At 57.2% G+C, this 64,577-nt stretch overlaps 1 protein-coding gene across 2 annotated transcripts; it reads right to left on the bottom strand.

The window, feature by feature from the left end:
* Positions 1 to 7,039: 7,039 nt before the first annotated feature.
* On the bottom strand, positions 7,040 to 20,545 carry LRPAP1 (LDL receptor related protein associated protein 1). 2 transcript variants are annotated; one of them, XM_034672183.1, is made up of 8 exons: positions 20,271 to 20,545; positions 16,487 to 16,631; positions 13,892 to 14,016; positions 12,748 to 12,868; positions 12,256 to 12,414; positions 11,140 to 11,222; positions 10,272 to 10,373; positions 7,040 to 8,979 (listed from the first exon to the last, which is right to left on the bottom strand). In XM_034672183.1, exons 1-8 carry the CDS (start codon positions 20,490 to 20,492, stop codon positions 8,917 to 8,919), a joined length of 1,020 nt encoding a protein of 339 aa, XP_034528074.1. In that variant the 5' UTR covers positions 20,493 to 20,545; the 3' UTR covers positions 7,040 to 8,916. The 2 variants fall into 2 exon arrangements, with proteins under 2 accessions (XP_034528074.1, XP_002916598.2); XM_002916552.4 differs by having other exon boundaries at positions 10,272 to 10,448; positions 20,271 to 20,544.
* Between the last annotated feature and the right edge of the window lie 44,032 nt (positions 20,546 to 64,577).

Genomic DNA, 64,577 nt, shown 5'->3' with positions numbered 1-64,577 from the left:
CCACCCACCATCCACCCATCCATCCATCCATCCATCCATCCATCCATCCACCATCCATCTACTATCCATCCACCATCCATCCATCCATCACCCATCCACCATCCATGATTGATCCATCATCCATCCACCCATCACCCATTCACCATCTGTCAACCATCCATTCATCCATCCATTTATCTATCCATCATCCGTCCACCACCCATCTATCATCCATCCACCACCCATCATTGATCCACCATCCATCATTTCATCATCCATCCATCCATCATCTATCCATCCATCACCCATCCACCATCCATCATCTATCCACTATCCATCCATCCATCCATCTATCCATCCACCATCCATCCGTATCCCTCTCCCCTGATCCACTAAGGACCCTGTCTCCACCCCTGATCCACCAAGGATCCACTATTCCAAGGGTACTGTAAGTGGCTGACACTCCTCATGTTCTCCTCCTCAGCTAAGATCCCTCAGGTTGATGGGTTTCAGAGCACCAGCACCCTTTCCCTTGCCTCATCTTCTGAGCTGACACCTGACTGTTGGGGAAGCTTTCGAGTCAAGGCAGAAGGAAGTAGGCCCAGCCCTGAGCCTCTGGGATGCAAAGGCCTCAGGGCTGAGCCTACAAACAAGTCAGGTTCTCAGCCTAAAAGACCCCACTAGCACACCCTGGACAGGATTCTGTGGTAGTCAGGCATTCCTTTAAATTACAAGGGGGCAGCAAAGCATGGCTGCACACCCCAGTCCAGGGTTCCAGTAGTGAGGGCTGCCCTCTGGGTGGGAGGGGGCTCAGAAGTCCACACACACCAGCTCTGGGATAGGCAACTTGGAGTTCTGGGCCTTACCAATGACCTTGAATGGCTGGCATCTGGGGTCTCTTGTTTCCAAAAGGAAATAAGGCTGCTGTGTTTTTGTAAAGCTGAAACAGGGTCATGGATGTAGTGAGACCTTCATGAAGAACAGCTCCCCGAGGGGCACAGTCAGGCCTGGCCCAGGCCACCACAAGCAGTATGGTGCCTTGGCAGGGTGGAGGGCTGTGCGGGGGGGGGGTGCCTCCAGCCCAGGAGGACTCAGGGGGTGCTGGGCTTGGCCAGCTGCAGCAGCCGCATAAGCAGAGCTGGGCGGGACAGCCACCTGTCCTGCCTCCAGAGCTGTGGAGGGCGGCACGGTGCTCAGGGCCCTGAGCCCCACACGGGGGCCAGCTGGGCAGAGCAGTTGCAGCCGCCACAAGGCGACGGCCACGTGGCATCGTGTGGCCGTGGAGGGAGGGTTTGGGGACCCTGGGTAACCGAACCCAAGTTCCTCCTGCCTGATGTGCAGCAGAGACGTGTGTTTGCGGCGACAGAAGGGTTTATTCGAGAGGCAGCCAGAGAAGAAGACGGGGGTGGGAGGAAGGGAGTGCGGAGGGGCAAGGGGTGGGGGTGGGGGGCAAGCTTCTCTTCCGCCTCCTCAAAGGGGGAGAGTCGGGGAAATGTGAAGGACAAGGTCTGGGTGACAGGTTGCAGCTGTGATCAGTCCCGCGAGCGCTTTGGTTTACCAGTTTCAGCCGGACCTCGACTTGAGCCCGGGAAGGGCTCCCCGCCTTTGCCGAGAGGTAAGAGGCGTCCCGGCCAGGACCCTGCAGCCTGCCCCGGGCGTGCCCGTCCCCGCCTCTGCCTCGCGCCCTCTGCCCCCCGGGGCAGTGCTGCACACGCAGCTGGAGGCCAGGGGGCCCTCGATACGGGGTTGGATTGGGTGTCTTAATTCCGGAATATCAGTGTCAGATGCTTCACAGCTACGGCACCCGGGTGCCCCGTCCGGCGCCATTCTGAGTTCCGAGTCCGTCCTCTCTTCCAGCGACGCTTGGAACCCGGTCTCTGCCTCCATCGCCTTGAAATCTTGCAGTTACTACTTTCACCTCTTACTGGGGCTTTTTTTCTGTGAAGTTGTTCCTCACTTACAGGGCTTTTCTTGGACATGCTGACGTCTCCTCTCTGGCCTCTGCTGGGTCCTGCTCCGGCCGCTGGACCCCCAGCTTGCTCTCTGAGTCCGTGCATGATTTTCCGTCTCATTTGTGGCTCCTTGTGTGATTTCCTGCACTCTGATGTCTTCGTCTGCGGGGGCTTTATTTCTGCCACCAGGCGTTCGTTCCTGGGCTGTTTCCGCTTCTCACGGCACCCCGGTGTCGCTCTCACTCTTACCTAGTTTCTTAGTTACAACTGACAAACGGAAAGCCACCTGTCACCACCGTCCACGAGCGTCACAGACATTCCTTCTAGGCAACGCCCACCCTGCCGGGGGCCATGATCTGACCGCCATCCCCAGCAACTACTTCTGTGTTCTCTTGGTTCGCTTCTTTGGCTCACAACGTCTTTGAGATTCTCCAACGGTGTGGAGGGCTCTGCTCCCATTCCATTCCACAAACATGCCAGAATTTTTTGTCTATTCTGTGGGGTGAACATTTAGTTTGTTTCTGGTTTTGAATGAGATAATGATGAACATGAATTAGACAGTTTCTTGTGTTGGGGCTTTTGTGAGCACACACCCTCCACTGCCTTGGAAGTGCATGTGATCAGCGGAGGAACTGCAGGTCACAGGTGAGCAACTGTTTAAAAAGAAACTGCCGGGGCGCCTGGGTGGCACAGCGGTTAAGCGTCTGCCTTCGGCTCAGGGCGTGATCCCAGCGTTGTGGGATCGAGCCCCACATCAGGCTCCTCCGCTGGGAGCCTGCTTCTCCCTCTCCCACTCCCCCTGCTTGTGTTCCCTCTCTCGATGGCTGTCTCTATCTCTGTCGAATAAATAAATAAAATCTTTAAAAAATAAAAATAAAAAAAAATAAAAAGAAACTGCCAACGTTTCGCACAGTGGTTTCACCATTTGGCACATTCCACCAGCTACAGGAGCGTACTGTGCGTGCCATCCTTGCCAGGGGCCTCATTTTAGTCATCCTCATGGGTCTGTAGTGCTGGCTCATTGTAGTAACTGGCATTTTTCTGACGACTAACGATGTTGAGCACCTTTCCATGCGCTCGTTGGCCGTGTGGACGTCTTCCTCAGTGAAAGGCCTGTTTAATGCCTGTGTCCACTTAAAACCCTGGGTTGTAGACTTTTGGATCCGAGCCCTGTCTCAGACGCATGTACTGTGATTGCTCCTCCTTCTCCGGTTGGCTGGTTTGCTTTCTTAATGATACATCTTGATAAGATGCCTCTGATTTTGAGGAGACGCAATCTTTGTTCCTTTATCTTTAATGGCTGGATCCTTTTATGGCCTGTTTTATATGTCTCTGTCTACCCTCTGGTCAGAAAGATGCTCTCCTGTTTTCTAGGAGCTTTACAATTTTAGTTTTCACACGTAGGCCTATGAATCACTGTATTTTTTGCATGTGGTGTGTGGTCGACTTTTCTCCCAAACCTAGCAAGTTGCTACAACTCCATTTACTGAAGAGAATTCTCTCCTCAAAATAGAAGTTTCTAGTTCTTTCCTCCAGAATTTAGAGGTTGTTTGGTTCTTCGAATCTGCTAGGTGATTCTGTTGCTTCCTGTTTCTGGAAATCGTTTTGCGTTTGTCCTGTAGTCTATAAACCATGAGCAGGACTGCTCTATTATGTGTGACAGTCATCATCGGTCACTCCGGTCTCTCATGTCTTCACGAGGCTGCTTGAGCTGTGACCCATGTTCTCACTCACCAGGCCTTGCCGTCTTCTGTGCTTGGTTATTGTCAAGTCAAGGTTTGTGAACAATCCGCTTGGGTTTGTTTGAGGATGACAGTTTCTTCCAGAGAGGGGTCTTTAACCTCTGCCAGTCTGGAAGCACCAGGACCACTGCTTGTGGCCTGAGGCCCAGGACCTAGTCACAGGGGCTGTCCTCTCGTCTCCGCCCTCCCTGAACAGGACCCAGACCCCGCCCCTTTCCTGGGGCAGGGGAAGGGGCCCAGGTTCACATAGAGGCTCTGCCTTTAGACACCGACCTTACCCCAGCTCATGGCCCCGAACCCAGGAGCCTGAATGGCCCGGTTCTTGTTTACAAGACGTGTACTCACGCTGCACAGCCTTCCTGGGCTCCTGTGGTCCATCCTGCCTTGGTCATACCTTCGCAGGCTTTCAGATTTCCACTGCTCCTCAAGAGAGGGGTTTAATCCCCAGTGCAGGGGCTCCTTCCAGCGAGTTAGAGCCCCTAACCCAAGCCTGTCGTCCCTGGAGTTGGAAACCCCTTTGTTCCTTCCTATCAAGTCATCTGTGTTTGTACATTTTTCCCCAGAATCTCGCCCTGACCACGTCCCTCAAGTCTGGTATGTAGTGTCTCCACTACTATTCAATTAAAAGTACTTTCTAACTTCTAATATCATTTCTTCGGTCCATGTGTACTTTTAAAGTTCCTGAATATACTTTTTTTAAAAAAAGATTTTATTTATTTGAGATAGAGTGAGAGAGAGAGAGAGCATGAGTCAGGGGAAGAGGCTGAGGGAGAGGGAGAAGACGACTCCCTGCTGAGTGAGGATGCTGGGATCAGGACCCAGACACTTAAATGACTGAGCCACCCCTGAAGTTCCTGAATATACTTACTTTAATTGTCTTTTCGTGATGGAGTCCCTCCTTGGTTGCAATGTGGTTAAAGAATATGACCCAATCATCCCACCCTGCTGCTGAGTTACTGGAACCTGCTTCGTGTCCCGGGCCAGCCAGCTTTTACGATGCTCTGTATGCATTAGGAACATGTTTTCTCTAAAGGGCGTGAATAGATCATGCTTGTTGTCCGCGAGTCCATCCGTGTTCATCAGTGACCCGAGCTGCTCTGGGGAGCAGCTGGCACAGGGGCAGCAAATTAAACAGAAATGAGGCAAGAAAGGAAAGAGAATAAAAGCCAGTGGAAGAGAGCTAGCAAACAGCACAGGGAAATCAGTGAAGCTGAAGCTGGTTCTGGGGGAAAATGTCGAGAACCCGAGAGAACTTTAGCTAGACTGACTGGGGGGAAGGGCAACAGCAGTTACCAATACCAAGAACAGAAAGGGGGCGTCACCACAGATCCGAAAGACACTGAGAAGGGAACAACTTTACACCAACTGTTTGAACAACTCAGATGAAATTCCTCGACAGACATATAAAGACACAAGTAGTATTAGGAAATCCAAACAGCCGTGCAGCTGGCGTTTAAAACCTGAGTTTTTTTTTTTTTTTTAAAGATTTTATTTATTTATTTGACAGAGAGAGAGACAGCCAGCGAGAGAGGGAACACAAGCAGGGGGAGTGGGAGAGGAAGAAGCAGGCTCCTAGTGGAGGAGCCTGATGTGGGGCTCGATCCCAGAACGCCGGGATCACGCCCTGAGCTGAAGGCAGACGCTTAACCGCTGTGCCACCCAGATGCCCCTAAAACTGAGTTCTTAATGCAGAACTCTGGCATGAGGAACACTTGAGGCCTACGGGGCTCCACCCATGAAGGCTCCTGCACGTTAAGAAAGAATGCCAAGCTCACACCCACAGCAGCGCCTAACAAGGGGGACTCCCAGCTCCTATCAGTCCAACGTGATACCAAATGTGACCGACTGCATGTGACGAGAACAAGAACCACAGGCCAGTGTTCCTCAGGGGGATTCAAGCATCAGCAGATCTAATCTGGCTAAGCAGAGGAAGGACTGTCATCACGACCAGTGGGTCCACCCAGGAGGGCATGTTATTTTAGCGTTCGAAAACCAGCAAGATTCACCATAGTAACTCCAGAAGCAAACCTTCAGGATCGTCTCAATAGGTGCATGGAAAGCACATGACAACTTCCAATACTCATTCATGAAAAACTCCTAGCAAGCTAGGCCAGAATCCCTGCGATGTATAAAAGCATCCATAAAACTCCATAGCTTATGTGACACTTAACTGCAAGACTGAATGTGTTCCACGCGGATTGGGAGAGAGAGATGTCCCCCTCTGCCCCAGCTGCTCGACACTGGGCTGGACACACCGGCAGTGCGCACGGAGAAGGCACGGCGCCCGAGGGAGAAGTGAGACTGCCATCTGACAGGGGACATGAGCAAGTGTGCAGGTGTGCTGGGACCTGGGGCACAGGACACAAGGTCATCATATGGAAACAACTGCATGATGAAATGAAAACATACTAGTGACAATAGCATAAAACAACTAACACCTAGGAATAAATCTCGTGAAAATATGCAGGGACTGTGTACAGAGAGATGTACGACGGGCTAAATAAACAGGTACAGATGAGAAAGGTCAGGAGCCTGGACACTAAGATGCTGATTCTCCCCAAAGTGAGTTACACATTCAAGGTGATCGCTGTCAAAATTCTGGTCATTTTTATACAAAGTGACAAACCGATTCTAAGATGTATATGGAAATGCAAAATGCCTGTAATGAATCTTAGAGGAAAATGCGTACCACCCGATTCCAAGCTTTCTTATATAAAGCTGCTGTCCACAAGACAGCGCGAGCTGTAAGGATAGTCTAGAAACAGCCACACCTGTACGCTCACTTGATTTTTGACAAAGGCACTGAACCAAGTAACAGAGGAAAACGTCTGCATGAAAAATGGTGCCAGGACATAAGGAAACCAGTGGGCATTGTTGGTCAGCAACCAGGATTCACCGTAGGCGACATCAGGGCCCCAGGACGCCCTTGAATGGAGCCCGTTTCCAGGGCACGCCTCTGCTGGACGAAGCACACAGATGCTGGGTGGAGAACGCCAGACGTGCACACATCCTCACGGTCCCATCCCTTGTGTGTGAAATGCAGACAGGCGGAAGCGAGCTGCGGTGAGACAAGCTAGTGGCTGCCTGGCCAGTAGGTGGCTCCTTCTGGGGACGGCCATTCGGGCATTCACGGTCATCAGCACACACGGCGCACTCCCCCCTCATTGCCAGCCGGAACACTGATGACTAGACGGAAGACCAAGGGCCCTCATGCCATCCTGAGGGTCAGCGGCAGGGTGCAGCCCGTCTGCAAAACCAGTCGGGACCATCCCTGTTGCTCCCGGGAGCTGTGTGTGCACAGGACCCTTCACCGCAGCACTCCCAGCCGTGTTCTTATCTAAGACGTCGTACGTTCACATGACGGAATGCTACCGGCAATGCAGAGCCGCAGGTCTCCGCCACGGGGCGGAATCCCAACACCCCGACTAGAAGCCGGACGCCCTCCCCGCCCCAATGATGCAACTGTGTGCTGCCACTTCACGTCTGTCACAAAGGAAATGCAGCCTGAGTCAGGAACAGGCAGCGTCAACACTCAGCTGGGGGGCGGCCCAGCAGCACTCTTCTCCGTCCTGGAGGCTGGAGTGATCACGGGCGGGCGCGGACTTGCAGCCGAGCGCTCCCACCTGCGGAGGCCGGCGAGCTCTCTGCGGCCTTCTCTTAGGACGCTGATCCCATTTGCGGGCCCCATCCTGATCTGATAACCCAGAGGTCCCAATGCTGACACCCTCACCATGGGAACTGGGTTCCAGTGTATGAATTTGGGGGGACACAAGCCGAGCGGTCAGCTGTAGAGAGAGGAGCGTGGGGGTATCCTGGGACCCGGGCAATCTCTACTTGTCAACCTGGGGGTGGGCTGCAGGCACTCACTCAGGACTCACTGAGCCGTGGGCGTTTCATGCCCTATCATGACTGTTTTACTTTACAGAGATCACTTAGAATCTGAAAGCAATGTGGCCACTGGCCCCTGGCTTGGGGGGCCGCCCCTGTACCTGCTGCCTCCAGTGGCGGAGGCAATGACAAGTCATGAAGACACATCTGGCTCTCTGGCACGTCTTAAGGCCAAGAGCTCCCTCTAGTGGTCAGTTCCTGCGATGGTAAACTGAATCAAGTGCCCTATTCTGTTTGCCTCCCTGTCCTGGGCCTGACCTCCTTCCAGGCCTTGCACCTCACACAGGGGCACTCAGAGAACAGCAGTGCATGGCCCAGAGCTTGGACCCCCACAGGCAGCTCTGCAGAAGCCCGGTGACGAACCCATCTGGCCCCTGGCCACCAGAGTGGTTGTCACCCTGCCCTGTCAGGCCTGGCCACAGCCGCGCTATGGCATGCCGCGAGGGACACACCAGCGCGCCGGGTCAGTGGCGGGCATGACGTGGAGGCCCAGGGCGAGGCTCCTGAGCTGGGCAGCATGGCAGGACGGCCTGCCCCGTGCCCAGTGGCCCAGGGAGGAGGGGGCCACCTCCCTGCTTGGTTTCACCACATCCCGGCACAGAAGTCCTAGCACGCCCCCCCTGGACTTGATTCTTCTTAGCAAAATGGCTCATGCGGTATCTGTGCCTGGTGGATCCCAGCATGCCGGCTGAGGCCTGGATGTGGCTGAGGCTGGGTGCAGCGCTGCGGTCAAGCCTCTTCCAGGTTCAAACCTGGGAACGGTGTCAGACCCCCACACGACGACCTGCGGCGGAGGCAGAGATGGGTCCCCGTGGGACTGTCACACCTCAGTGAGACAATCAGCCACTTTTTCAGGACACGGAGACCGCCGGGCCTGTGGGGCTCTCCCCAAGCCCGAGCTCAGAAGCAGTCAGGGAGATGGCAGCTGGGCCAGAGGTCACCCCTCTCCCCGGTTAACTCCACACTGCTCCCAGGTGTCAAACCAGGGGGACTGTGGCCCCCATCACGCAGCAGAGAAGACGGGGAGTGGGGTGCAGGGGTGGAAGAAAAGCAAGGCGCAGAGAGACCGCTGAGGGACAGGTCAGATCACTGACCATTTAAATGGTGTGACGTGTTTTTAAAGACACAATACTTCCAGCGGCAGCTCCCCGCGTGTCTGAGGCCCGGTGCACCAGGCACGCGGGGAATCGGACCAGTCCTCCCGCACGAAGGGTGCCCGGCCGATCCCCATCACGCCTCCCCCAAGGTCCTGTTCGTGTCCAACGCCGCCCCAGAGCAGCCGGGCCGTCCTCAGGCAGCGCCCCCCCCCACCCGCCCTGGTGGCCGCTTCCTCCCGCGGGCGGCTCCCGCGGCCCTCAGAGCTCCTGGTGGCGAGCTCTCGAGATGCGGCCTGACAGGTCCTGTAAGTGCTTCTTCACCTGAAAATGAGGGCACAGTGTCAACCCGGCTGCCATCTGCCCGAGATCACGACATACACGGTCCTCAGAGGGAAACTTCAGAGCTCCTCGCTTTTCTTAATGCACAAGTCCGCCATGGGGACACAGTCCTGAACGAATCACAAAAGCAGCCCCCCGCTCACTGGAATGCCACCGCCCACCAAAAACCAACAGGGAGCAGACCACGCCGAGAGAGAAGAGGGACGTTTCTGTGGGCTAACCCGGCCCCTCGCAGAGGCACGAACAGAGATGCCACCTGGCTGCGCCCCTGGGGAACTGCCTCGGGCCCCAGCCCCATGGAGCCCAGAGTCCGTGCCACGCACACTGCGGCCACGGCAGTGAGGCAGAGACCACCCCATGTCTGCCCCGTCCCTGTTCCAGCCAGCTTCCCCTCTGCAAGTTCCCGCCCTGCAGCGTCATTCTGGAGCTGACTCCCACGCGGGGTGCACACTTTCTAACCGACTGGCTGTCAGACGGCCACAGACCCACACGCCCTCCTCCGTGGCACTTCCGCCCCATGTCACTTTAAAGTTTCATGTGTCTGAATGGACAGCACAGCCCTGTGGCTCCAGAGTCAGACGCACAAAAGAGGGTCCCTCCTCCCTTGCTCCCTCTACAGACAACCCATCTCATCTGTTTCCAGATTGTCCTGTGCGTCCTAGCAACACCCGAGGCCTCCGCCCCTCCTACCACCAGCTCCTCAGAGCGTCCACGCTGCCCTGCTGCTTCTCTTCCCTGTGTGGTGCGACCCCGAGGCCCTTCTGCAACGAAGAGCCCACGCTTCTATGCCTGGATGGGCACCTGATTTGTGGGTTTCCGCGAACGACCTAACCAGCCCCAGAGTGGCCCCATTCCAGAGTGACCCCACTCTGCTTGGGCCACCACCTACCGCTGCCCTGGGACGGTCCCCATTCCCACGAGAGGAAACGTGGCCTCCATACGCACCCCATGGGATTCTCAGGGGACTGTCCTCCTGTGTGCACGCAGACGCGCCAAAGCCACTGCCTCACACACACACCCCGTGCAGGGTCACCGGGCCGAGGGCACAAGCTGGTGGCACAGGTGTCCCGCAGCTCTAAACAGACCCGGGGGGATGGCCCGGGCCCCGGGGGAGGTGTGTGGCTGCAGCGGGTGCCCCACCAGGCACCACCAGGCCCAGACGACCACCTGCTGTCCGCAGAGGAGGGACCAGTGCCCACGCGGGGCTGGGGGAGCAGGGCAGGGGACAACCCCAGGGCAGCCGCCGCCGCCGCCTCGCAGGGCCGAGCGCGCACCTTGTAGCCCAGCTCCTTGGTCTTCTCCTCCAGCATGGCGTACTTCTCCTTGTTCCGGCTCACGTGCTCTCGGTCCCCGAAGCTCTCCACGTGTTTCAGTTTCTGGTGAGAGATTTCCAGCTGCTTCTGGTAATGATTATGCTTTTCAATTTTGGCTTCAAAGTGCTTAAGCTCCTCCTAGGATAATGTTTAAACAGTTGAATGTCCCTTAACAGACTCTTCGTGTCGCTCCGGGGTTCCCGGGCAAACCCCCCCAACCCCTCAGGACAGGGTGGCTGCCACACAGCGGGGCTGGGTGACAGGGCTCAGCACGGGACGCAGGGCGCTTCCTCCTCTGCGGGAGCGCACCCCGAGCCCCTCAACGTGTGATCTGTCCGGACAGCTCCAGGGCGCCGTCTCTACTGCCCCCGATCGCGAAGCAGCGTACGTGGACGGAGCGCGCCTTCCCGCCAGAGATGCCGCCACAACCGGACGGGCTGGTGACGGCACGACCCCCACGAGGTGACACTCCGGCAACTCAAAGGCCCCTCCCTCCAGGCCCACTGCCAGAGCCACACGCAGAGTCTGCTCTTCTTGACCCGCGTACTTCCGCACCAGCCCTCCCTTCTCACACCCAGCACATCCAAAGCCGAGCCAGACCCTCCATTCACCGGAGGCCAGCGCTGTCCACAGGGAGGCAAGCACGGCGGTCCCACATGGCCGCCGACCAGCACGGCAGAGGGACGCGGGGGGCAAGGACAAGGCCCGTCCGTGTACACGATGGCCTGCCACTCACACTGCGGTTCAGTCCTTTCCACGTTCGTAGAAAGTTCAACAAAACAGGTGCTGCCAAATGGTGTGAGCCAGTGTCACCCAGCACCTTCCTTACCCGGATGGACTCCAGCTCCTTCTCAGTGAAGTTGGCGGACTTGGCCAGGTCCCACAGATCGATCACTCGGGGTTCCTCGAACTCTGGCAGAAAAGCAAAAGCAGTCCCGTTGACTGTGTGGCGGTGTCCCGTGATGCCCAGGGGCCCCGACGACACGGCAAGTGTGAGCGTCTGCACACGCGTGCACACACACACACACACACACACACACACACACACGGGTATGTGCTGTGCGCTCGCATGCATGTGTGAGGTGTCCAGCGCCGTCTGGAAGCAAACTGAGTGTAGCTCTCATGCATGCTCGGTCTGTGGCTAAGGCACCACTGGAACCTGGCCTCGGGGACACGCTCACTCAGCACTGGCCCGCACCTCTGATAAAGGGTCCCTCTTGGCAGAGCCGGCTCGGTGGGGGAGGGGTGGTGGGAATCAGGAGATGGCAGGGCTCCTTGGGGCCCAGGACTATGTCAATCTACCCGCAGTTCCAGGCTGAAGCTTAGACCTCTGCCTGTCCTTCCAGCTCCAAAGCAAAACCAACCACATGGAAAGGACCCCTTGACCTCAGCCTGCACTCAGGAGCGGATTTGGTGACAGGTGCCCACCTGGGCCACTCACATCTCCTCCGTCCCTGGACCGGAAGCAAGCTGGTCACAGCTGCCCACCCGCGGGCATGCCGCCAGCTGCTCCACCCCCTCCCTCAGCTGATCCCGTCCTGCCCAGGGCCCTCAAGGGGCTCGTGGAGAGTGTTCTGGAAGGACTCGGCAGACCACAGGAGAAACTGAGGAGTTGGCTCGGTGCATCTCCCGGAAGGGGGTGGTTCGGTGGGGGAGGGGTGCAGCGGCGGCCCCAGCACCGTGTCTCCTGACCCGCCGCATCCCCAGGCAGAGAGCAGCACCTGCCGCATCGCTGCTGTGCACGCTCACGCTGGACAACACGCGAACGGGCAGGAAGCCGGAGAAAGAGGGCAAGCGGCAGAGCTCCCGAACACGGGCTCTAGCGCGGGGCCCGGGGTGGGAGTGGCGCAGACAGCAGCCCGTCACGGGGACGGTGTGGGACACACAGCTGTGACGCCCGAACGCGGGGCCCAGGGCAGAGGCGTGGGGTGCTCGCCGCGCTCACCGGCCTCAGTGCCGTAGCCCTGGTGGCTGACCCTGCGCAGGCGGTCGTAACCCTGGTGGATGCCGCGCAGCCGGTCCTTGAGCTCTGCGTGCTTGCTGTGCAGCACGTCCTCCTTGACGCGGCTCACGTCCAAGGGGCTGATGACGTTCTCCTGGATTTCTGTAAGAAACAGGGTGGCCGTGAGCCGCCATCGGAGACCCCCCTGCTGGAGCGGAAACACCCCGGGCCGACCCCAGTGACCCTGCACCCCAGCTCCCCAATTCCCGGTTTGCTGACTTCCTGAGGGCGAGACCACAGGCTGGGGGGCATCCGCGTCCGTGTGGGGAGGGCAGCAGTGGCGACCCGTGACCCACGTCACCGCATCTGACCAGCACACTCGCGTTGTCAGAGGTGCCTCGATGAGCCCCCCGCAGAGGAGTCCCACTCAGAAACCGGGTGGACACAGAGGGAGGACCCCCCCAGGGCCGCCTACAGGGGGGCAGGGCGGGGCACCTTCGGTCCTGCTCAGCGTCTCCAGCAGGACGTTGTACTCGCGCACTTTCTCCTTGTGGTGCTGGAACTCCCGCCGCAGCTTGTCCAGCTCCTCGCTGGAGAACTTCCCCGAGGTCTTCGCCTGGGAGGAGCGAATATCTTGCCAGCCTGCCCACGCCCCGGGGTGACCCCATCCAGGCTGCTCGCCGGGACTCCAAGGGGGCCGCCGCTGAGCGTCCCCTCAGAGCAGACAGGACCCTTGCTCCCACGGGAAGCGCTCGGTGCTTTCCCGCCTTGATGGCCCCTTAACTGGGGGGCGTAGCAGGACCTGTCGCCAGGCTCCACGGAGAGGTGACAGCCATCCAAGTGTGGGAGTGGCAGGGTCCCCAAGGAGGCGGGGTGGGGCAGTGTCCCCTTCTGGGAGGGACCTCAGGCCAGTCACTACACGGTCACCCACTTGCCCTGCGGGGCCATGTGGTGAATCACGAATAACACAGATCCGGGGCTCCTGGTGGCCACAGGACCCCCTCCATGGCAGAGCCGCCCTCCCTCCTGCTCCAGCCCCACCCCTTGAACCAAGGATGATGGGCTGGTGCGAGAATTCTGATTCTCCGCCCCACTCAGTGTGGTCCAGACAGAACCTGGACAGGAGCTGGGGGATTAAGGAACGCGGAGTGAGTGACTGACTGCGGCCAGCTCAAGCCTCTGCCTGGCCCCACAGCCTGCCCACACCCACCTGAGGTCTGCACCCCACAGGAGACCAGATGCTACGAGCCCAGCCTCCACGCTCCCACCCCACACTGTGAGCACACTTTTTTGAACCAGACAGCACACAGGCTCCGACCCAAAACTAAGCGGACACCGTCCAACACGCAGCCCACGGGCCACCGTGAGCCTGTTTACAGATCGTCCAGGCCGTTCTGGTCATTCGAAGCTCTGACAGCTAGCTCCACGCCACACAGAACTCCTTCTCCGAGAGGGCAGGGAAGGCAGGGAGGCCTCACGACCACAGAAAAACAGCCTCGTGGTTCCAAAAAGAGAACCCTGCCCCCCGAGGCCCCCTGGAAACAGGCTCCTATGCAGAGCAGAAGCAGCCCCTAGCAGCCTCCCTCAGCTCTCAACGCTAGGGCGCATTGTGGGGCTCACAGGAAGCGCCACAGGGTACCTTGTGCCACAGCTTCTCCAGCCTGGGGTCCTCCAGGCTGTCCTCCTCGGCGGGGTCACTGAGGGAGTTGCTGCTCACGGCCCGGGTGTCCTTCCTCCCGTCCAGGCCGTACTTGGCCAGGATCACTAGGGGAGACGCAGGGGGTGTTACTCCAGTCCTGGCCACTGCTCGCCCGGCACCGAGAAGAGCCGGGACCCCCAGGCTCCGCACTCCAGACCAAGGAACAGTCCCAGTGGCCCCCGAGCATGGGGAGGGGCAGCAAGAGGGGCGGAGGGATAACTAGGTCACTGGGCTCCACCTGGCCCAGCCTTCCAAGTTGGCTGCTGCACCGGACGCCCTCACAGGGCAAGTCACACACGTCTCAGGGTGCGTTCAGCGGCCTGGAAGGCGGAAGGTTCTGGATTCCAGCTGCCTGGGTTCCGCGTGAGCTGGGGCCAGAAACGAGCACTCCAGCTGAAAGAGGCCCCACAGAGCGGCACGCCCAGCGTCTTCTGCTCTTGCTCAGGATGCTGGGCCCCGCACCCCCCCGGCGGGCACTCGGGGACACCGCAGTGGACAGGGTGGGGGCGGCTGCCCTGCACAGCAGAGCAGACAGAGCAGGACCCACCCCGAGACAAAGGCTTCTCTGTCAAAACTGGCCCAGACAAGGCAGACCCAACGTGGTTTGTCCCCTACGGTGCTGGTGTGGGGCCGGGGCACTGCCCTGCTGCGAGCCTAGGACAGACCTGGTCACACCTGGGCCTCCCTTTCACACCACACTTTGTGGACCCCTTGGCGTGGCTCAGCCTTGTCAATGGTCCTGGGTGGGGGTGGGGGGTGTCCTGGATGTGGGGACGCACAGGCCACACCCGGGAGACGGCCAGCCGTCCGGCGAGGGTCGGGTGCTCAAGAGGCTCTGCTTCGGCGCCCCAGCCCCCCAGTCCCCGGAGTCTTCCGCCATGCCACCCTGGCACCCAGGAAGCCCACACCACCCAGGCAGAGAACAGATGGCTCCACTCGGACCATGGACTCAGACACTGGGCTGGAAGCCATGCCCAGGAGGACACGGGCTGGCTGGGGGGGTCCAGGGAAAATGTGCCCCAGGCAGGGAGATGAGAGCTGGCTGACCTCTCTACACCCTCCCCGCCTCAGTCTTGGCCCCAGGCCGTCCGCTGGGGGCCGGTTCCTTCCAGAACGGAGGACATACAAAGGATTCTGAGTCCCTCCAGACCCCTTTTTCCTTGGGGGTTGGGAACGCCAGGTCAGAGTCCTGTCCCGGCCCCTCGCAGCGGCCCCCCACGTTCCGGCTGGGGGCAGTTACCCGGCACCTCCTCCCGCCTGACCCTTCTGCTACCTTGTCCTGGTTTTCACGCGTCCCGTCCTAGCAGAATGAGGGCATATAAGACAGCAGCAGACCGCCGTCCTCACCCCAGAAGCAGATACACAACGTGACCTGAACAACTCGTAGGTGTCTCGTGAGGTCTGATGGCACGGAACGCAGGGTAGCTGGGGAGACGTCCCTAGCTGAGTCAGAAAACCCTGGATTGGCACCCTGCTGTACTCAGGCTGGGACTACGGACGAGTTGCCCTCTCTGAGCCTCCGTCACCTGTCTGACCAGGGAGGAGTACCTCAGAGAGGCTCCAGCGGACGTACAGCATTTGGTCTCAGGAAGGGGCTCCTGTTACGACAGATGCCGCGCACTCCGCGTGATGCCATGTCCGAGGAAGCCGACGTCGGGCCCCGTGAGCGTGTGCGACGGTGGGTGGGCTACGGGGCGGACTCTGCGGGGCAGCCACATCTGCAGTCCCTGGGCCGCAGCTACTCCAGCCCCGACGCTGGGCTGCGCGGGGAGCTACAGCAGGCTCCGACTGGCGAGGGCGTGCCCACGTGCCGGGGCGGGTGGCAGGCCAGGGCGCCAGCAGGCGGGACGGGGACGTGACTTCTACTCTCTGCTCTTCGCTACACGATGACAGCAAGACCAGCCAGCCCGGGAGCGGGCCCGAGACACAGCTGGGGTGGGGTGCACGGGGGCGCCTGGGCAGCGAGCTCGGAGTCCTGCCCTGCACCTGAACGCTGCCACGGGGGGAGGCGGAAAGGGGGCCTGAGACACCTGTCAGTCCTGAGGACGCGTGTCTTTTGCATACTGGGAGGCAGGGCAGACTAGCTCTGTCTTGAATACCCACAGTAACAAGCAGCTCACTACTTCCCATCTCAACACACTCCACTCTGTTAGAGTAATTTTCATTACAGATGATCTGAAGTCTGCTTCCCCATTAACTTCCAGACCCTGGGAACATCCCTCCTGTCCCTCCAGGTGAGCACAGGCAACCGGGGGGCCCTGGCCTCGCTCCCCCGCAGGCCACGTAGCTGCAGGGCCCTCAGCCGCTGGGCACTACTGCTCCAGACACCCCTGCCCCGACTCTCCCTACGGTCTGCCAAGAGCCTCACGAACGGCCAGCAGCTGTGGCCATGGGGGTCGCTCCTCGGAGGTGAGCCACCACACAGGCTGCAGCAGGGTGCCCCGCTCCCCTCCTGCCACACACCGCGTCAGCAGCCAGGGCCGCAGGCCCGAGAGACGACGTCCCCCCGCCGCACTGAATAGGAGAGAAAGGTACCGCTGAGGCTGCGTGTGAGTTTGGCCTGCTTCTCTCCATCTTCGTCGAGGCCCTCGGCCTTCAGCTTCTTCCAGGCGAACTCATCCCTTTCCTGCATCTTCAGGTCGGCGTGGAGCTCGGACAGTTTCACGGGAGAAAGCTGAAGCTACGGGACGAGAGCAGAGGAAGCTGACGACCAGCCCCAAGATGAACCAACAGCATCGCCCCGAAGACGGCGACCCCAAGAGAGGGGTGCCCAGGAGACACCACAGACGAGCAGGGGGTGCGGGGTCCTGGCCAGTCAAAATCCCACACATGTTCCTGGGCGAGACCCTCAGGGGACTGCCACGCTGCAGGTGTACAAGGAGCCCGCTCTCCAGCCTCACTGGAGAGGGTCATGGCGGGGCACGATCTAGAAATGCCAAGTCTGTGAGAAGCTGCCCGCCACCAGCAGCCGAGCTCGGGCTGCCAGCTCCTCCCCAGGAACCCCCCTGCCCTGAGCCCCAGGGATGTTAATGGGGCCCCGGGTATGGGGTGTGAGGATGGAGGAACACGAATGCCGAGCATGGGAGGAAACCATTCCCTTTTCCTTGTATCACGTAGGTGCGACACAGAACCAAGCACGACCATCAGAGGACGGTGGACTAAATTATGGCAAACCTCCACACTAAGAAAAGATCCATCAGTGAGCCTGCCTGACAGAGGCCCCCACCCGCAAGAGACTCGCCAATGACGCAATGACAAGAGGATCTCAGTGCAGCATCTCTGCGCCCGGACCCAGCCCAGGATGAGGTGGGGAGGGGCCTGGGCTTCAGGCCAGAATGAGACCCGTGCCGGTGTTAGGTGGCCCAAGGCTCTGGACATGAGCCTGAGCTCCTGCCTTTCCCACTGACTAGTGTCAGCTCAGCCCAGACCAATGGGACACATGTGCTTCAGGCTGGTACCCCGGACCAGAACATTCCACCAGTCTTCACGTGGCTGTACCTGCTGGAGCTCCCTGCGCGCCCTTCGCTACAGCACAAGCTACAAGATGGAGCCGGGGAGACTGCGGCCAACGTGCTTTCCAGGCTAAAAGGGTCATCGTGGTAACCCTGTCCAGCTTTTGCTAGGCCTCCCAAGAGATGCCCAGAAAATCTGGGCCCCATCCTTCACCAGCTTGAAAACAAACTAAAGTTCCACAGGAGTAAAAAGAGGGCATCAAATGAATGGCAACGCCCAGGGTGGGAAACTCTTCTAATTTGCTAACAGGTTTCTCTGACCCTGATCCATGGGTTTGCCCCCTCCTTTGCTGGCTCTCTGGCTCTCCTGGGGCAGGTGTTTGTCTCCACAATATCCCAGCTCCTACTATCTCTCCCGAGCCCCAAACCCTTCCTTCCAAAGCCTGTTGCGTGCCCCCACTTAGATGCCCTAGGTTCCTCAAATGGCACCCAGGCTGACACAGTCCCACCTGCCCTCCTGCACTCTGTCATAGGCCCCGCTGTCGGCTGGATGCCCCCTGTGGGCGCTCTCAGGAGAACACCAGGATTCTGGGGAGGCTGGGGCTGCAGCCTCAGATGACTTGTGGGCTCCCTGGGGAGGAGGAACTGGACAGTGGTTTGGGGCAAGCTGATTTCCCAGGAAGGGCAGAGAGGGGACTGGGTGGTGAGGAGCTGGGAAGGGCAGGCCTGCAGTGCATCAGGACGCCAAGGACACAGTACTTAAGCCCCACAGGCATCCACAGGGTCTCTCCTCTGTAAGCTTGGGTCCTGTCTGCAACAGGAGCCACAGCCAAGGACAGGGAGGGCCTGGCTCCCAGCTCTGCCCTCTGTGGTTAGTGTGACACTGCACCGGCTCCTGTGTCCCTCTTGGGGACTGTAGGGGGGAGGGAACCTGAGTGTTCTCTGACTGCCAGCTAGTTCCACTGTGGGGGAGAGATCTGAGGACCTCAGGCAAAGGACCCCCCTCACCTCTTACTTTCTTATCTGTCCACCTCCCCAGGGCCCTGGGGGAGATCAACATGCCAGCATCCAGCCAGGAGCCCATGCGCTGCAGACTCTGGAACCCACCTGCGTGTTACTGTCTCAGCCCCTGTGAGTCACTCCTGCTCACGTCTGAAGCCTCTGGGGGTCTGAATTACATACAACATCTGACAAAAATCAGTCCTTCCTCTGAAATGCAGATGCCCGTGAGTTCAGCATGGGAGATGCCCCCTGTAGCGGAAACGCCTGGTCACAGCAGCCATCATGTCCCACCAAAAGGGGGAAAAGACACAGCTCTCCTGCAAACACTTGGCACTCACTCTCTGGATGCCTTCAATTTCTTTAACTTCAAGTTAAATGTTAATGCCTCACATGAAAAGAACTGGTTCGTAGAAATCAAATACAGAACAGAATCTGTTCAATATTAAACGGTCAGGTAAATCATCAATAATGAAGAGACAAGCAAACACACAGGAAGAAAGCCACTCATCAGAAACAAGGGCTGGCACAGACCTGTGGATGGTTTCACAGGTGGATATTTTGTTTCAAACTCCCCAAGATGAATGTATGAAATATGTACAGTTTTTATATGCCAATCATATCTCAGTAAAGTGGTAAAACAATCACTGGGAACCAGGCTCCACTCAAGCCTCTGCCTCTGGCCACGGCTCTGCACTCGGGCACTGGGATTGTGTGCAGAGCACAATTCAAGAAGGCCAGACAGTGGGCATTAACGCCGCACCTGCCCCCGGGTGGACACTGGAGAGCCTCTGCGAGACCGGGAGGCTGAGCCATGTACGTGGGAGCAGTCTTACGGGTACACGGTGAAGCGGTGCCAAGGACAGAACAGGACAGGGACCCCGACCTCCCTTCCTAAGTCCTACCTGGAACAGGGGCATGCAGCGTACAGAGAACGAGGGAAACACAATCTCCCCTCCTCTTCTGGCCCTCCCACCTCCAAGGACAACACTTCAACACATTCTAATCACAAGGTCAGGATAAGAACCAGACAGGAGCCTGGAGCTCAAAGAACTGGGTGTGTGAGCGCTTTGCCCTGGAGCTCTGTGAGCCTGCTCAGGATGTGTCCCCCAGCCCTGCCTGCATCCCCCACCGTTAACATCAGCACACAAGGCAACCCTGAGCAGGGCCACAGCGGCCAGAGACGATCCGTGCACATGTGGGTGCCGCCCACAGAGGCACCCACTGAGAAGACTTGCCCCGGCTTCATTCAACCCCCAAAGCTCTACAGACAGCCCTCGGCGACCCCCCCCCCCGCCACTGCTCAGCACTCTTGCGACACTGGAAGATGTCACAAGACCCACAGGACGAGGCAGAAGTAGCCCAGGTTCCCATCCTCCGCCTACAGCTCTCCCAAGCACATCTATCAAACAGGAACCGGATAATCTCCCAGAAAGTCAAGACACCAAGGTGGCATCATGCAGTAGTCCCCGGGTCCCCGGTGGGGTCTAACAAGACCGGAAGTGAGTTTCAGAGTCTTCTCCAAGAACCCCCAACCCTAACCCTGGCATCTGTACACCAAGGCAGGAATCACAGCGCCAGCATGGGCTGTGGCCCCCGAGACAGAGAACACCCAGGCCCCTCTGGTCCCCAGGATTACGAGAGAGAGAAAGCAGCAGGCCCCGCAGACCCCCAGGACTAGAGGAGACCCAGGCCCCATCGCCCGGGAGATAGAAGACGCCCGGCCCGCGGCGGAACCCCCCCCTCCCCGCCCCGGACACAGGAGACAGGGGACGCCCCCGGCGTCTGGGGTCACGGGAGACAGAGGACGCCCCGGAACCCCGCGGCCCCCGCCCCCGGGGTCACAGGGGGCCCTGGCCGCCGCTCACCCGCTGCGCCTTCTCCCACAGCTGGTCGAGCTTCTCCATGCGGAACTCCCCGCCGGGCTCGCGCTTCGGCGGCAGCTCGGGCTCATTCTTCTCCCGGGAGTACTTGCCGCCGTGGCCCGCCGCAGGCCAGGGTCCGAGCAGCACGAGCAGCAGCAGCAGCAGCACCGGGAGCTGCGGCTGCGGGAGCCCGCGCGACCCCACTCCCAGCCTCGGCGACGCCATCTTTCTCCTCCGGCAGCCGAGACCCCGCGCCTCAGGCCGAAGAGGCCCCGCCCCACCCACCGCGCGGCCTCCTGGGAGTTGTAGTCCCTCCCTGCGCGGGTCGCCCAAACGAGGCGGCTGGCGGACTACGAGGCCCGCGAAGCCCTGCGGAGGCACGTGAGCGTTTCCTAGGCAACCACGCTGCGACCTCGTGATGCCAGGAGCCGGTGGGTGGCAGAGTGCGCTGGGGCTGCTGTCTCTGGAATTGCGAAGTTGGGTGAAGACCCCACCTGGACTCCGGACTCCGGGATGGCCCGAGGTCCCCCTCCCTTCTGCTCCGTGGGAAGTGTAAATAGTTCCGGAATCGGGACTGTCTGGCCGAAACCTTAGACTGTTCCTGCGTGAGCGGCAGTGATGGGGAGGCTTTCTTTTCACTATCGTTGCGGGCAGGTGGCCCCTGCTAGGCACTCCTTCCCTTGACAGAGAAAGACAAGCTGAGTCCTGGGCGGTCCCAGGAATCTGGGCTTTCTCACTCCCGCCCCGCGGAAGCTTTTCCCCAGAACTGGGGTGGGTGGGCTGCACCCCACATTGTGTTTGAGCTGCGTCCCCGACAGTTATTCTGCACGCACAGTTTCTGTATTGGAGATACTCCTGCACCTGCCTCATTCCCACCCTCTTAGATTTTAGTGACTCAACAAAATTTAGCCTAGGGGGCGCCCGTGTTGGGCCACGCCCTGGAGGGAGCCGCACATCCCTGCCCTCAGGTCGTTTGAGGTAGATGGGCGGGTAGGGGCGCCAGCTAGGGGCTTTGGGGCAGGAGAAGGGACCGGGTGAACCCACCTGGTAAGAGTGACCTGAAAGGCCTCCCAGGGTGGCGGATTGTGCCTGGAAGGGAGGGCATTGGGATAGGAGGGAAGTGGAGGACAAAGGAAGGGGGTGGAGAATACCTGGGCCTCTTGGGAGGAATCAGTACTTAGTTACTTTAAAATTGTCCCCTGTGTTGTCCACTGAGGGTTTGAAGTACCTGGAATGGAGGAGGGTCCTGCCCTCCTTCCTGTGTGACCCCAGGATCTTGAGAGCCATTGTTTCATGTATTTTGTCTGGTTGTTTGGTCGTTTCAGGCCAAGGTTAACTTCCGTCTCTGTACTCCAGTCTGTCCGGAGCACAGGTTCCAACGGCCTGGCTGTTAGTATTTAATGAGTGGGAAGCAAAGGCAAAAGAAAAATTCAATTTCCTTACTACCTACAGCCCTCTGACAAGTCCTTGAAACAGGCAGAGTGACATTCCTCTAGGAGCTCAGCTGCCTTGATGTTGATACTTTGCTAAGTAAGGGCTAAAGGCAAACTTAGCCCAATCCCCAGGATCCTATATGTCCACTTTAACATATAAAAATTCCTTTGGAAATTTCCCTTATCTCTATCTCCTAAGATATATGTTGGCAATCATGCCCTGAGTGTGTGACCCACTGATACACATCTGAAGGGTCTCATGACTAAGGTTTTATTAGATGGTGATAAGTGACCTCTTCCAATGATAGCTAGCTGCCTCGAGGTCCTGAAAAACCTTGCTTCCAAAATTCCTTAGAGACTTACACTATCCCTAATCCTCTCCCAACTTCAGAGTATATAATGGGTCACTCCTCATGACCCCAGTGCAGCTCTTCTTGCCCCCGGGTCCTGTCCCTGTTCTTTAATAAAACCACCAATTTTCACCCAAAGACGTCTCAAGAATTCTTTCTTGGCCATTGGCTTGGAACTCTAACATCTTTCCTAAATCATTTAAGATACTTGTGCTGTTTATTGCTTATCTATAAATGCATAAAGGCCCCAAGAGGATAGATGTTTATTCTTTTCGCTGTTCAAGACTGATCAACAGGCAGTTGTCCTCTGCACCATGATATGGGGACCCAGGCTGCCCCATCTTCAGCACAGGACTTCCAAGATTGCTTCCCACTGGCACAAGGGCAGAGAGTGTCGAGGATCTCACAGGGGAGGTGGTTGGAGAGCCAGGCCCATCACTTTTGCTCATGTTCTGCCTAGAAGCAATCATACTGATGTGGTTTTGGAATATAGGTGAAGTTTGGTGGGGTGGGGTCTGGAGCTGACCACCGAGAAAGAATTCGTGAGACGTCTTTGGTGCAAAATGGTGATTTTATTAGAGCATGGGGACAGGACCCAGCTGCTGCCCCAGGTTGTGAGGGATGGCTGATTAAATACTTGGGAGGTGGGGGAGGTTAGGAAAAAGGAGATTTCAAAAGGATTTTCACATATTGAAGACTCACAGTATACCGGAGGCCTTGCCATTGTCAAGTTAAGGTGGTTTTCCCCTCTAGTAAAGCAATAACATTAAGATAGTTGGGAGATCCCTGGAAGAATGTCACACATGTCCTACCCAGGAGTGGGGGGTGGGGGGAGGTTGCAGGGCGTCAGCTTATGCTTTGTCCTCAGCCAGCCTTTGGCTCCCTCATCAAACACAGACACAAAAATCTGTAACAAAATATTAGCAAATAGAATTCTGCAATATATAAATAAGTTTGGCTTCATATTTGGAAATGGATTGATGCAATTCTCTTTATTAATAGACTAAAAGAGAATAAACAACACATCATTCACGAGTAAGTGTGGTTGAGGTGCTTGACGAATGAAGGGGATTTTCGCAGTTGAATAGGGGGCATCTACGCAAAATGTACAACTCACGTTGCACTCAGTGGGGGAAAATGTCGAGCCCCTGAAAGAACGCAGGGATGCCCGCCATGGTCGTCAGTACTCAGCACACTACCGCAGGCCCGCGAGCGCAGCCGAAATTAGTTAGGTTCACAACGTCGTATGTTGGGAAAAGTATGAAGCCACTAAAACTCTCACCCTTTGCTGATGGGAGCGTAAAATGCTCAACCACTTGGCAAGACCCTTTGTCAGGGTCTTACACAATTCAAGAAACACCCATTCTGTGACCCTGTCCAACGGATTCAATTCTATGAACCTGTAGCCAGGGCACAGGCGCACTTGAGCACCTGACTCGGGGTCCCAAACAGACCAGGTTTGGCCACTTGTTGCTGACAAAATCCGCAGGCAGAGAGAGGAGAGGCGGTGAAACAAGGAAGGGATTTATTTCAGTGAGGCCGACACCTTGAAGACAGCAGCCTAACATCTCAGAGTATCTCCAGAGGGTAGGAAATATGTCCAGGTTTATTTGAAGAAAACGTGGGACCAGGGCTGGTGGGTCCATGCAGTGGGCAGTGAAGGTCAGGTTGATCATTGTCTTGGGGTCAGTGCTGGGGGGTGTCTTGCTTGCTTAGGGGCAGCTGCAGTTGCTTGAGGGGTAGTTTAAGTTCCCATCACGGATGCTTCCTTCCCCAAACCCCGCCCCGGGTCTTTTGCCTGAGTTAAGAGCTGAGCTGGAAAGAAGAACGTATCAGAAAGTACAGACCGAGGTCAGAATGGAGGTGGTGGACATCCTCTTTCACACTCAGTGATTCCACTCCTAGGGTGCCTAAGATAAAACATGTATCTATAAAAAGACTGCACAAGAATGTTTCGGCAGCTTTATTCATAATAGACAAATATCTTAACAACTCAAGTGCCCATCAACAGGAAAATGGGTAACACATTGTGGTATATGCATACAAAGGAACGCTACTCAGCAAAACAAGGAAATAAACAAAAACCCCAAACTGCTACATGCAGTGTGGACAAGTCTTATCACTATGAGGAGTTCAGTAAACCAAAACCAAAGGAGAACAGTATATATGACTGCGTTTTCTGAAGTTCAAGATCAGGCAAAAATAATCACATACTCGGTATCAGAACCTGAGTTGCCTATAGTGGGGTGGTGGTGGGGAAGTTGGTAATTCACTGGCAGGAAGCATGAGAGAACTTTCTGGAGTGAAGAAAATGTTTGCTATTTTGATTGAAATATTGGTTAGAGGGGTGTATATATTTGTGAAAAGTCATTACATTGTTTAAGATCTGCGATTTCATTATGTGTAAAGTTTATCTTAAGACAAAACACACGCATGTGCACACACACACACACACACACACACACACACGGGGGATTGAATCACCCTCAATGCTAACTGTAGAGTCCCCCAGTCTTCTTTCCCTGCTCAGCGCTTGGAACACTGATAGCTAGGTCCTCAGCCTCCAGACGGGAGATTAGAAGAAATATGTTCCATACACATGCATGCACAGACATAAGTATAGGATTACATACAATATATGATATTATAGAAGGAAAATATGTATAATTCAGAGAACAAATGGAGCTATTGAAAATTACAAACATGATAGCAGGTATGAAAACCCAAGGAGAATATAGGAAAATAATATTGAGGAAATCTCTGATAAAGCAGATTGAAGCAATGAAGAGATGACAGACAGGAAAAGAATAGACAAGAAAAATACTAGATTTCCAGTTCAAGAGACCTATTGTTTGATTAACAGGAGTTTCAGAAAGAAAGGATGAGAAAATGAGGAGTGATAGAACTATCAAAGAAATAAGACAAATTTCCAGATCCAAAGGACAGAAGTTGCCAGGTTGAAAGGACCTGTCAAGGGACGCTCATAATGAATAAAAACAGACCCACGCCGGAACAGATTGGTGTGACCCTTCAGGACCCTGGAGGCAAAAGTAAGATTTTATAAGTGTTTGAGGAGAAAAATCATCAACAGAGTATAAAATACCTACAGACGTTTCAATAGCAACACTTGCAGTGAGACCTCAAAATGCCGAAGGATAACGAACTTCAACCTAGAATTCTATACCCAACCAAACTACCAAGAAAGTATGCAAGTACCCAATGAGACTCTCTTAATAAAGGTACCCAGACCTGCAAATGCTCCACCAAAGTAAGAAAATAAAGCAAGAAGAGGAAGACAAAGATATGAGGCCCAATGCGTGTGCATTTGGGAGGGACGGGAAGGAGACCCCCCAGAGAAGGATGAAGGGGAGATGACCACATGCAGAGGGAAACAAGGTCCCGTTGGAGCAGCGTGACTCAAGAGACAGGTCAAATGCTGTCATTACCATTCCTGCACAGGTTTAAATCTATTGATGGGCTGCCCAGGTGGGCTGGCCCAAATTCTTAGCTGGACTTGTCTCTACCATATGTTCCCCAGTCCCTGCTCTTCTGCCTGTGTCCTGATATCTAGGGCACAGAGGTAATCCATCTCACCACACTGTGTAAGTGTGTCACTCTGCCCTGCTCCTGAGGCTGTGGGTAGCTCTTGGTGGGCTTAGGTGGAGACTGCCCAGAAGGCCCATCCTCCAAGAACTGATTCCTGTTGGTGGTCTGGTACCTGGTACACAACAGAGCCTGCAGGTGCCCTTGTGGTGATGAACCTTGTTTCTCCCTTGCTCCCTGGTGTCTCTAGGTAGAGCTCTTGCCTCACAGGGAGGGAGAAGCCACAGTAAAGCCAAAACCGTCTCCAGCAAATCTTCCTCTTACAGCGGCAAAGCCACCCTTTTCTTACAAGCCGTTGGCACATGCTGTCCATGCTCCAGAGCGAGGCAGTATCTGACATAGGGATCCTACGTAGTTGACGAAACTGTCAGGAAAAGCAAGGGGCTGATTAGGATTGGGATGGTGGTTATCTGGGCCGGGGGAAGGGGGGGTGTGATGGAGGTGCACGTGGAGCTTCCTCTCACGGGCTGTGTTGTGCTCCCTCACCGGGTGGGGTGGGCACAGCTGTGCATCCTCTCGTTGCTCTTCAAGCTGTGCAGACACATTTCCCACATTCCTCTGCGTGCATTACATGTATCAAAATAAGAAATCTCCGTTTTGATGAGTGAGTGCACCCAGTGCAGGGCCTGGCACGTGGCGGGTCCCCTCATCTCCGGGGCTTCTCCTGCCGGGCTGAACATTGTGTTCAGCATCGGCCAACTTCTTCCTCCCCAACTTAGTTCTCCACGCCCGCCACGCCTGGCCCGTGCTGGACACTGAGGACTCCACGTGGAGCAGAGGCCCCTGCGTGCCTGGGATGAGTGCGTGTGTGTACGCAGAGACAAACACGGTGCCGGGGAGCCCGGAGCGAGGCCCTCGGCTTTCAGGAGGATGGACAGCACAGCTTGCCAGCACGGCAGGAAGAGGCCGCGTGCAGGCAGAATGCCTCACCTGCTGAAGCAGGGGCAGCTTGCTTGCAGGATGGCTCTCTGAGCAAAACAAATTTCAGGATTCCAGGAGGGGTCCGGTGGTAGGTCACCCTCAGCTGGCTTCCAGCAGGAGTGAGTGATGTTTCTGGGCAAAACCCATGTCCTTCACTGCTTCCCACCACCATCTGCCGCCATAGACTTCAGGACTAATCTGGGCGTGCTCTTCCCCCTCTGCCAAGTTGAAGTCTCTAGGCCACTTTTGTCCTATAGCTCTGTATAACCCCTTCTCTGACCCCTTCTCCCACCACTCTTTAACCCCCAAAACCCTCCCCTGGTGCCCTCTTGTCTGATGACCAGCCATGAACAACATCCCTTTTTCCTAAATCCTTCGTCTGAACGTGCCCCTGACCTTGCTCTAACTGAAAACGGGTGCTTGCTGGTCCTTCAAAAACAGCATCCCTCTCTCTAATACTTCTCCCCTTCTGGTCGTTGGTGATTTCCATCTCTAGGTGGGTGACCCCTCCACAACCCTGGCCTGCTCTGCTCTGATGATCTGACCTCCAACCTAGGCCAGCCACTCACTCTCATGGCCACACACCAGGCATTGTGACCTGTGACCAGGAATTCTCCCTGCTCCCTAAACAGTCTCAGGCACCCACTCAGTGGTCACCAACTCGTCTCTGTCCGGCTGACTTTGTCCATGCCCTGCCTCAATAGCTGCAAGTGCTGGGACTTACCGTGTGCCGATCTCCCAACCACTGACCCCACCTCATGGTCACTGCTCATCACCCCCTTGTCCTCGCTCTCCCCTGCCAGCCATCGTGGTGGGCCTCTAACGTGGTGGGCAACAACTTCCAATTCCTTACATCTTCTCTTCCTCAGACCAATGCCCCCAGTTGTCCCCCCAGGACGTGGACCACAGGCTGGCCACTATCTGCATCTTTGTCTTGTGCTTGTGTGAGAGTCCTCTTCTCTCCGAACTGCATGCTCTGAGAGCAGGAACTGTGTTTCCTGCATCTCTGTGTCCTGTTGCCCACAGTTGGTGCTCGGTGAAAGTTTGTGGAAGCAATGGATGGATGGATGGATGGATGGATGGATGGATGGAAGTGTGGGTAGATGGCGGATGATGAATGGATGGCTGGAAGTGTGGGTAGATGGTGGATGATGGCTGGATGGCTGGAAGTGTGGGTAGACGGTGGATGATGGATGGATGGATGGATGGAAGTGTGGGTAGATGGTGGATGATGAATGGATGGCTGGAAGTGTGGGTAGATGGTGGATGATGGCTGGATGGCTGGAAGTGTGGGTAGACGGTGGATGATGGATGGATGGATAGATGAAAGGATGAGTGATGAATTCCTCCCTTGTTCCCAGTCCTGTCCTAGAATATGCTGCCTTTTCTCAAAAACGAGGTGCCACAAAGTCTCTGGCGATGATGGGAAAAAGGAATAGATGGTGAGTATCTCATAGCCACTTCAGATCCAGAAGAGGCCTATGAGAGACTCAGGTGGGATCTGTTGTGCTGATAGAAGCTGGGGTTGAGGGTTGGGAGTGAGAAGGCAGCTCTAAGCCTCCTTTCCCAGGCTTCCCTTGCCCCCAGAGTTTCTGTGTATTCAGACATCATGGTCCCAAGAAGATGGGGGCTGGCTCGGAGACCCCTTCCCCAGGCGTGCTGCCACGGAGGGGATGTGGGGACTCCTGCCCTGCGTTTCCCAGGGCCCCTGCTCCAGTGCCCTTCAACGTCCCTGGAGCATCCCATGCTGGCCAAGCCAGGAAGCACCCCACCTGGGTCCCCGGATCGTCGCTCAGCAGCTCACCCCGCATAAGGACAATTAACTTGTCTGCTCAAAACACCCACTCGTAATTCTGACATGAAACTCCCACCATGCTGAAACTTGGCACAGAACAGCAATCCCTGAAAACACGCTTTAAAAAAATTGACGTTTTTATAAGAGTTCATCCTCCTCCGCGCTCCAGCCTCCCCCAAGGAGACACACACATAGGTACTTTTGTGGGACTCTGGCTTTGCCGGGAGCTGTGCAGCTGTGGAAATGGCTGTGAGCGGAGCCCCTGGCCCAGGCCCGCCCGCCGCTAGGTCTCTGGCCGAGCCTGTGCTCAGTGCCCCGGCCCTGCCACTGGGGCACCAGGTGTTTGTCAAGCAGCCCAGGCCCAAGGCCCCGGTTCAGTGGCCGTGGAATCTGGCCAAGGGCCTTTGTCTCACTGATGACTGGAGCCACGTGTGCATGATCCCAGGAAGCTTACACCCTTCCTGGGACTGAGCCACTGTCTCCTGAATGGGGGTAGGGTGGCAGGCCTCCAGCTCCTCCTCCTGGGAGGCAGTGAGGACTGCTGTGGGTGGCGAGGGGGGGGTGTGGCATTCTGCTGGGAAGAGGACTGTGGGGGAGGGGCTGCACCCCTGGTCACAGGTGAGGAAATGAAGGTTGAGAGAGGGGGGTGATTTGTTGGAGATCGAACAGCTATAAAGGTGCAGAGGCAGGATCTGAACCCCCGTCGGCCGATGTTACCCGGGCCTTCCGGAGGCATGAGGGCACGCAACGCGGTGATTCTGCTTGACCTCCTCCTGCCCCGCCTCACCCCGATTTGAAGGTTGTCTTCCATGGTGTTTGCCACAAACCAGAGGTTTGCTCGTTCACTACCCAGATGAACCAGAGTCTCTGCCCCCACGGGCTTCCATTCCAAGGCGGGGAAAACGCAAGTCATTACAAGTGGTTACCAGCTGTTAGTGACGATTACAGGCGTCTCAAGACGGGTGACTCGGTCTCCCAAGGTGTGGATCCCAGGCCCGACACTGGAAGAGTGTGCCTTGCACCCGAGCCTCAGGTCTTGGTCTCCAAGTAGAGACGCCTGGTTGCCCGGACTGCTCTGAGGCCCCGCGAGGGGCGAGGGGCGCGGGGCGCAGGCGATCCTGAGCTCCATCCAGAGCCCCGCCCTCCAGGGCAGGTCCCGCCCTCACTCTGGCCCGGGTCAGCGGCAGAGCACTGCTGGCCCCCGCGACCCCCTCCCCTCCCCAAAGCCCTGCCTATCCGTTGGCGGTAATCAGCAGTCGCTATTCTACTTTTTATTGGGATCATTTCCTGGCTTTCCCTGTGGACTTACATCATTGACGGCACCCCTAAACAACGAGGGGTGCTTTGCACTTTCTATAAGTGGAATCGCACTGTGTGTATTCCTGGTGCCTTTGTCCCCGTCCATCTCACGGGGAGACTCAGCCACGTTCTGAGCAGCTCGGGCTCCTGCACTCTGGTGGCCCTCGGGTATTACTGTGTCGCGGGAATATCCTGCACTTCCTGTGTGTGGTCTGCTGGCCATCTGGCTTGCTCCTGACCTCTGGTGATTGTCGGAGCGCTGCTAAGAACAGGTGTGGGAAAGCGGGCACTTTGGAGGATTTACTCAGGAGCGGAATTGCTGGGTCATGTGGTTTGCACGCCTTCAGCTTCACGAGACGAATCAATGGTCTTTCCCATGGTGGTCAAAGGCATCCATCTGCCCACAGACAAAGTGGGTACAACTGATGAGCCAAGGTGCTGCCAGCCCTTGATGTCCTCAGGCTGCCCCCACCCAGAGGTTCGGCCCCAGCCTCTCACTGCTGCCTCAGCTGCATTTCCTGCCTTGATGCGAGGTGTGCCCTTCCTCATCCTGGTCAGGATTTCCTCTGTGGGAGGTTCCCACCCAGGGTCTCTTGCTTATTTTTCTCCTGGTGCTTTTGCCTTTTCCCATTGATTTATCGAAGCTCTTTACCTATTGTCGACACTAGCGTTTCATCAGCTTAACGTGTCGAGGATTCTTCCCTGGCCCATGGCTCGGTTCTTCTCTTTCAGTGGTGCGTTTTGACATACAAACGGTCTAATGTGCTTGACGTTATCTCTAGTTTCCTTTGCCAGTGTTTTTTGTGTCTTTCTTAAGAAATCCTGCCCTACTTCAAGATCATGAATACATTCTCGTATGTTGTCTGCTAAATGCTCCGCCTCTTATGGCCGAGTGCGTAATCCAGCAGCAACTGGTTTTTGAGGGTGCTGTTCGGTGGCAGTACAGTTTCTCGCTTCCCTTCACACAAGGAGCTGGCTGTCCCAGCGCTGTTTATTAAGATGCCTGTTCTTTCCCCACCGCTGGACTGCGTGCCCGTAGCCTGAACTGGGCATCCACACAGGCGAGGGCCGCTTTCTGGGCTCTTCGTTGTGCCCTGCCTGCTTACTGGTCTTCGCTGCTGCAACCCCACACCGTCTCGGCTGTGACGGTTCATGACGTGTCCTAGCATCTGCGAGAGCATGTCCTCCCACCTTTCACTTTGTGTTTGAGCCGTGCTTGTGTCTTGCAAAGGTCACCTTCAAGGAGATTCCCCTCGGCTCCCTGCTAGTTCTGAAAACTGCCTCCCCCACCGCTCCCAGCAGCCCACCAGCCCCTCACCCTGCCCTCCTCTTCACTTTCCCCGAAGTCTTTATCACCTCGCGCCACGCTGGGTAGAACACGTGCGTCTCCCTGCTGGGAGGAAAGCCGCGCAAGGCGGGTCTTCGCTGATTTTGTTCTCTGATGTATCCCAAGTCCCAGGAGCTGTAAATGTTTGTTGCATGGATTTGTATTTCCATATAGATCCTAGAATCAGTATTTTAAGTTCCACAAAACCTTAGTGGGGATCTGGATGGAAATTTCTTTGGTTCTGTCAATTAATTTGGAGGGACTTCATGGATTTGGGGAGCATCTGGAATGAGCCTTCTACTCCACCAACATGGCCTCTCCATTCATTTAGATCTTCTTCAATGTCTCCGGTAACGTTTTATAATTTTCCTGATAATGGTCTTGTGCATTATTCGAGATTTTTGATATTTTCGGTGCTCTTATAATGTCTGTGAAATTTTACTTTTCGAGCATTGTCGCTAACATATAGAAATAAAGTTGAATCCTGCACATAGATTTTGGATCTAACAACTTTGCTAAACCCACTATTAATTGTAGTCATTTCTCCATAGACTCTTCAGGTCCCCTCGCGCACAGCCATGCCATCTGTGAACAAAGGTGGTTTTGTTCCGCTGTGCCGTCTGCCACCTCCAGGAGGACGCCGTGGAGCCGCCGTGCTGACGGGCATTTCTGTCTCCTTGCCAGTCTGACAGGGGGAGCTTTCAACACTTCCCCACGAACTTGGATTGCTGCTCTAGGTTTTTGGTAGGTAGCCTTTATCAGATGAACAGAGACTGTGTTTTACTGAACGCTTCTTCTTTGTCTCCGGAGATGGTCACAGGGGTTGTGTCTTTCAACACGTGAATGTGTGGACCTTCCTGGGTGCCTGAGAGTCCTTGCGGCCTGGGAAGGGGAGCACTGTTCCTCCTGAGAAGGGAGGAGCTGGAGGAGTGAAGACGCCAAACTCCCCTCCTCCCACGTTCAGTCCTCCTGCAGCCCCTTCCCCCCACCATCCTGTTGTCCTTCATTCTGTATTTGTCTACTTGGGGTCCGGTAGTCACACAGGCAAACTGACGGCTGAGCTTGTCTGTGTCCCCCTGGTGACCCAGAGCCCGTTCTCCGTCCCGCCTCCTTATCCAGGGCACACACCCCAAGCTGACATTTCCCAAATCAGTGTCGCCCCGGTGCCGGGTCCCAGACAGCTGGGGAGAGCCCCATGCCCAAAGCCTGCTGGAAATACTTAACCTAGCCAATCGGAAGTGGTTTCCCTGCGCTGCCCTTCCTTTCCCCTGGAAACCCCAGTCAAGTCCTTGAAGACCTTGCCCCAGCCCAGAGCCTGGTGCTCCCGCTGGGGCCCTCAGCGAGTGCGGCCACTCCAGTCTAGGGAGCTGGGAGTACAACCCCCTGATCTGTCAGCGGCATTGGCCTCTGTGTCATCACCCAGTCATCTCTATAAACGCAGACCGGGCACAGGACGCCCCTTTGGCATCATGACCTGGAGGTGCAGGGCAAGGGCGGATATGAGACGGAAGGCATCCTGCGAGCCCAGCGCGGCAAGTATGCGGGGAATGAGGCAACGAGCTGAGAAAGGTGCAGAGCCGAGCCCTCCCCTACGCTGTTCCCGCTGTTCCCGCAGAACGTGCAGGAGATGCAGAGTGGCAATGCCGTCAAGAATGCACGGAACACGGTCACACGTGTGCACCTGCCGTCATTTCTTCCTTTGAGAGTGGGGCTCTTCTGCAGGAGAGCTGATCGCACCTGATGTTTAGGCACAGAGCGGGCTCCGCGGCGGACACAGCGGGTCCGGGCTGGAGGCTGCGTTCTGCGTCTTAACGGTAAAGGAGAAAAAGCAAGTTTCCACCAGCCACGCTGTAAGAAAGGCGGCTGCGTTCCTGTTCCTATTCCTTCTACGGAACCTAATGCAAAGTTGTCATACAGAGATGACTAAAAATACGTGGCCCAGAAATGCAGGAAAAAGCATCATGGGGTGGAGCGGGTGGCTGATAACATGGTTCCCCCACGTTTCGTATTATGTTTGTGGCGCTTATCAGATTTTTAAAACTTAAAAGTTGTCTTAATTTGTCACTCTGAATCCACGTCCACTTTCATACCTGTTTTTGATTCTGCAAGTTTGTATTCTTCTCTTTAGAGGGAGCCCCCAACTGCTTGGCTTCAGCTCCTGGAACCCCGGAACCAGCCTGCACACCTGTGCAGGCGGCTGCAGCTAGACGGGGCAGGGAGGGGACCCGGGAGACTGGCCGTCCTTGTAGAGCTCAGGAGGACTTCGGGTCAGGCTGGGATGGGGACCGTGCAGCTCCTGGAGACTCATGGGCCCCTGAGAATCCTGCCTGGAGGAGGTGACCACCCTCAGTGCTCAGCCTGCACGGGGCATCCAGAGAGCCCCCAGTCCGGGGGTGCCCCTGCCCTGTCTGCGTGAGGTGGGCTGCTCCTGCTACGGCCAGGTCCTTCCCTCCTTCCCCCTCCTCTCTCTCCCTCCCTCTCCTCCATTCCTCCCTCCCTTCCTTCCTTGCCAAGCCCTTGCTAGGTGTCAGCACCGCTAGACTAGCGGGACTGTGGCGGTGAGGAGTTACGCCCCAGGCTGTAGAAGGAGTCTGCACCGTGACAAGGACAGTCGGGCTTTTGATGGCGGCTGCTCAGCTGGGGCACTTTTGCCTCAGGGGACAGTTGGCAATGCCTGCAGATAGGCTGGTTATCACATTCGGGTGGGGGCCGTGCTACAGACATCTCGGGGTGGAGCAGGAGACCCTGGTCAGTGTCCTGCAGGGGCCAGGACGGCAGCTGCACGGGGCTGGGAAGCCCTGGTGCAGAGGGGAGGTGCCCATGGGGACCTAGAGGCGCCCTGGCCATCCACACGGTCTGCTGGCCCCTGAAGCAGATGGTGCTCCCTGTGGGGGACAGTGCAATGGGGGGGGCAAGGGTTCTTGCTCCCACTTCCCAGGTGGGAGGGCTGTGTCCACCTCCATGGCCAGGCCAGGCCAGCACCTCAGCTCAGGGTTTGCATCCCCATCACTTTGCCAAAGAATGGTTCACAGGTTCTGGGAAATTCTACCTTCCTAAAGCATTCTTACTTTGTGCTCCCTAAGAAGGAAAACTACTTTCCCTCATTTTACAGATGGAGAAAATGGGCCGGGAGGGTTCTCCTCCCACCACCGGCCGCCGCCCAGAGCACTCCCGGCTGCGGGTCCCGCCAAGCTCCTCTGGAGTCTGGGCTCCTCTGAGCTTGGCCCGGGAGAGTCCTACTCATGACCCCTGACAAGCCGGAGCTGCTTGCATCTCTCAGAACATATTACTTAGCTAATTGGAAAGAAAATTACCCTAATGAGGCCTCGGGGCCTCTTTATATCTTCCCGGGGTGCCGTGATTGAGCAGAACACCCAGGCAGCGGGGGAGGCCAGGAGCTGCTGCTGCAGGTGGGGGAGGGAGCAGGGTGTGCAACCCCAGCCCACCCGCACCCCCTGGGGCCCACAGCACACTCAGGCAGGGCTGAGTGTGGCCTCCTTCCCGGCTCTAAACCTCCAGGCCTGGCCGCCTTGGGGGGGGTTGGTGTCCTGGACGCTGTGCGGCCCTTGGGCACAGGGCTGGGTGGGCGTCTGCGAGAGGGAGCGGGTGCGGGTTCAGTTCCCTGCATCCAGGCTGCGCAGCCTGGGCCCTGACTTAACCTTTCTGAGCTCTGTACCTGGGGCGGGGCTCTCCCACCAGCTGTGTCACACCGGGTGAGGGGTCCCCAGGGGCGGGGTGGGTCTGGGCAGGCTGGGCGGACCAGCCAGAGTTGCTCCGGGCCAGGGAGGGACAGAGACGGGAAATCTGCAGCCCCTGGCGGGGGTGGAGGCTCCAGGCAGTCCGGGGACCCCTCCCCACGTGGGTAGGGACCCGCCTACTCCTGGCTGTGCCCTTCCAGTGACCTGGGAGCAGACCCAGCCGGGGAGGGAAGGCCTGAGGGGCCAGAGGGCAGTGGTTTGGGCAGGGCGGGGAGGCCAGTGCCGGCCCAGTGCTGTGGGGACTGTGGCTCCTGGGCTTGCTGACCAGGCTCCCTTGCAGCGGAGGGTTGGGGGGGCTGCTTCTGAGCCCGGTGCAGGGAGCCAGACAAGGTGGGCACGAATGGGTATATGAACTTGTGATACACACATTTCTGTAGAGGTTGGTTTTTCCCTTCCCACCGCTTAGTATGAAAGGTTTCAAACAGGGTCAAAGCCGACGGTGTGCAGGGCCACGCGGCTGGCTTGCGATCAGCCAGGGCGGGAGGGTGGCAAACATTACCAGTTGGGCCTTTCCCCTGATAGCTGGTTGAGTTCCCGGAACCGCCCTGCACCCCTCCTCTCAGCCCGGGCCAGGCCTGGTCCCTGCAGGGCTGCCTCTGGGGCCCACCTGATCACCCGCTTTCCCCGGACTGGAAAGCTCAGCGAAGTCCGAGCAGCCAATGACTTCTCGGAGTGTCTCAGATCAGAGGTTGGAAAGGTGACCTTGCTCCCACGTCTCTCCACGGCGGCAGTCGCCAAGCATTCCTGGGGTGGCGGCTATGGCTGCCGGCCTGGGAACCACTGTGGTCCCAGGAGGAGCGTTGCCTGCTTACTCCTGGTACAAGCATAGCCCTCTGTGTGCCATGAGTGATGCAGGGTGGGGGTGGGGGTGGGCACCATAGCCTCAAAGCCTGAAACCCACCCCTGCTCAGTGAACCCCAGGGCCCCTCACTGTCCCTCTTCCAAGAAAGAAGTGGCCGCACCAGGCCCTCAAGCCCTCAGCTGAGAAAGCCAGTCTGCGGGCAGTGATCTCCCGGTTTGGGGCAGAGGACCCTGAGCCTGTGGGGGAGGGGCCCTTCCATGCTGGGGTCCTTGGGGGGGGTCCCAGTCCCTTCAGCTCCTGTGCCCCCCCCCAAGACTGTGTGTCTGGGACACTACACAGGAGAGGGATTGGGGCAGAGCCCAGGATTAAAGAGGGGAGGGATGTCTCTGGACCAGAAGGGGCTCCTGCCGCTGTGGGTGGACGCCAGCAGCCACCTGTGTCCTGCTCTGCGCACCAAGTCGTCTTCCTGTAGGGCAAGCCCCGGGACAGGCCTCCAGCTCCGGCTCCTGTGCTGGGGGAGATGTCTGTCTGGGTGCGGGGGTGGGGGGGGCGCCCAGCTGGTGTCTCCTGAGCCCCCCTCCACTCACTCGGGCTCTACCTCTGTCCTGTGGAATGTCCTACCGCTGGTCGGCGTGCTGTCCTTTGACCTGCCAATCTTTTGCCAGAATTCCCTCCGTGGTGCTTGGGAGGTGAGAGCTCATGCTCAGTACTTAGTCCCAGGAGCACGGGCCTCCGCCAGACTTCCTGAATGCCGGCCCCCCCCCACTGAGCCGTCTCCGGGCCTCAGCTCCGGCGGCAGCGAGGCTGGCCAGGAAGGCCTGGGCTTGCCCTTTCTCTCCCCGAGGACCGCCCTGGTGTCCTGGGGCTGCCGTGGCCAAGTGTGGAGGCCATCCTTGGCGTCTCCTGGCGTGCGGCCCCAGCCTCCTTCTCTGCATCCGTCCCCACGGGGCGTTTTCCCGAGGCTGCGTCTCTCCCGCCTTCAGGGACACCATTCATATTGGATCAGGGCCGGCCCTAATCGCACATGACCTCATCTTAACCCCACTCTGGCGTGAAGACCCTATTTCCGAGTAGCATCGTGTTCCCGGGTCCTAAGGGCTGGGACTTCAATACTTATTTTGGGGGGATACGATCCCCCCACAAGTACCTTCTGCGACTGCCCTCATTTCTTCTGGCATCGGTGTTACTGCTGAGAAGGCTGATTTCCACCTGGTTTTCTGTCCTTTGTAAGAAACCTGGCCTCTGTCTGGCTGTCCCGAGGGTGTGTCTTTACCATAGAAGTCCAGGAATTTTGTCAACCAGCCCTCTCGCCCAGCTCTACACCCCAGCGGTTATTTCTGATTGAACTAGAACATTCCAGCGCCCCCCCAGAGAAGCTCTGATAGTGACGAATGCCTCCAGCACCACCCCCGGCGCGTCCCCTACCCTGCCCACGGTCACGGGTGGAATGCACACGGTCCCACCCGTGACCACGCATCCTCTGCCTGCTCTCCCACACGTGCCCCCTGGACTTCTCCCTAGAACACTCTGGAGTCCATCTTGCAGGCCGAGAGGGTGGGTGTTAAGGCTCGAGGCGCCACCTCCCACGGCTGTGGCGCCCGAAATACATTTCTCCCCTCGTCTTGTCCGAGCCCTCGTCTCTGAGTCATTGGCTTTTCTTGCAATGGGTTTGTCCGTTGGCTCAGCAACAGTGTCAGCAAGCCCGGCGGCAGCTCTGCGCTCGGTACCGGGGCAGCCCCCTCGCAGCAGGTGGATGGGCCGGCACCAGGGTTCACTGCTCATTGCCCACGAGCTGGTGGCTGGGTTGGATCTCTCCATAACGGTTTTCCTGGGCTCTGTCGTGCTGCTGACCATTCTGGGCCCACCTGCCCAAGAATAGGGCGAGCACTTCCATGCATCCGTGCACATCTTCCTTCCTTTATTTATTTATTTTGATGGAGTGTTCCATGATTCATTGTTTGCGTATAACACCCAGGGCTCCAGGCAACACGTGCCCTCCTTAGTACCCATCACCGGCCTAGCCCATTCCCCCCACCCCGAAGCCCTCAATTTGTTTCCCGGAGTCCACAGTCTCTCATGGTTCATTCCCCCTTCTGTTTAACCCCCCCGTTCATTCTTCCCTTCCTTCTCCTACCAATCTCCCTGCTATTCCTTATGTTCCATAAATGAGTGAAACCACATGATAATTGTCTTTCTCTGCTTGACTTATCTCACTTAGCATCATCTCCTCCAGTGCCGTCCATGCTTCTGTATCTTAAGAAATTTTCTTGCGTAATGGTTTACACGTGTGTTCTGATCGGTCACAATTTGGGTGATCACGTGGCCTTGGTGTTCGAGCTCCCCTTCCTGTTCGAAAATGAGCGTGACCTCCACTTGGCAAAGGAGCACTGTCTTCGTCAGGATGCAGAAAACTGACCAGACAAGTGTTGCCATGAGCCAGTGAAACTCGTAACGGAAGAGCCCAACATGACTTTGAGCTTGGAAGGGAGACCACAGCAGAGCTCCTCTGAGACGTGGGGGGCATGCTCATTTTGTCGCTCATGTTTGAACAGGATGCTTTTCCCCGGACGTGCAGAAAGTTCCTGCAGAGCCCTGCGGCCACGGCTCCTGGGAGGACCAGTTGAGACAGTGCTGGAATTCCTTCGCACGCTGTGCCCCCATCCAGGGGCTGCACTGGCCTCTCCTCAGGGTCCATAGTCCTGGGTGGCGGTTGGTGGCGAGCTGGTCCACAACTAACAGCTGGCCCTGTGTGTCCGTACAAGCCGGTTCCGTGTGACTCTGTGTAAAGTTCTAGAACGGGCTGCTCAACCCACGGTGAGAGAAGTCAGGAAGCTTGCCTCTGGGGCAGCAGGGACCAGCAAGGAGGCGACCTAATGAAGCGTCTGGGGGGCTGGTCATGTTTTGTACCTTCATGGGATTTGCATCTGTCGAAACTCTCTTAGTGACACACTTGGTATTTGCACATGTCCTATTATGGGTTGAATTTTGTCCCCCCCCCCCATTCCTATGTTGAAGTCCTAACCCCCAGCACCTCAGAATATGATCTTATTTGGAAATACAGTCTTTGCAGATGGAATTAGCCAGGCTGAGGTCTTACCGAAGCAGGGTGGGCCCTAATCCAATCTGACTGGTGTCCTTGTAAACAGGGGGCATTTGGACACAGACATACAGGAAGAACGCCTTGAGAGGATGAAAGCCTAGATTCAAGGCCGTGCGTCTAACAGCCGGAGGGCCCAGGATGCCGGCAAACCCCTGGGAGCCAGGAGAGGCTCCGCGCACGCACCTCCCCCAGCCGCCCAAGGAATCAACCCTACCGACACCTTGACCTCGGACCTCCACCTCCGGACTGCTGTTCAAGCACTTTGTACTTTGTAACGTGGCCTGGAAAACTGGCGTGGTCCCTGTTTGTGGGCTCTACTAAATGCTGAACTCCAGGGAGCAATGTGCATGCTGAATTGCCGAGTTACAAGGGAACTGTACTGACATCCGCGGCTCAGGTGGGTATGCGGCCGGAAATAAGGGGGGTTTATGGGTAGAGAGACGGATGGACAAATGGACGGAGGTGGGATACAGCAAGTGTAAAAACTCGTAACAGTTTGGGTGGAGGGCATATGGGCGTTCACCGAATGACTCCTCTTTTCCGCGCGCTGGAAGGTTTTTGTGATAAAACATTGAAAACACTAGATGTTTAACTAGACATTTCACATGTCTTTGTTTTTGTTTTTGCTTTTTGTTTTAAGTAGGCTCCTCGCCCAACGTGGGGCTCCAACTCATGACCGCAGAGCAAGAGTCCCGTGCTCTATCGACCAAGCCCGCCAGGAGCCCTCCGGTGTCTTTGAATAACTAAGTAAAATGACAGCTATCTGAGGACAGAGGTCTTCCTCCCAGTCTGTGCTGTGGCGCCTGTGGGATACATCTCCCGGCTGGAGTGTACGTGAGGCCCGTCCGCGGGGCAGAGCCAGAGGAAGGTGTACTTTCCTGTCCTGTACTCTTCCAAATGTCTTCCGCCTGTCTCACGGCCTCAATGGCTTGAGCTCCAGCAGCCATCTTGCACCACGAGGTGGCTTTGGGAATGGAGGTCATACACTGAGGATGGAGAGAGCAGATGGCACGAGTCTGGGTCTCTGAGGCCCTTGCGGAGCTGCCAAGCCGCCCTGAATGCATCACCTTCAGGCTTTTTTACTTAGGAAAGAAGTAAGTTTTTATCTTGTTTATGCCTCTGTGGTTGTGATTGGTCTAGTATATGCAGCCAAACCAAACCGTAATGGCTGTGTTATCATTAATATTCGTCATAACCTTGACGGTTCCGAGGAGGGACAGACCAAGGCTCAGAAAGGCACGTGCTCAGGTCACGCAGCTGGAAGGGGCGGACAAGCCCACGTCTGTGTGCTTCAGAGCCTCTGCCCGGCGTACGCGGACCTCAGGGCTTGGCACCACAGGATGGCTCTCTCTGGGCTACGCAAAGGCCAGTCCGTCTGACCAGCCACCCCACACCACATGGTGGGAGACAGGGCACCTGCTCAGGGGTCAGACTCTCCTCCCACCAGCTGTCCAGGGGTTTTACGGGAATTACTCCCCTCTCCTCCCGGCATTTGGACAGATTGAGAACTAAGACATGGGAGACAGACAGATGGAGGACAAGACAGCTTTATTACGGATCAGGGTAGCTTCAGCATGGGACATGAGCCCCACCACGGAGGGGCTCAGTGATAACAAGAGCCTTCTTACCAGACCCTTACCTGGGCAACCTGAAGCTGACCTGCCACGCATGGGGGTGGGGGAAGCAGCCCGGGACAGGAGGTCTGCAGGGAGGGCCTGGGGGCTGAGCCAGGGCCACAGGCCAGTCCTCCTTCCAAGAGCCATGGGGTGCCTACGAGCCACCTCCTGGTGCTTCAGAAAGGGTGAGGTGCCCACTTTGTGGACCCGGGTGGGGATGCCGGGAGGGAGAGCAAGCCATTCCCAGAGCGTGGCAAGCGCAACCTCATCCCTGGGCTCCTGAGGCTCAGCCCCATCAGAAAAGAGAGAAGCGAACTGCTGCCTCGGCCTGAACGCAGGGAGGGTGTTGCTTGCGGCCACCTTCATGGAAGGCCGGTGGGTGCGGACTCCGAGCGTGTCCCTCCTCCTCGCCACCTTCCCACAGCTTCAACGTGCCTCGGCAGGCCTGCCTCAGCAGCTGGCTGCAGAGGACACCCTGCTGGTGAGGACCCAGGCTGGGGGCGCGTGGGAGCTGTGGCTCCCCTGTGGATTCCTGTGGCTCAGGAGGCCTGCCGCGCTGTTTCTGAAACGCTGCGCGGAGGGAGGGCTGCTGGAGGCAAGGGGCTCTTCCTCGTGGCAAAATCACTGCTGTGTCGCTTTCTGGCCTCAGTAGGCAACGGAGGCCGGGCACTCTTAGAGGCACGTGCCCTGTGCCCGTCACTCTATTACATCGTCCTTCCCAAGGCAAACACACGCCACCTGCCTGTGCTTCTGTGCACACGAGGGCACCGATGCTTTCTGGGTCTTGGCTCCGAGGGCCCCCTTACCTTCCTAGTCCTAAACCACAGCAGCATCGACATTTTCGCCACCGTGTGAAGTCTCCAGCTTTCTGGGACAGTTCGTTCATTCCTGGGCGTCGAGGGCTTGCTTTGCTCTGGACCTGAGCCAGGCTCCGAGAGGGCAGTTGGGTCCCTGGATGGTGGGACAGATGTAAGGGGACATGTGCGAGGGGCTGAGAGCACGTGCAAAAGAACCCGCGTTGGGGGGCAGTCACAAGACCCCCTTCCAGCTTCCCATGGGCACAGCAGAAATGAACCCGGTCAGCTCTGCCAATGGCCACGTGGAGATGGAATCCCTCGCAAGCCACAGGTCAGAGACAGTACAGTGAAAATCCATTTTCTTGCCCTCGAGATTTAGAAGCCAAAGCCCCCCACTTTTGAGTTTACTGCCTGAATCAGCTCATCCGAGCTCCCTTTTCCCACGGTGGCAGTGGAGGGGCCGGGTCTTGGCAGCTGGCGCTCCGGGGGTGTGTGCATTTCTCCCCTAGAAGGTCCACCCTGCCCCGCCCCTGCCTGGTGCCCTGTCACCCTCCTGGTGGTCTTCCTGACCGTTCCCAGAGGCCCTTGCAGCTGGGGTTGGGCTGTCCAGGTGCGGTTTTGGGGAGAAGGGGAGGCAGCGGACACGCGGTGCCCACAGAGGTTGGCCTTTCCAGCAGCGGCTTCCTCGTCCTGGCGCAGCTCCTTGGGGGGACCACAGCGGGGCTGGTGCACTCACCTTCGCAGGAGCGGGGGGGGGGGCAGACCAGCGGGGCTGAAGAGGCCAGGGGAGGCTGGTCAGGGTGGGGACTGGGGGCCCAGCAGAGATTTCCATCAGATCGCTTACAGAAAAAGCATTTTGCACCTAAAAAATAAACTTGATTTAGGACAATTTTAGATTCACATAAAAATCGGGAAGATAATGCCGAGATTTGCCGCGTACCAGTTTCTCTGTTATTGCCTTACGTTAGGACAGTATATTTGTCACAACTGAGGACCAGTATTGATGCATTGTTATTAACAGAAGTCCGTAGTTTTTATAGACTTCCTTTGTTTATTCCTAACATCCCTTTTGCCCAGGATCCCCAGGACACGCACCTCCAGCCGCTGCTTCGCAAGCCCCTCCAGGCTGTGAAGTTGGATTGTTTTCCTTCTGACAAGACCCTTGGGCTGCAGGTGCAGACTATGTTGGTGGCCCTGGGGACTTGCGTCCGGGGTTTGCGGCTCTAGTACCCAGCGCTCAGGCTGCTCCAGGGACCCCAGCTCGTCCTCCGTTTGCCTCGACGGCGTGCGGCTTGCACGTGATTTTATAGCTCCCAGTTTTCCCTGCTGGTGGAGAGAGGGGCCTGGGGGTGGGGCAGACAGGAAGTGGGGACCCCTGCATTGCCTGGTGACCCCAGCATGCCCACAGTGACCCCCCCCCCATGCTCCCACAGCCGGTCTGTCTGTGCTGCTGCCCTGTCCCCTCCCCAGGACTGATAGAGCCTCAAGGCAGGACCTGGACAGGAAAGGGCGTGGGGACCACTGGCCACAGTCTGGGCAAATCTCCCCTTTGTCTTTGATGGGCCTCCCGTCCACTCTGATGCATCTGGATTTGGATTTACTTTATTTGTCATCAGTCATCCTTCCTTAGGATTCCCGTCTTTGACATATTGAGTCTCTTTGATGATGGCCCCCTCCCTTGCGGGTGCCCCACTCAGACCCCTGAATCCCCTTCACAAGTCCTGCAAGCCCTCCGCCAGCTGCCGTGCCGCCCGGGGCTCTATGGGGGCTCTTCTCCCAGCAAGGGGGGCTGCTGCAGCTGGGAGTCGGTGTCCCCAGGGGCCACCCTGGGCCGTGGCTGGTCAGTGTGACAGCAGCGTCCTCATCCGGACGCAGGACAAACTCCGAGGTCTTGACCCGCTCCGGATCCTGCTTCCCTACTTTGGTCCCCCGGGAGCCGGTGAAAAGAGAATTCTGTGGGTCACTTTTTAACGTGATTTCTGAATCATGTGTATGATTCTCATATTCAGAAAATAAAATTAAATTGGCAAGGATGAAAAATTCTAAAACAGAATCCAGGCAGAGCTGGCGAACCTAAGCCCATGGACGCACAACGGGGCAGGAGACATTTGTCACTTTTCTGGGCATGGCTCTCTGCGGAGCGACCTCGGGCTGCCCCCTCCGGGCTGGCTGCTGCTGGAGGTCGCAGGGTGGAGTGATGAGTGTGAAGCCACCTCGTGTGTATTCGGGTTGATGACAGGCGAAGCTAGAGCGTGTCCTTGGGGACCAGGGCCCTCCGTGGGGGGTGGGAGGTCAGCCCAGAGCGCAGAGCAGGGGAGGAGAAGAACTGGGGGCTTGTGTCTGAACACGAAGCAGCAGGAGCACTCACCGTCCCGAGGAAGTAATCCACCCTGTGGCTCCGAGCCCGGGAAGCAGCTGGAAGTGAAGCTGCCGGAGAGCGTGGAGCTCGCCGCCCAGTCCGGAGCCGAGCCCTGCGAGCTCGGCCGGGGCGCTCAGGGGAGCGCTCGTGCCAGACCCGGGCTGGGAGGAGCCTGCAGCAACCTGGGCAGCGCAGGAGGCCTCAGAGACAGATGGGGACACGTCCCCTGACACAAGGGCCAGGCCACAGGGCTCCCAATGGCCAGATTTGGGAAATATCATGATGAACGTCGGATGAAAATTGTGCGTGAACGCACAGACTCTGCCAGGAGGGGCAATGCCGGTGAGGGAACCGCCCCATCCCCTCTCCTCCGCCTGCCGCTCCCACGGTCCGCTCAGCGCCTTCACGCAGAAATGGGGGCGTGAACACTCATTGTGCCATCTGTTCCCCAGTCTAGAAAGCGAGGGGACAAATGGCGGTGTGTTTACTGTTGCAACGTGGGATTCCTAATCCCCAGCGAACTTGACCTACTGAACTCACCCTGTGTGGAGCTTGAAGCCCTGCGCTCTGCCTGGAGGTGGGGAGCAGTGAAAAGTCCACGCCTCCCGAGGGACCAAGTCTCACATTCCAGGCAAATGGAGACCCCGAGGAAGAGCAGGGCTTTGGCCACATGGAGGCCCTCAACTTGCAGCTTAAATCACAACGATCTCATCCTGCTTGGAGTCTGGATCGAGTGGGTGGCTTCTGTGGTTGGACGTGGCCTGCTCGTCTCTACAGTCGGCTGCTGGCTGGGCTGGAGTTGAGGGTGCCGCGTGGCCTCCCTCCCACGTCTGTGCTGGGTTGCACGTCACCGGCAGGATGGGGACGGCTGGGTGGTGTCCCCCACGTGGAGGTGCGGCTGGCTCCCGCAGCCCCCGACAGGGGCATTTTCTCACCTTTGACGGCCTCCCACGCGCTGGTTCCCGCTGGCTGAAGGGGCCGCATGGTCAAGCTCCCTGCAGGGGTGCAGGAAGAGACTCTGCCTCCTGACGGAGGAAAGCAGAGTCGCAGAGGGGCTGCCTGCGGGATGGGAGGGCTTGGGGGCCCTGTTGGCTCCGTCCACACATCAGTGAAGTGTCCGAGTGCCGCTCAGCTCGGGGCTTAGGGCAGAGGTGGGACGTCTGCTCTTGGAAGGGCTCACTTCGTGGGGAGACAGTCTATACACAAATACATATGGCAGGTCATGGCATGCCTCGTGGACCTGAACCACAGTCCAGGGTCCAGCTGCAATCCATCCACATGTGCCTCTGACGTGGGCAGGGACACTGAGGCAGGCCCTTTCCAAGGGTGCCCTTCGATGGCCAGCTTTGACTCGAGGACTCCCTAACAGACTTCTGGACCTTCCTGGACCACATGGGGCCTGGGTTGCTTCCCGCTAACCCCACCCTGGGAACGAGGTCACACTTGTGTCACCAAGAACTCCCCCCTCCCCCATCATCTCTCGTGGGCGTTTCCTTCAATAAGGTCCATGCACTTTTCACCCCACTGTGGTGTCCGCTTCTCAGAGACCCTGGACTAACCACTCTTACACGGGAGAAAGCCCGGCGGGTAATGGGACAGGGCAGTATTTCCACCCTTCGGCCCCTGCTGCCCTTCCCGGCCTGGCACTTTGCACACGGCACCTGTGAGCCCCCTATCCCTTCACATGCTTCGTTTCCACGCCAGGGGGTGTGGGCCCACTAGGGAAGTGCTGGTGCTCTGAGGGGTGCTGGGGTATGGGGGGGCTGGCACAGGAGCTTCCGGTCTCCAGGCTGCCATGGGCTGAGAGCAGTAGGGACCACTTCAGCGCCTCCAGTAGAGACGACTGAATGCAGGGAATGAGATGCTTACACACTTGGGAGAGTGTCGAGTGGGGATCCAGGAGAGCACCCAGGTCCCTGAGCCTGCTCTGCCCACTTCTGGGGGTGTAGCCACGGATCCCCAGCAGCCAGGATTCTCGGCACCAGCCCCTGGGGGCTTTGCTACACTCCTGTGAAACCACATCTCCAACTGCATCATGAAAATCGTAGGCACGTAGGCCTTACCAGATGGGGAGCCTCGTCTTGGCCTGTTTGAATGGCATGTGTACCCCCGTCACTGGGGAGCCGGACCCTGCAGCCAGGGGCCGTACCTCACAGGTGGTGGTGCCTTTCATCTTACAAAGCCCTGTCCTGGCCTCAGCCTGGCTGACTGGCCCAGTGCCCCCCAGGAGAAGAGACGCTGGTGTCCATGTCAGGGGAGGGACTTGGGGCTCAGAGAGGGACAGTGGCCTCCCCAGGGTGGCCCAGCTGGGCCCGGACTGCACTCCTGAGACCAAGCGCAGTACAGTTCCCCCCTGTCCCTGCTCTGGAAGCCGTGTGTGTCCCTCCCCACTCACATCCCACCCCAGCAGTCCCTGGTGTCCATCTTGCCCCGGCCCCGGCAAGAATGCTGCCCCAGAAGGCGGCAAGGAGGGGGTGCTGCCAGGCCCCAGGCCATCCCCAGGCTCCCCTGGCCTCCTGGCTCTGACCCAGCAGAGGCCTCTTCACAGCCTGGCAGGAATGGGCCTGTCGCAGCAGGGGACCGGCTGTTAATGGCTGTGTGTTGGCTTCTGAATGCCCGGGGCAGGGAAGCACCTGCCCTTGGGGAACTTTCTCTTTGGGGACAGAGTACTTTCCTGCCATGTAGGAAAATGCCAGGGTCAGGGCTGTTCTTCCCCAACCGAAGAGGCACAAGTGGAGAACACGGCAAGGGTTGGCCAAGCCCTGGTGGTCGGGCTGGGCGGCAGGAGGAGGCGGTTGGGAGGAGGGGCCAGAGGAGGAGGGGGAAGAGAAGAAGGGGGGATGGGGAGAAGGTGAAGGAGCTAGGAGGGGGAGGGGGAGGAAGAAAGGAGGAGGAAGGGTGGAGGTGGGGGGAGAAGGGGGATTGGCCTCCAGCCTCCGCTCCGCCCTGTCCTGGCTGTGGGACCCCGGGCAGGCCCTGGAGACTCAGTTTCCCTGTCCGTAACCCAAGCCTCCCTCTCTCGTTGCCTCCTGCGGGGCCTGCGATGGATGTCCTCTATCTCTGAGGCCCAGACAGGGCTGGGAGGAGGCTTCAGGTGCAGGCTGACTCACTCCTCCATCTAGGCCCCAGCTCCTGTGACCAACTCTTGGTTTATAGCCAAAGGGGCAGACGGGGCACCAGAGTGCGTAAGCAGGAGTCTCCGAGTCTCTCCGGCAGGGCAGACCTGATGCCTTCAGAACAGCTCTCTGGACAGCTGCAGGGCCAGCAAGCGCCTGTCCACAGTGGAGCCTGAACTTCCGGCTTCCCCGCAGCCCTGCCTTCCCCAAAGCCCTCCCCAGCAGGTGGGTGACTGTGGGGCTCGCTGGCCGGCTGACAGCTGGGAATCCGGAAGCCAGAGTGGGGAGGGGTCCCCGCACAGCGACTGGGAGATACTCCAGGCCTTTCCCAGTCCTGCGAGGGGCAGAGGCCCCGGGCTGGGTGGCTGTTGTCCCGAGGCAGACCCGGTCCTTCGTGCGTCCCGCTCTGGGCACCAGGAGGCAGACCTGTGGGTGCAGGGTCTTGTCACCACCCCCTTTCCTGGTCCTGAGGCCCGGGGGTGGCGATGCAGCCCCGCCCTGCAGTCTCCCCCCAGCTGCCTGCCCCCTAGGTGGGGCCTTCACAGAGAGCCCGCCGCTGTGCCTGGTGTGGCTGCGCGGCCCTGCGACTCAGGCCCGCAGGAGCTCTGCTGGGAGGGCTGGGCGGCGGCTGGGCGGCCGCTGGGCGGGTGCCCGGAGCAGCCTTGGGAACCCCAGAGCTCTGTCCTTCCAGGACGCTCTGCTGGGGTCCTAGGGGCGCCCACACGGGACACCCCTCTCTCCCCTTGTTGACACGTGGTCCTGGCTAAGAAAAGCTGGGCTGGATGCTTGGCCTTCATGAGGACCCCCTCCGTGGCACCCACCCGGTCACCATGGAGCCCCCTCAGCTGAGCACGTGACAGGGGGCAGGCCAGAGCCAGCTCTGGGGCTGTCAGACCCGAAGGGGAGCTGCTGGCTGCTCCCCGTGGCCTGCTTGCTGGCAGAGAGACAGACAGTGAGAGGCAGAGGCAGGGAGAGGAGGTCCGGGCCCCGGGCCTCCGGCCGCAGCAGTGGCTCAGGCAGTGACAAGGAGTCGCCTGGCCTGCTTGGTCCATCCTGCCCCAGGAGCCACCCTGGGCCACCCAGGCACCGGCTGCTCTGAGTATGACCTGTGAGCTCAGGCCTTTGCCGGCAGTGCCCCTGCAGCCTGTCCTCGACTCCACCGACCCTTCTGACCTGAGGCCTTCGCACAGGCCGCTCCCTGGCACTGCACGCTTCCCCCAGCTCTTTTCTTGACTGGCACCTCCTCCAGGATGCCCTCCCTGACCATGCTGCTAAAGTGGCCTTACCCCTGGACAAGACAGCAGCTACCTATTGCTCTGAGTCCTGTCAGAATGATCCAGAATCCTGGGATCCAGTGAGAGTGTCAGATTCACGGAAACTCAGAGCTGGGAGGCCATTTACAGAACTTGCTCCCCTGGACTCTCCAACCTGCCCACCAGGTGGTCGATGGGCTTTAACTTGTACACTTTCAGGGACGGGAAGCTCACTACCTCATGGACGGGATGCTCTGGTGGCCAACCACTCCGTCAGGAGCCTCTTCTCCAGCGGCTCCCCCAGAGGCCCCTGCTATGATCGCTGGTCCCACAGTCGAGTCTGCCCTCTTGCCTGCTTATTATCATGATCTGCCTCCCTTTGGTGTCCCCTGGGTCCCCAACTCCCCCGAGACGGGAGCCTGTGCAGGCAAGACTGCCCCAAGGGACCCACATCGGTCTATTTGTGGCAGGAAAGTTTAGTCGGCTCTTGGGAAATGTCAGGGGATAAGTCAGAGCTGGCCAGTGGCGAGGCCCAAGGACTCTCTGTCACTTTACGAGTCTCTTCCTTAATCAGTGGAGGAGAAAAACAAGCAGCGAAGGGTTTTCCATGGCAACCACCAGCAGAGCAGAACGTTCTCTCCCTGTCTGAGCTTGTCCCAAGAGGGTGGGCTGGCAGAAGCTGCTGACCCTGGCCCTGCATGGCAAGGGCCGTGTCCTGGGGGTAATGGCCAGGACGGGCTGGAGGACCGAAGCTGGGCATAGCCAATGAAGTCCATCTTCTCCGTGATGCCTCGGGGCAGATGGGGAAACAGCCCAGGGAGGGGCAGGACCTCACTCCCAGTCAGAGAGCAGCTTTGTGGAGGGGCTGGCACTAGGACCCAGGCTCTCTGAGCGTCCTCAGTGGGATACTGATATATTCCACTAGACACTTATTTATGCACTGCTTCACCGTCCACCTACCTAGCCTTCCATCCTTCTACTCACCCATCCACCCATCCGTCTATCCACCCATCCATCTATCCACCCATCCGTCTATCCACCCATCCGTCTATCCACCCATCCGTCTATCCACCCATCCGTCTATCCACCCATCCGTCTATCCATCCATCCATCCACCCATCCACCCACCCATCTATCCATCCATCCATTTATCTATCCATCCATCCATCCATCCATCCATCCATCCATCCACCCACCCATCTATCCATCCATCCATTTATCTATCCACCCACACACCCATCTAACCCCTCACCCATCCAGCATCCACCCCTGAATTTACCTACTCACTCATCTATTCACCTACAAACCTAACTTAACATGTTTCCTCCCATATATTCTAAAATTCATCTACTTACCCACCCATCCACCAGTCTCTCAATCTGCCTACCCACCCCTTAAGACACCCACACATCCATCTCCTCAACGAAACTGTCCATCCACGTACTTATCTGCCTCTCTTCCATCCACATCCCATCAACCCATCACCCATCCAGCCACTCATGAGTTATCCTTCTAGACATCTAACTACCTACCCATTGACCCATTCACCCACCCATCCACATGCTCTACTACCCACTGACATACCCATCAAACTACTATATACCCATTTATACATCCGTCCACCGAACCATCAACCCACCTGATCACAGTCTGCCCACTCACCCATCCACCCATCCATTCATGGGAACACCACACATCAGTGATGTGATCTTAAAAGTCTTATCCACCAATCCCAACTCATCTTTGAGATTTGTGGCATCCAACAGGTGTCATTTTAACACCTCAAATGTGTGGTCTCCCCAGGTAGACTATGCTAATCATGGAGGGTTTGATAAATGCAAAATCCAACCGACCCTCCTGGGTGGGGTTTGCAGATGTGCGTGAGCAGACCAGGATGCTGTTCCGTGCGGGGTCAAGGGCTGAAGACCAAGCTCTAAGTTCCGAAGTCCCTCTAATAAAGATCTCTGTGAGCTCCATCTGTGTGATGGATGGAAATAACCAAGGGATTTAGGGACTAGTATTTTGTGAACTCAGTTAACCAAATAATGCCCCCCCCCAAATCTTTTGGTTGTTTCCTTAGTGAGTAGGGGCTTTTGAACCCAAAGGCATATTTAGAATTAAGTATAGAAATGTTTTATGGTGTTGGCTCCATAGTATTGATATTTCCATGCGAACGAACCTGGGCATCTTTGCTATGACAAGCATTTGTGATGTTTAAGAGAATTTGGCTATCAGAATATAAAGCCAACCTTTAATTTAACTTTAAGATATATTTTTCATTACTTGATTTAGACTTAGGATTTTAAGTTGAAATCTCATAAAGTTTATAGATAGTTTTGAACACTTTAAGATTTTTTATTTATTTGAGAGAGAGAGAGCATGAGCAGGAGGAGGGGCAGAGGGGAGAAGCAGACTCCGTGCTCAGTGGGGAGCCAGACATGGGGCTCCATCCTAGGACTCTAAGATCATGACCTGATCTGAAATCAGATGCTTAACTAACTGAGCCACCCAGGCACTCCGACAGCATTGAACACTTAACGGGATCTGTGGCTCATCCTATAAAGATAAGGAAGTTATCTTTTAGATTTATAAAAATTGTGAACTTAACTTAGGAAGGTTTATTAGATAAAATACATGAAGTGTGTTAATATAATTAAAATTTTGAAGGTGTTTTAAATAAATTTGGAAGTGGAACCTAATGTTAATCAAAGAAGCCTTTAAAAAGAATTTTGAAATTTATTAGACTTTTAAGTATAATGATAAGATTCATAGATTAGAATAATAGCTCAAAGGGGACAACTTAGGGTTTTGGTTTTGTAACATTAATACATTAAAATTTAAATTTTTCTTAAGTTTAATTTTTAAAAAACTAATTTCTAAGTAATATTTTCTAAGTATAAAAAGCCAGCTTGAGGACATAAAAACAATCTCACACCAATACCACGCACCCGCCCATCCACCCACTTCTAAACGCTCCATTCTCTCTTCTGGTTATCTTTTGTCCAATTATTCTTCAATCTTCTCAACTACCCATCCACTACTCAACCTCCATCCATCTGTCTGTCGTCTGCCCACCCACCCATCTATCCACCCACCCATCCATTCACTCATTCATCCATCCATCCATCCATCCATCCATCCATCCATCCATCCATCCAATAACTATTTACTAAAGGACCTAGTAGGCAGCAGACACTAGAAAGAATACCTACAACTCAAAGTGAGCTCCTTCTGGACCCACAGAACTTTTGTGGCATCTCAGCACCGGGAAGCACTGGCCCCTCCCTCTTCTCTGCCCCTCTCCCCTCTCCTTGCCACCCTGCCCCCACAACGGTCTAGGGTCACGAGTGCAGTGGTAGATGCCTTGGAGCTGGCACCAACATCTCCTCTGAATCCCAGCTCCTTCCCCTACTTGTTGTGTGCCGTTCGGCTCACGATGAGGGCTGTGGGGTCCGTGTACGTGGGGCGTGGCCAGCCGTTGGTCAGTGTTGCCCCTGTTGGGACTGTAGCCAGGCACCCTGCTGGAGACTGCATGTCCTGGCACGTGTGTGCATTTATGGGGTGGGTTGTCTCTGGGCACAACAGACACAAATGTAAAACCACAGCCAAGAGAGCAAGAACGTGGTGACTGGAAATGAAGAGGGGCGGCTTTCCCTAGTGGATGGACCCTGTGGCAGCAGGGGAACCCCTGCAAGCTTGGGGCCATCCTCAAATGCCCCTCCATGACCACGCCCTTCACGCACCCCCAGGGCCCAGTAGGAGCCGGGTCTGGGCCGGCTGCAGGGGCTGCTCGGGGACACTGTGCTGATGTGGGAACGCACGCTGGGCAGCACGGTCCCCGCAGCCTTCCCTGGAACACACACACAGACAGCCTATGGACAGGGAGCCTGGGCACTTCGGCCTGTTTGCACTGACTGGCGATGCAGTGGTAACTTGGGCTTCGTCCTAGCTAGCCAGCCCTCCTCCTCGATTTCCTGAGTCCCGGGGATGCTGTGACCCCTGGCAACACATTAAAGTCTGTCTGCTCCTAGTTTGCCTGAGATCCTCCGTCCAGCCCTCCCCTTCTTGAGGGACACCAAGTGCTGTGGCTTCAGGAGCTCCGGCTGCCCCTGTCCACCACGATTCCATGGCTCCACAGCTGGTCCCGAGCCTGGAGCCGCCTGGCCCCTCTGCCTACCTTCAGGCCACCTGCTTAGGACCGTCCCCAGGATGACCCCCTGGTCATTGGAGCCTGTATGTGGTAGGTCCTCAGCGGGTGTGTGCAGAGTCAATGCACTGGCTGGAGGGAAAAGACGTTGCTTAAGCTCCTACTGTGTGCCGGGCTCCAGCTTGTGGGGTCGGTAGCGTCCACAGGAGGTGTGTTTCAGGCAGAGAGAGAGAGGAGGGGGAGGAGAGGAGGGAGGGAAGTATGGGGAAGGGGGTAGGAGGGAAGGGAAGTGCACTGTAGACACAGAAGGTTGGAACTGTGAGCACCAGGGACTCCACCACCAGCCCTGGCCGCTCCCTAGAAGCCCCCGCCCCAACCCTGGAACCACGAACCTGACTTTTGTGATGATCATTTCCCACCTTTTAGTTACAGTTTTGACACCCAAACGCATGCCATTTACTCTTTCTTGTCTGGCTGGGAATTTGGAATACACGGACTCAGCCCCAGGGACTCCTCGACCGGCTTGGCTTGGCTGTGCGTGGACGTGTGCCGCTGAGCTCCTCTGCACCCAGCTCTCGTGCTGATCCGTGGCACGCCCGCGCCACGCTTGGAAACAGCGCTGCTGCACACGCTTAACAACTCCTTTTCTGGAGCTGCAACCATGTATTTACCGAAATCACCCCGAAATAGATGTGCTGTGTCCATGCTGTGCACACCTGCCACACTAAGATCTTTGGAATGCAGGCAGCACTGGGAAGGAACCGTCTCGACGTCCCCACTAACACTTGGCTTTGTCAGATTGTCACGTTTTTGAGAACCCAGCGATTTCTATTTGCATTTCCTTAGGTGCTAATGAGGTCTGCCTCTCTGCTTGTGCTCCTGTGCTGTGTGAATTTCCTTTTCTGTGAAGCACGTGTTCCAGTCCTTTGTCCATTAAAGAATTTGTTTTGATCTTTTCCTTAGTGCTAGTTAAGAGTTCCTTGTGGATTTCCCGAGTGAGCTGTTGCCAGACATCTGTGCTTCAAACTTCTCCCCGTTACGTGTTATCTTCTCATTTTCTGTGCGCTGTTTGGTGAATGAAGTACCCAATTTCCGTGCAGCCCAATTAACTGCTCTTTCTCTTCACAGTGTGTGCCCGTTGTGTCTTGCTTAAGAAATTTCTCCCTACCCTGAAGTCACGGGGTTCCCTCCCCCATGCCTTTCCAAACAATCCGTGAATTTATCGTTCATAGTGAAATCTCTAATCCACCTGGCATTGATCTTTTGAAGCAGGAGTCTGAGTCATGTTTTTTCCTCTGTGGATAATCAGGTCTCCAAACTAACTGTAAGGAAAAAATCTGTCCTGTCTCCATCCATCTCCTGTCTTCTCCCAGCAGCAGGCACCTGTTCCTCACTATCTCCAGGAAATCCTGGGAGCGGCAGGGCAGGCCCTTCTAGCTGGCCATTCCTCAAGGTATCTTGGCTCCTCTTGGTGCTTCGGGATTCCATGGAGACGGCGGAGTCAGGTCATCAAATTCTACGTGTGCGTGCGTGCGCGTGGCCATTATGGGGGTAGTTCAAGTTAAAAGTGCTCAAGAGGGTGGGGCTGCATCCAACAGGATCAGTGCCCTTCTGGGAGGAGACACTAGGGAGCTCTCCCTGCCTTTCTCCCAGGCAAGCGCATAGCGGGGGGATGGCTTCTCCAGCTCTCTCCGGAATTCGGCTGCCAGAAGTTATTCCCATTCCAAAGCCAACTGAGCAGCCCAGAAAACCTCAGCGGTGCCCTGGGCAGCACCAGGGAGGGGTCCGCCTCCCTCCACCCCGCTGCCCTCGCTGTGTTCGGAGGTGGGCTCTATGCTGAGAGAGACGTGTAGCTGTTTCGGAGGGAACTCTCCCGACGCACGCCACACGGACAGTATCTGGATATGGGTTCACCTTCTCCTGTGAGCGCCAGCTGACCGTTCCCACCTGCAAATGGCGGTTTTTAGCTGGAGCTTGGTCCACTTCTGTTGGGTGTGATTTCTGGTACATTTAAGTTGGAAGCTTCTGCTCTGTTTTGTGCTGTTTTGCGCTGGTTCTGTCTGTATTTTTCTTCCCCCCCAACTTCTTTTAGTTTATCCCCCCAGCTTATATTTGAGAATTTTTAAGCCAACAGGAAAATTGAAGGAATAAGACCGCGAGTACCTGAACGCACTCCAGTTAGATTCACCAGCCGTCCATATTTTGCCGTCTACGTATCTGTCCACCCATACCGTATGCAAATAACCACACACGTATAGACGTGTGTATGTATATGCCCAGTTGCTTTCTAAAGTGCATTGCACAAATTTCCACACCCACTGGTCTGGGCATTGCACATCCTTGCCAGCACTTGGTATTATCTTGGCTTTGAACTTTCACCAGCCTGCTGGGTGTGAAGTGGCACCTTATTGTGCTTTTCATTTGCCTTTCCCTAGTGATGCACGAGCGTGAGCATGCGGCTCCCTCTTCCATGGAGAGCCCATCTGCTTGCGTGCTGCCAGCCTTCCCTGTTCCCCGGTGTTGGCGTGCCTGCCTGCGGCTGCCCTTCCCTTTCCTAGTTTGTAGGGTTTGTGCTCCTGAGTTCTGGGAAGCGAGATACAGTTTTCGGAATTGGACAGGAAACTTATTTAGTGATTTAAGTCTGTGAAGGAGGTCCTGAAAGCCTCCCCTGGAGAGTTGTGTAGCATTCAAGGATGCTTCCGGTGGCAAGCAAGTGCAGGCAAGTGCATCTGTTGGCCTTTACAGCTGACCAACTGGGTAGTAGGGCAGCTTCAGGTGAGGTGCGCTCCAGCAGTCCCAGATGTGACCAAGGACGATCCTTAACCCCCTTGTGCTGCTTCTGCAGGGTTAGCTTATCCTAGAGTTGGGTCCCCGTATATTCTCAGGCTGTTTGCTGACAAGCCCTGAGGTGTCTTCGTTCCCTTCTGCCCACTCTGCAGTGACTGTGTCCATCACATTTGGTCCTTGACTCAATCTCTGAGCTCCAAGGATAGAATGATTGGATTAGGGTGAAGTAAGCGTCTTGCAAAACCACATGAATGAAAATGAGAGCTGATGGGCAGGTGGTGTGGGTGCTGGGGCTCGAGCAGTAAATACCCACGTGGCAGCCGTGGCCTGGAGTGTTTGGTGACTGCCATGGTAGCTGCCGAGCAGCCTTCCTGCTTCTGGGCGTGTGCCTGCGCACCAGATGGCTGAGCCTCCTGGAAATCTGATCCGAGGATAACTACAGGGTTGTTTTTTTAATTATGGAAATTTTCATAATGGAGGAATAATATGGGAGAATGGCATAACGAACCCCTGGACCTCCCCCGCCTGGGCCCAAGAACTACAGACAGATGGCCCTGTGTGTGCTTTTTCTCCCTTTGCCCTCCGAGTGCTGCTGGACATCTCAGGGCAGGTCACAGGCACTGGGACACCTCAGCCCCCGTCTTTCCACCTGCCTCTGTCAAAGAGACAGACATTCCCTGCAGAACCACAATTCCATTGTCCCACCTGAGAGAAGCAACAATCAATTCTCCAATAGCATCTAACATCCTGTTCAGATGACAAGCGCCCAGAGTGTCCCCCAGTCTCTTTCGTGGCGGTTAGTTTGAATGAAGATCATGTCCCGTGTCACTTGGCTGTCTCTTTCGTACCTTCAATCTAGGGGAGTTCTTGCCCGATGACATTTCAGGCTCAAGCTGCACCTGTCTGCTCTATGCATGGCGTCTACGGGCGGACTGCTTGCTGAGTTCTCCCAGGGCCGAAGGGGTGAGGGGCTCTCTGGGGTCTCTCACGAGGACCCCGTTCTAGCGGGGGCCCCAGATGCCCGCCCTCATGACCCAGCCACCTCCCCAAGGCCCCCTAGCCAGTGCTGCTAACTTTGGGGGTTAGGTTCCATATGTGAACTTTGGAGGGACACAAATACGCAAATTGTAGCACATTATTTCCAAAGAGAAGACAGATGCATTTCTTATTTCCTCTTTTATGTGCAAGGCTTTAATTTTCTTCTGGCTGCTTTTGAGATTTCGCTTTTATCTTTGGTTTTCAGCGTAAAGCATTCTGGTAGTGGCGGTGGTGGCGGTGGTTGGTGGCAGTGGTGACGTGCATGTTCTGCTCAGGGTTTGCCGAAACTCTTGGATCTGTGGGTTGGTATTTTTCATCATATTTGGAAAAACTTTGGGCATTATTTCTTCAAGTCCATATTTTTTCCTGCTACTGTCTTTCCCTCTTCTCTTCCCAGAACCCCAGTGACAGGTTTGGTACGTAATGCCTGTGTTGGGCCGCCTGACGGTGTCTCCCTGTGGAACCGAACCTCTGGTTTTCTGTCCCTTTCTCTGCTTTTCCTTCAGATTGGATGACTTCTGTCTGAAGTTCACCAACCCTTTCTTCTGCAGCCTCCGCTGTTGTAACACTCAGCCGATGAGACTTTCATTCCAGACATTGTTTGCTTGATCCAGCGCCTCTGATGTCTTCTGTTCGTGTTTCCCCCGCTCCCAACCCCCCCGTGGTGTGTCATGCTGTCCTGACTCTTCACGTCCCATCGTCTTGCAGCCTGCACATGAGGGACCCTGCTGTGTTGAGCCTGGACTGTTGCACTGGGTCCTCACTGCCTGGCCAGCACCGTCCTTCTGAGGCTTGGTTTCAAGCTTTGTTGGGAAGCATGTGGCTGGGGCCTCCCTGCGGGGTGGGGACACCTGCTCTCTGTGTCTGGCCCTGGTGGCTGAGGGGAGTGCGGGGTGCTTGGCACGGTCTCCCAGCCTGGCTGGTCGAGATGAGAGCGGTTCCTGGCACTGGGTGGCCTCCAGCCTTCCTCCCAGCCCCCAGGTCCCTGGCCTCACTGTGCCTGGCTGGGCAGTGGGGTGTTGAGAGACGTTAGGAAACCCCATGCACATTCTGAGCCTCCTCCCTGGTTAGTCCTCTGCCCTCGGATTCCAGCTGCCTCGGCCTCCCAGACTCTGCTGGAGCTTGGTGGGGCCGCCAGGCATCCTTCTTGGTGAGCAATCCTGCCTTGCCTGTCACTCAGCATCTGCACGTGTGACGGAGGCTCGTCCCATCCGGCCGCGGCAGCGGCACGAAATCAAATCTACAGGTGCCCCGTCTGCCTTTCACAGAAGGTGGCCCACACCCTGGGAGCACTCTGCTGGGACGCTGAGGTTGACCTCCATCCCTCCTGTGGCTGCTGCCTGCCCTGCCGTAAGGTGGGCCCCGGTTGACCCGGCCAGGCCCTTGTGGAAGGACGGCTGGCACGTTGTGGTTGTTCGACGTTACTAATACTGCCCCGGGGAGGGTCCTCGTGCACTGGCGCCCGTGTTCGCGGAGGTTTGTCTCCAGGGTAGGTCACCGTATCTCTGCTGCTGTCATGTCTGAACTGACCCCTTGAACGCTGTGGCGTGTGGTTTCCGGGGTGCAGAGGCGCCTGGGAGAAGCAGGACCCTGGGAGGTCTCGGCTGGCGCTCCTACTGCGGGAGCCTCTGTGCCCGTCTTAGGTCATCCGCATTTCTCTTTCTGTGTCCCGCTCACGTCTTCTGTTCTTTTTTGTTCTGTCGGGTTTTGATCTTTTTTTCCATTATCAGGAACTCTTTACCCATGAGGGCTGGCCTCTGGCGGACAGTCTGACCTCCTGCCCCCCCACCCTGTTCCTTCGGGCTCTGTTTTCGCCTGTCCATGAAAGACACTCCCTTTCCCCAGTTGGATCTGCACTTACGGTCAGAGGGTCGGGGAGGCTGGTGCCCACCGTTGCCCAGCTCCTACACCGCGTGGCTGGGACTCAGACCCGGGGCTCTGGCTCCCTGGGCCTCAGCCTGTCCCACACCTTGCCTCACTGATGAAGACTCGGCGGGTACAGGGGTGGCAGGCGGCTCCCGGGGGGCTTTGCAGCAGGGACCCCTCTTCTCCGCCTCGGCCACGTATGGCTGGGAGCCAGGGCTGTGCAGGCCTGTTGCTGGAGCTGAGGGCAGTGCTGGCGTTCGCGTGCCTTTTCCCTTGGAGCGCAGGGGGGCAGCGTGCCGCGGGGGCAGGGAGCAGGGCGAGGAGTGGGGGCCGGCGGGGGAGGGGTGGGCACTGGTCATGGCAGGGAGCTGAGGGGGAATACAGAGAGGCCACCTGCTGCCGAGGGGAGGGTGAGCCCAGGATGCCCCGTGCCATCCGTGGTGGAGAAAGTGACCAGTGTTCACAGAGCTGTGGGCCAGACTCCCTTCCCTGGTAGGGCACCATGGAGTCGGTCGGACGTGGCCACGTCTGTGCCCCTTCCTGAGAGAGTCTGCATGAGACAGGCCCTCTGCCAGCACCACAGTGGACCGCCAGCCCAGCCCCCTGGTGTGACAGCCGGGTCGTGGGACTGGCTGCCATGGGCCAACTGCTCAGAGGGAGGCCTTTGCTCTTGTGGCTAGAGAGGCAGAGGTCCAGGGAAGCCTCGGCTTCTGGAAGGTGGAGCAGTGTTTTAGGGTCCGAGCAGTTCAGTCCGGGCCGTGTGCGGCCGGCTCCCAGGGCTGTGCCGGGAAGCCTTCCGAGATCTGCTCCTCAGCCCTGAGAGGTCTTCTCTCTAAAAGGTCACAGTTATGGTAAGGGCCACACTCCTTCTCACGGAGCCTTCAGGACCCAGACCGAAGGTGCATGGGAGCGGGTTGCCAGGGAAACCGCCGAGATGCTGCTGGTGACACAGGCTGCCGGCACTTCCCACAAGAGTGCGGTGGCCGCCAGGGAGCTGCGAGTGCCTGTGTGCAGGACCACAGCACGTGTGTGCGCGTGGGGGCTCGCGCATGTGAGCACGTGTGCCCCCGGGCATGTGCGGATGCCACAACACTGCGTGTGTGCGTGCTGGCGTGGGTGTGCGGGGGGTACAGCTGTCCCCACCATCTGTGATGAGGGGGGTCAGGCCGGAGGGTCTTTCTTTCCGGGTGGTTGGGACGCAGGGAGGCAGGGAGGCCGTTCTACGTGGCGAGGGCCAGAGGGCAGGACCTTCCCGGCTGCAGGAGACCAGTGACAGCTGCGGGGGCTTCGGTCCCTGGCCGTCTCCGTGTCTAGCTTCTGTCACCCACACCAGCAGGGCCTCCCAGACACCATGCTTCACGTTTTACACTCCCCCCTACTTTCTTTTTAGCCTAGGGCCAGGTATGCAGTAGGTGGTCCATAAATGCTGCCCCACGTGGCTCTTTCAGGGGAAATCATATGGAAGGTGAGGGATGCGCAGCCCAGGCCTCATAACGGCTCAGGTGGAATGAGGGAAGGACGTGGACTGGCCGTAAAGGACGTGTCTTCTTATCAGAGACAGGGACACTCTTCCACGTGTGACAGTTCGCTGCCGTCTCGGTGAGGGTTTGGAAGCCGGCCCCCCGCCCGCCAGCTTCGCTCCCTGCTTTCTTAGGTGGGAGTGCGTGGGAATGCGGTGGGGCCGACATGGCCTGGCGCCTGGCGCCTGGCATGTCCCGGGGGGCCTCTGAGAGCAGACAGCTCAGGCCCACACACACCCCTTCGTGGTTTCTCAGGGCCCCTCCAGCTCCCCAGGCCTGGCCGTGTCTGTGAGAGTCGGGACTCAGAATAAGCCCCAAGGCCCCGGCCCGCTGCCTCCCAGCCAGGCACCACAGAATGCGCTCTGAAGGGTTGGGCTGGAGGCGACTCTCGCTTTAGAAGGACCCCCCCACCCCGGCTGTCATAGGGGAAGGGTCGGCAGGGTAGGCAGGAGGCCGCCGTCAGGCAGCAGGTAGGGCCAGAGCCAGGTGGACGGTTGGGACAGCCTGCCCTCCCAGGCCAAGAGTGCCCAGGTGGTTTGTAATCTGTGCCCTGCTGTGGTCAGTAACGTGGCCGCAGGCCCGAATGCTACTAGAAGGGCCAAGGAGACAAACCCCCTGCCTCCAGCATTTGTCAGGAATCCTGCACGAGCAGACTGGTGAGAGAACTGTGAGGGGCTCCTGCAGCCTCTAGGCCTGACCCCCGGCCTCAGGCCACTGTGTCCTGCTCCCCTCTTCCCGCTCTCTGCCTTCCCCTCCCCTCCCCTCCCCTCCCCTCCAGGAGCGGGATCCTGGGAAGGCATCGTTGATGGCAGTCTCCCAGCCTCAGCCCTTCAGAGGCTCCACTGTGCCTTCAAGACTTGGGCAGGGGGCTGGGGGACAGCAAAGAAGGAGTAGAGAGACCGGGACAGGAGCTCTGGGCCTGGGGGTCCTGGTGCCACAGCTGTCCCTCACTGTGCCCAGGACACCGCCCCTCCCCCCTGGGCAGGTGCCTGTGGGGCCCACTGGCTGACCGTGGGCTGATGGTGGCCGTACTGGGTCCTTGCAGTCCTGGTGGATTCATGACAGTGGGTCTCTGGCTCCGACTTTGGCCTTCCCATGTGGACAGCCCCTGCCTGGGGCCTCTCCCTCTTACGGCCCACCCCCCCCCCCNCACCCCCCCCCCCGTTGGCCTGTAGGAGCCGGCCCCTCCTTCCTGTCCTTGGTCAAGCTCCCCAGGAAGGACTCAGACCTCCCTCTCCTGAGCCCCCACCTGAGCCACAGGGCTGTTGTCTCTCTCCCCTTCTGTTCTGTCTCCTGGCCTGGGAGCAACTAGAACCTTCTAGGGCCTTGTCTGATCCTTGTCTGTGTCTATAGGCCCTGGCATGGGGGTGGGGGGCCCAGGGAAGGTGGGCAGCGACTGTTTCTGGGAGAAACGAGTAACTGGGGGGACAAACCAGAGAGTCTTGTGGCGGTCCTGCCCGGCCGGACACAGTGCACGCTGACCATGACCTTTCTGGAGCCTCTGGGGCTGGCGCCTCGGGCGGCAGCCTTCCTGTCTTTGCTCTTGCGCGGGGCTCCTGCTCTTTCTTCTGAACACAGCCCGGCAGCCGTCTCCTCCGGGAGGACTTCCAGACCCGTCCTGGCGGCTGCATCCCCTGCCCCCTGGGTCTCCCTCTCTGTGAGCAGCCCCCGGGCTCTGCTGCCTGGTGGGGAGATGCCCTCGGGGCGTCCTCTGTGCTTTGCCCCTGGGAGGTGAGTCCTTCCCTCCTCCCCCCTCCCGAGCGCCTCCCCCGCCCGCCCCCCCCCAGAGCCCAGACAGAGCCTCAGGGGCTTCTGAGGAGGAGGCTGCTCGCAGACGGGCTGGGCCAAGAAAAGAAACGGGCATGGGGTTTTTTATTTTTGCACCTTCTTAAAAGAAAACAACAGCATCAAAATGTTAAAAATAAACTGTTTTTACTTTAAAAGGGCAAAAACAGCCCAAACAAACACAGAGCTAATGAAAAGATCTTGGCTGAAGGTACCAAAGGCTTACTCATAGCCGCTCGATGACGGACATCGTTCAGACCAGGACAAATCCAGCAGAGCCGGCAGCAAAGTGCCGGTCCTACTGTGCGCTGGGGGCGGACAGAAGGCCAAGACAGGCACGTGGTTCTGTGCAGAATGTGTTGAATGAGCCAACAGCAGGGTGTCTGTCATTGGAAGTCTTCTGCCAGAGAGGGAGCATCTCCCCAAGTAGACTGGTGGGGGACAGGATATCAGGGAAGGCTTCCTGGAGGAGGAGGCCCATCGGCACTAAACTTTGAAGGGCATTCCAAGCAAAGGAACACCTTGGAGAAAGAGCCAGCATGGTGTGCGCGTGGGGGAACTGTGCTGGCGTAGTGGATAAGAGGGGCACTCACAAGCCAGGGACCCCTGGGTTCAAATTCCACTCCATCCCTTAGGAGATGTGACTACAGGCAAGGCGCTCACCTCTTGGCCCAGTCTGCTCATCTACAAAATATGAGCAGCAAAGGCACCGATGCGGCCAGGCCCACGGCACAGGCACAGGAGAGGCCCGGCCGAGAGCAGACTTCTGTGCAGTGTGGTGCGGGCTGGCGGGACGTGGCCACCGGGTGGAGCTGGTCAGCAGGGCTTGGGGGAGCTCCTTCACTGGCAGGGAGCTCTAAGTCGAATCCTGTCAGTGACTGTGAGTTGGTCATAAGCCCACATTTGATCAGATTGTCTGCCATCTCGTTCGACTCTCACTCAATCCTGGGAAATAAGTGGGGGTTTCAGAAGTGGGGACTGCTGCTCAGAGAGGCTGAGGTACTTTCCCAAAGGCACACAGCGGAAGGATAGAGCATCCACCCTGAGCTGCTCCTTTGTCTTCTGTCATGTCTGATGTCTCTGCTCACAGGAGTGGGGACCCAGGTCAGGAGGAGGGGTGGGGGCAGAAGACCCAGAGCTTTGAGAGGAGAAGGGGAACTTGGGCCAAGAGCCAACGTTTGCTGGTGAAGCCAGAAAGGATATGCATCAGGGCTTTGGAGACCAGCAACACGGGGGACATTTGAGTCTATTCATCCATCTGTCCATCCAACTGTCCATCATCTGTCCATTCATCCATCCTTGTATCCTTCCATCCCTCATTTGTCCATCCATCCATCCATCTGTCCATCCACCCACCCCTCATCTATCATTCATCTGTTCATTCATCCATCCATTAATCCATCCATCCGTCTATTCCTCATCCATCCAACCTTCCATCTGTCCATTCATCCACCTGTCCGCCCATCCATCCCTCATCCATCCATCCGTCCATCTGTCCATCTATCCATACGTCCATTCATCCATCTCTCTGTCCCTCATCCATCCATCCATCCATCCATCCGTCCATCTGTCCATCTATCCATACGTCCATTCATCCATCTCTCTGTCCCTCATCCATACACCCATCCATCCATCTGTCCATTCATCCATCCGTCCGTCCATCCTTCCATCTATCCGTTCATCCATCCATCCATCCATCCACCTGTCCATCCATCCATCTGTCCATCCATCCCTCATCCATCCATCCGTCCCTCTGTCCATCTATCCATACGTCCATTCATCCATCTCTCTGTCCCTCATCCATCCATCCATCCATCCATCCGTCCATCTGTCCATCTATCCATACGTCCATTCATCCATCTCTCTGTCCCTCATCCATACACATCCATCCATCTGTCCATTCATCCATCCGTCCGTCCATCCTTCCATCTATCCGTTCATCCATCCATCCATCCATCCACCTGTCCATCCATCCATCCATCCCCCATCCATCCATCCATCCATCTGTCCATTCATCCAACTGTATGTCCATCCATCCATCCATCTGTCCATCCCTCATCCATCCATCCGTCCATCCATTCATCCCCCATCCATCCATCTATCCATCCATCCATCTCTCATCTATTCATCTGTCCATCCCTCATCCATCCACGCATCTGTCCATTCATCTATTCTTTCATCCATCTATCTGTCTATCCAGTGACTACCCTGGCCCCTCACCCTGTGCCCACCCTATGCTGGACGCCAAGGATACAGATGTGATTCCTGCTGGTCATCAGGTATATGCTTTGTAAATAGCTGCCCCCTTTGGCTTTGCCCACCTACCCCAACCCCCTTGTAGGGCCTTGGAACTCCCTAGGGGTAGGGGAAGGGACAGGGAGGGCTTGCAGGAAACCCCTGAGGACGAGCGGGGGTGGCAGGTGTGGTCACAGGAAACAGCAGGGCAGTTGGAGCCCCCAGTGGGCCTCACGAGCTGTGGGGGGGCAAGGCCTGGGGGCCCAGCGGGATGGTCACAGTGCAAGAGGGCTGGGTGGGGGACCTGAGCTGCTGAGGTCATAGGGCAGGAGAGAGGCGAGCCTGGAGCTTCCCCCACATCATTCTGCTCAGCCTCGGGGTCGCCCGGCTGCCTGTCCGTGTTTCCGAGGCCTGCCTGGCCGCCTGCTGAGCCTGTCTGAGAGGTGAGCTTCGCAGGCGCTTAGAAGCAGACAGCTTCTGTGTCTCCCACAATGTTGCCCACCGTCCTGGGCTCCAGGCAGAGTGTGAACTGACCCCGGAGCCGGGTCGCATGGATTCTGCCCTGGGCAATCTCGGTGGGTCTCAGGGCGGTGGCTCATGTGGAGCTGGGTCCCAGCTTCACGCCCGTGTGCCCGGCTGGGCCTCCCCACTGCCTCCCTAGAGTGTTGGGGCTCCTGCCCTAGGGGTGCTGAAAGATACCGTGCGTGAACAGATGTGGAATGGGGGCCTGCTGCCTGAGCCCCAAAGCTAAGGATGGGGGGCAGGTGAGACCCACACTCTCAAGAGAGGTTCTGGACACACCCTGGTTGGTGGGTGCCCTTCTCTTCTTCCAGCCCTCCCGGAAATGGCCGTGGCAGGTGAAGGGTGGGGTGCTAACTTGTCAGGGGTGGTGTTCTTAGAAGCTTTGGGGTCTGAGTTGGCCGATGTGGTAGGGTGGGGGTGTTTGCAGGGCAGAGCACATGTGGGCGTCCTCTTTGGGGGGACTCTGGGTCAGGTGAGGGCAAAGGTCTTGTGGGGCAGCTGGAAAGCGCCCAGAGAGGGTGGGGGACCTGAAGTACATCAACCACTCCAAAAGCCCGCTGTCACAGGGACCCAGGGTTCCCATCTGGTCCCTCCTGCACACTGCCCCCCACCCCAGGAGGCCTAAACTGGGGGCAAGAACAGGCTGCCCAGGCCCTCTGGACGGGGGGTGGTCCCCAAGCTCCAGGGGACCAAGCCAGGTGTGAGGCTGAGGTTTAGAAGAGTTGCTGGCAGTGAGCCTTTACTAGCCTAAGGGACGGTTCCATGAGCCCAAGGTGACAGGAGGGTGTGGTCAGCCTGGGAGGGGGCCCTGGCAGGGTGGAGGTGGGGAGGGCTGCACAGAGCGCCACGCCTGCCTGGTCTAGGCCTCTGTCAGCCGGGTG

The sequence above is a fragment of the Ailuropoda melanoleuca genome, chromosome 11 (assembly GCF_002007445.2).
Source record: "Ailuropoda melanoleuca isolate Jingjing chromosome 11, ASM200744v2, whole genome shotgun sequence".
Lineage (NCBI taxonomy): Eukaryota > Metazoa > Chordata > Mammalia > Carnivora > Ursidae > Ailuropoda > Ailuropoda melanoleuca.
The sequence above is the reverse complement of the archived record's forward strand: the minus strand, read 5'-3'. Positions and strand labels throughout refer to the sequence as shown.

Excerpts from the sequence above, each read along its gene's own strand:
- LRPAP1 (XM_002916552.4), bottom strand. The coding sequence starts at position 20,492 with ATGGCGTCGCCGAGGCTGGGAGTGGGGTCGCGCGGGCTCCCGCAGCCG. Across the intron at positions 14,017-16,486 it reads ACTCACACGCAGCCTCAGCG|TGATCCTGGCCAAGTACGGC; the intron begins GTACCTTTCTCT and ends CGTCTCCCCTAG. Across the intron at positions 10,449-11,139 it reads AGGAGCTGGAGTCCATCCGG|GAGGAGCTTAAGCACTTTGA; the intron begins GTAAGGAAGGTG and ends ACATTATCCTAG.